This window comes from Mustela lutreola, chromosome 9 (assembly GCF_030435805.1).
Source record: "Mustela lutreola isolate mMusLut2 chromosome 9, mMusLut2.pri, whole genome shotgun sequence".
NCBI lineage: Eukaryota > Metazoa > Chordata > Mammalia > Carnivora > Mustelidae > Mustela > Mustela lutreola.
The window spans coordinates 131,067,241-131,137,842 of NC_081298.1; the positions used below are offsets into that span (position 1 = coordinate 131,067,241).

A 70,602-nucleotide genomic window follows, 5' to 3' on the forward strand; every position below is an offset into this window, starting at 1 on the left:
GCAGCCTGAGGCTGAGCCAAGGACAGAGTCAGAACCAACCGCTTCTGTTTCCCACACATAATCTTGTCTGATAATAGCAGAGGTAATCACAAGTGAGATTTCCAGAATAAAGCCCACCCAGGCTGAGTTGCCCAAATTATACCCTCTCCCTGGTAATTGCAGGGTTGTTCGGGGCTTGCATCTGGCTCGTAACAGCATTTCCGTGAGGACCAGACCGAGTGCCCCCTCTCATTTGGAGGAACAAAGGGAAAATTCCACACTCTGATGGCCCGGCTTCCCCATTTAGGGCAGTAGAAAAGCATCAGATGTGGACTCTCAGGTCAGTTTCATCTCAGCTGTGTGGATCGGGATACATTCAGCCTCAACATGCTTAGCAGGAAAATGGGAATAACAAAGCTGTTCCGTCCTTCCTACCACCAAGACTATTGCAAAAATCGAATGCCACACTCACATGCGAGCACATACAGAGCTCTACAAAGAATTACAATGTAAAATATAAAAATGGTTCTGGGGCGCCTGGGTTGTTCAGGCAATTGGGCACCAGACTCTTGGTTTTGGCTCAGGTCACAATCTTGGGGTCATAGCATGGAGCCCCTGTGTCAGGCTGCACACTCAGCCAGGAGTCTGCTTGAGGATTCTCCCTCACCCTCTGCCCTTCCCCCCTAAAATAAATAAATCTTAAAAATTATTCCTGTATAATGATTTTTGTTTACCAGCAAACAAAACAAATTTGTGGCTGCAACGTGAGAGTCACTCTATGACTAGAGCTCTGTGGTGAACCAGCTAACGCTCTTCCTCGTTATGTGCTTCCGAGGGTCATTCCAGGACTCTGCAATTTTCGAAGTCATCGAAGAAAAGCTATGATGTCTGAGCTCTGCTTACTGAGTTAAAGAATTTGGGTGACTACATATTAATTGATCAATGCATTGAGCAAAGATACACAAAGGGTCTGCTCTGCCTGAGCCTCAGCTCTAGGAGCTGGGGAGTCACGTTGGGAAATAAGGTCATCAGAGAGCCCTGGAACCAATTCCTCTGGCTGCGCCATGACTCCATTTACTCTGCTCCGGCCCTGACCATGTGTGGCCTAGGGGAGGCCTGCAGACCCGACCACCAGGAATCAATGACTCTGCACCTCAGCAAACAGACCCACTGACAGCAGCCTTGGGCAGAGGGTGGCTGGGATCCAGACAGAGCAGCCGCTCCCAAGAAGGGTCCCCAGACTGGGGGAGCATCCTCACTCTGTCTCAGGCAGGGTCAGAGTTCAGGGGGGCTTTTCATCACCACACAGACCCAGGGCTGCCCAGAGCCAGGCTCAGATCTACGGCTTTCCCTGAGAGCAACTCCACAGTTCACCGTCCACAGAGAGAATCTCCCTCCCGATTTGCCCTCTCCCTGAGCAGACAAAAGTGCTCTGTCCCCAGGACCTTCTGCCCCTTCCAGTGTCTTACGGTTACGGAATCTGGGAGAAACCATGATCTCTGGCAGTCTGTTCCGCCATCTGAATTATTTAGTCTCCCTCCAGCCCATGTCACTGCTGGCCCGACAGGATTGTTCAAGTTGGGCTGTTCATCAGCAGGATCGCTCGTGCGGGCCTTGGGCTCTGGAGCACAACATCTGGGGTGTCCCTAGGTTTCCCAGTGTATGGGGCAGACGGCCTGCCCATTCTCTTGGGTCACCAGATGGGTAATGATCAGAGCTCTCTCTCTCTCTCTCTCTCTCACACACACACACACACACCCCCAAGCACAAACATTAATTCTCAGTCATTACCGTATGTTGAAGGGTAAACAGCATTTTCCTCCATGCACTGGGCCTGCCCGATCCCCCAGCAGAGCAGGCGAGCACCCTATTTTTCGTCCTGCTCTAAGACACTGCCCTGTTGGTGCATAAGAAACAGGACCCATTCCAGGGTCCCCCCGCACCTGTCATGCCCACCACTTAATCCCCCAAAGACCTCGAAGACCCTTTCCTTTATGTTCCCCTGCACTCACTAGGTCAGGTCACATTCCTGAGATCATCTGTACTCTTGCCCCAGTAACCCCCAGGGGTTCCGCCAGTGCACTTACGCAGGCAGTAAAAGAGTCGTTCTTGCCAGGCTTACGCTGCTGAATATAAATGTTGCCAAAGGGCCGAAAGGGCAGAGCCATGTGCCTGGATGAGCTCATTAAGCAATGGTCCTGCAGGGTCCCCTCTGAAGCATCGGGGTCACACCCCACCCCCCAGAGCTCCCCCTACTGCTCTGCAGCCCAGCCCAGCCTCAGCCTGGGAGTCTTATCCAGGCACAAGCCAGAGGACCCATGGTTAATGGTCGAGGCTGATAGGACACGCCCCGGGGACTCTACCCCACCCCAGATCTGTGTCTACTCCCACTGTTCACCCGCCTCCAGGCTCCCGCGTGACCCGCTGCCCCAGGCGGATGTGAGCCCAGAACACAGTGCTAAGTGAGCCCAGGCCCAGGGCCCTGTGCTGGAGCCTACAGCAGAGGTGGCTTGTACTCCAGCTGGTTCCAAAATACTGAGAAAATTATCTGCCTCCAGCTAGAATTTAGAACTCAGAGAGGAACAGGGCCCAGCTTGGGATAGGAGGGGGCGGTGCTAAGTGAACCCCTGGGGGAAGAAGGCATATGTCTGCAAGGTGCAGTTTTCAAGGCAGTAGGTAGCAAATCCCACACGCTCTGTGGTTTCCGTGCTCCATGTGGCTGGGAAGCGTCTGAGGCCTGGGAGAAAACAGCCCTGCTCAGCTCTGCTGTGGTCAGTCTCCACCTGGAGTTTTCGGCTTTTGGTTTTCCAGGAGTTCTGCAGCTCGCCCTTTCAGGAGAGCCTCCTGCACAGAGAAGGGTGAGGGTTTTGCAGCTGTGTCTGGGAAGAAGGGCCAAGGCCTGGCCTATGGAGGACGGGCCCGGAGCACAGCAGACATCAGACTCCAACCTCCATGGGGCAACAGGCGTTACGGGAAGAGGCCTTTCCCCTACGAGAGCCCTGTCCAAAGCTGGAAATGGTGCTTTTGCAAGGGAGCATGTGTCCTGTCTCTGGAGGAATGCAAACAGGGGCAGAATATTCTGGAAAAACCCACCCACGGCAAGTTGGGACTGTGTCAACTTGAGGTCTCTCCCACTCAAGAAGCCCTGGGCTCCGAGTCTGAGGATGGGTGAACTGCTCGTAGAGGGAGGGAGGGTCCCAGCCTTCCTGCAGCATCAAAGCCTCCTGCCCCTGCAGGGCATTCTTGAGCAGCTCTTAACGCCCGGCTCTGAAAGGAGAACAATCATCCAGAGCTTAAACCAAGACATCTTGTGGCGGAACCACAGGCTTTGAACACATCCTTGCTCCTGCCCGCCGCCCTGCAAGCTCCCAGGGACTCCCTGGGCTAGAAGATGGGGGGAGGCGGGGAGGCTGGCCCAGTCCCTGCGCCAGCCCCAGCCGGGTCGTCTCAAGCCTCTGTCAGAGGGAGCAACTGGCATCTGGGACAGATTGCTTCGACTCCCAGTCACTTCAAACCCTCCAGAACAGCCGTGACTTCCCGGGATTCTATGAAGGAACTACAGGAGACCATGCCACCTCGAGGCCCATCACGATGTCCTCTTAGAAGCCGTGACATTTCAGATGTCGTCATTCCTCAGGGAAGCCCCTTCCCATGTTTCAGTTCCCAAATAAACTCAAAGTTGAAGGAATCCTCTAGCGTTCTGGATTAACTAATTGTGGTTAAACTGCTCAGGGCCTCCATTTTCTCGTCTGACCCTGCATGGGGTGTGTGTGTGTGTGTGCACTTGTGTGTGATCTTGCATACATTCATTCCTAGATATTTGCATAGAGGCCATCAGCCAATGGGACAGCGAGCTCAGGTCCAGCAATCTGCCTCTTGCTTCGGTTTAACATAAAGCTGAGAAAGACACCTCCGCCTGCTGCGTCTCCTCTGACTTCCCAAGTCTCAGCACGAGATCTCTCAGAGCAGGATTCCTTACTGGAGGTGTTGATACAAAGGCCAAGTGATCTCTTATAAAGGAATCTACGGAGGGAGCTTCTAGCCAGAGGCGCAGGTGCACACACACCCACACACGGACTCCTGGTACAAGTTGTCTAGGAGGACGCACACCGTGTTTGATTCTACTTTGTATTCCTAGCGCTGAGCACGGGGCCTGGCACACGACGGTTGCTCAGTGAAGAGCCGGGGAGGAACGGATCATGAACGGAAAGAACAAGCAGCTATAAACCCTGCTGGAGCTACTGCCAATGTTCTGGAAACATATGCCCTTCCAGTTACGCCTCAGATCTGTAACTGTGAATGTTTAGTTAATAACTAAAGTATCTGAAGAACTTTTTGTTGGAGAGAGAGCTGGGCGGGGAGCAGCCTGCGTTCTTACTTCTGCTCCAACTGAGCTATGTGATGCTGGGCAGCCCCCAGCCCCCATGGACCTCAGTTTTCCATCTTTAAAATGATGGGGTCAGGTTGAATGACCTCTGACCTCGCTCCCACATCCAGTAGTATAAGGGAATGAAAAACAACACCGTTTTACAGAAAATAATAGTAATTCTAATGACATCAGCTTCGATGTAAAAATAACATTCACAATCTTCTTTTTTATATTCCTTAACTTGAATTCCCTTTTTTTTTTTTTTCTGTTTGTTTGTTTGTTTGTTTCCCAAGAAGCAGGAGCAAAGGTAAAGAACTAGCCTTGGCCACCTTTAGAAGCCTGATATGCACCTGTCCTGTTAGAGAGGCCTACCTGAGCCAGGAGGAACATTGCCAGGAACTCATTCACAACTGCTCCTTGGACACCCTGAGTAAACCTGGAAACTCAGAGAAACCACCTTTTGAGGAAATCGTGAGCCCTGCTTGGTCCATCCTGGGCTCCATCCCAGAGTACCAAGAAATAGAGCAACAGAAACTGAGCAGTATACATATGGGTTTTGGAGTCCCTTTTCCAAAGCCCAGCCCCCCTCCCTATCTTGTGTTCCAGGGGAGAGGAAGGTGGCATTTCTCAGGGTCAAATGTGACTTTACCAATGACTGGTTCATGCTGAGAGACACCCAGCGGGTGCATATCTCTGGGATGGAAAGATATTCTCCTATGAGACTCTGCCACCCACTACCCTATGGGCCTAAAAACTTGGTGGCCTCCCTAAGAGAAATGAACTTGGCTTTGGGCCCCATCCCACCAAGATCAAAGTCCTTCAGCAAGAGGGAGAGAAAAATCAGCCCACCCTGAGAAGGTGCTCCGGTTCTCTGTAAAATCATTCTTAGCTAGAAGGTTCCTTGAATTCAGCCCTAAAGAACTGGAAAGTGATTGGCATCAGCAAAGGGTATTCTAGGGGGCACCACTTAATGTCTTCTAGCCAAGCCAGCAAAATGCCCTAAATTCCTTGAAAGGCTTGGGGCGGGGGCAGGTCATGGGAGAAGCAGGCCGATGAGACCTGTTTACCAAGTATGTCACAACACGAGTGTCCAACTGGTAGGGAAAAAGCCCTCCCCAGACCAATGACCACATGCTGGCAGTGACAAGAGGTGTGAGGTCATGAGCTATGGCTGCCCCCCCGTCCTTGAAGTCACTTCAGGTCAGACAGAGCTAAGCAAGAGAAACAGCTATGGACTCGGATCAGGCAGGACATAGGAGACAAACCTGAACGGCTGCCCAGGGGTCCCCCAGGAATAGCCCAGAGGCTACAAGGCAAGTCAGTTTGCCAGGTGGGTTTCCAGAGCCGAAGATGCTTCCTTGCTTCTGCGGGTCCCTGTTGCAGGTCGACAGCATCCACTCCTGGGGGCTACATAGCTTAGGGATCCATCATTGAAAAACCATGGGCTTCCTGTGCAAAAATTGAAAATCTCGAGATGGCCACAGCATTACATGCCCATGAAGCCGGCTCTGGCTCTGAGTCTGTGCAAGTCCTTCTCATGGCAATTCAGCTTCACAGTCTGAGGACAAGTTAATCATCAACAGCATTTCCATTGGCTCTAAGAAAATGAACTCGAGCAACTGAAATGCTCCCATTCTGCAGATGTGTATGGAGCATTGACCTGGTGCAAGGCACCCAGCGGTGATCAAAGGCGAGGCCTTCGGGGCGCTTACATTCAAGCAGAGGAAGAAGCATGTTGCTCCCGACCTCCCCAAACCTGCCAGAGCTGGCTTGCTGGCCGGCAGACTCCGTGGGAGCTCCTTCATGAAACGGCTGTCCCTGAAAGTCATACGGTTCAATACGAGATTGTTCCTTGAAGGTTTCTCACATACACTGCTGGTCGTCTGCAGAGCAAAGCAAGCAGGTCTCCCATGGTAGGTCCTCATGGAGTCCGTTGTTCAAGCTCATTCAGTGCTTGGGCCGGGCCCAGGTTTGGGTGGCTTGGGTACAAATAATTATAAGATGCATCCTTAGGCAAGAAACAAGAAATGTTGGAGAGGTTGTGGAGAAAGGGGAACCCTCTTACCCTGTTGGCGGGAATGCAAGTTGGTGCAGTCACTTTGGAAAACAGCGTGGAGATTCCTTAAGAAATTAAAAATAGAGCTTCCCTATGACCCAGTAATTGTACTTCTGGGCATATACCCCAAAGATACAGATGTAGTGAAAAGAAGGGCCAAATGCACCTCAGTGTTCATAGCAGCAATGGCCACAGTCGCCAAACTGTGGAAAGAAACCAAGATGCCCTTCAATGGATGAATGTAGTGAAAAGAAGGGCCATCTGTACCCCAATGTTCATAGCAGCAATGGCCACAACAGCCAAACTGTGGAAGGAGCTGAGATGCCCTTCAACGGACGAATGGATGAAGAAGGTGTGGTTCATATATACGATGGAAAATTACGCAGCTATCAGAAAGGACGAATACCCAACATTTGCATTGACACAGATGGAACTGGAGGAGATTATGCTGAATGAAATAAGTCAAGCAGAGAAAATAAATTAGCATATGGTTTCACTTATTTGTGGAACATAGGAATAACATGGAGGACATTAGGAGAAGGAAGGAAAAAATGAAGAGGCCGGGAAAATCAGAGGGGAAGACGAGCCATGAGAGACTATGGAGTCCAGGAAATAGACTGAGGGTTTGGAGGGGAGGGGGGTGGGGACGGTGAGCCCGGGGATGAGTTTTGAAGGCACGTACAGCAATGAGCACTGGGTGTTACACACAAACAGTGAGTCATGGAACACTGCATCAAAAACTAATGATGTACTGTATAGTGACTAACACAACATTAAAAAAAAAAAAAAAAAAAAAAAGATGGGTCCTTAGACTCCAAAAGATCACATTTTAGGTGGGAGTCATGTAATTAAAGACTCCACTAAAGAGGGATCAGGATGGTAGGAAAGGCAGAAACAATGTGTCTTGAGCAGAAGAGGGAGATTGAGGAAGTCAGGAAAGACCAATGACATTTGATCTCTGCTTGGAAGACTGTGTGGGAACAAAACTCAAGCTGTCCCTTCATGGGGGCCTCTCTGAGGAGCACCCCCAGCTCACTCAAGACCCCCTCAGCCCCTGGGGACAACATCAGTGGGGCTTGCTTCCTGAGAGCTCCACCATCTGGTACTTGAAATCCCCCACACGTTTTGGCCCAGAGTCCTCCAGCTGTGGCATGAACATGTTCCACGACAGGGAGCTCATGACCTTTGACTCATGACCTTTTAGACTGTTCTGACTGCTGTAGTATTCTTTTTCTCTTTTGAGCCCAAATCTGCCTTTTGATTTTCTATTGGTTCTGCCCCCAAGAATCCCACAGACTTGACCCATAGCTGTCACTCCCAGAAGCACACTGGACACCTTCAGCAACCCAGCCAGCGCACTGGCACCGTCTCGGCTGCCAGGATCTCACAGGCTGGCACGTGGTTTCTGCAATATTGTGGATAAGTGTCGAGATAAGGATAAGGCGAGGTGTTAGAGGACACACAGAGGGGCCCTCTTACCCGGTCTTGAAAGGTCAAGAGGAGGCTGCCCATAGGAAGCGATGTTTACTCCACGGCCTGCAGTACAACACCCAGCGAGGCCCCAAAGTCCCAGAGAAGCAGCCACTACTCACAAGAAATGGAAAAACTAATTGCATGTTCATTATCCAGAAGCGAATACTAGAGCCTTCTAATTGTGGCAGCCCTGCCCCCGTTCAGTGAAATACCCAGATGTGGAAAGGAGCGTCACCTCAGAGAGGTCCCAGGGGTGGGGAGGGTAGCAGGGTGCTCTCCTCTCCCCCCAGCACCTGCTCATGTAGGACCAGCACACAGTAGGTGTCCAATCCATGTGTGTGGAATGGACTGCGCAGCCTTTCGGTGATTTCCCAAGCATGGTCCTGATGCTTTCCAACCAGCTTTTCTGTGAAAGTTTGGGGAAGCCAGGGTATGGTGAGGGATGATGGAGAGAAAGGGGAGGCACGGGACCTTCACTTTAGGAAGCAGATGAAAGAGAATATGCATTCACATGGTCGCCCTCGCACCAGATCTGGGCCCCGAGCAGCACAGACCTCGGAGGATGAGCTCAGTCAAGGTGGGCTTTAGCTCCTAAGGGCACAATGACTATGTATAGGAAGCAGGAGGTTTTCCCAAAAGAGGAAACCCTGGTCATTCCTTGAGGAAGAGCTTTTTAAATCCTACTCAGAGCCTGTCTGTCTTTGGGAGGGATCCCAAAAGTTTTTCCTCAGGCCCTGAACCCCATTCCTGGTGGTCCTGATCAGTTAAGCCTCTAGCTCTCTGATTCCTGGACCACCAGGATCTGATAGGCTAGGCCACTCCCTCCAGGAGGCCAAGTCAGATCTACTTGAACTCAAATGACATTTCAGCTCTTGGTCTGGTCACGAAGGAGGGGCCTGACAAATCTTCCTGTGGTTTGAAGAAGATGTGTCCCAGGACCCTCAGGGATATTTCCCAGAAGCCTATTTCCAGCCCCAACTCTGAAATCGACTTTCTGCTTCCAAACAAGGTAAGCCAAGGAACCATGCCTGGCCTCGCCTCCTACCACTGACCACCACAGAACAGTCTCCACCAGCCTAGAAGCCATCAGGCCACAGATCCCAAGCATGGCCCAGACTCTTCAGAACTTGGAATCTGGCACAGTTGAGTCAATTCAGACCTCTATTTCCAAGTCGCTTGGAGAAAACCTGCCAAAGCCAGCTGGCCAAGTCTCTACTCAGCAGCCAGCCCTCCCCAGGATACTGCCCCACGTCCCATCAAGGTCAGGCATGACCAGAAACTCAAGTTTGGGGTCGGCTCTCTGAAAAACCTGAAATGTGGGGAGTTTACCTCTGAGTGACAATTTCCCTACCACTCCCCTGCCCTGGGCTTCTGACCAGACAATACAAGTTTTGTTCTTATTTAACAAGAAAGTAAAACCAAACCAAAACAAAAACAAAAACTGGAGCCAACCCCAAACAAAGGGCCTCTCCTCTAGTCAAATCCTGCAGTCCAGGTAAGCTCAGCTCCCACCTCATGCCCAGAAAACCAGTTTGCCCAGACCTAAAGCGATTACCAGCTCCCTTGGTGCACTGGGCACATTCCTGCAGAAACAGAGCTCTGGGCTCTTGCTCTCAGAGGCGCTGTGGTCAGATGATCAAGTCTCCTCATTTCTTTGTTGTGCCTTTCCATGCTGGAGTCTGTTGGTTTTGCTGAGCTCATAAAGGCAGGAACTTGCCTTCTCAGGTTACAAATGCAGCAGCTAACTCCTGGGTCATGCTCACACACACACACAGTATAATGGCTGGATCTTTCCAGCATACTTTCTTGATCGCATAGGCGTTATCAGCATTTTGCCCGGCATTTGCTTCACCTGTAAAAGTTATCAACTCCCCATCCATCTGTGGCCATCCATGTCAGGAAGGTGGGGCTGGGCAGGCTCTCCCTGGCTCTGGGCCCTAGCCACCCGGCTCTTCAGTCTATGTCTCCTTGGTCAACAGACTGATACAGGGTCCATCCAGCCTCTGCTGAGGACTCGTGAACACCGTGCTCCTAGGAAGAAAGCCACCTGCTTCCCTGACCTCCCTCAGCACTCAGGGGCTCAGTTCCCGCTACCACGTCCTCTGGACCCCCAGTGGTGGGTGCTTCCTTCCTGATGCGCATTCACCCTGTGCAATCCAGACAATCTCCAGTTTATTCAAGCTATTCTTCAATCACTTAGCCAAGCACCTACTCTGTACCAGACCCTACTCGAGACGCTGAGGTTGCAAGAATGATGTGACACCTCGAGGAGGCTACAGTTGAAAAAAAGAAACTCTTGACAAACAAGAGTTACTATTATATACTCCCTTATGCAGGACATTTATTCCACCTCTGAATTGGTGGTTCAAGTGCTAAGATGAACCCACTAGAGGGAACGTAACCAAGATTTACTGAGGACTTAGGATAAGCTGGGCTCTCTGCCGAGTACTTGGGTTGATCTTATTTAATCTTCAAAATTATTTCCATCCTACAAATAGAAAACCTGAGGTGGTCGAGAATAAAAGCAATTGGCCCAAAAATGCACAGATGGAGAGCACCTGGGTGGCTCAGTCAATTAAGGGTCTGCTTTCATCTCAGGTCATGATCCCAGGGTCCTGGGATTGAGTCCCGTGTCGGGCTCTCCATTCTGCAGGGAGTCTGCTTCTCCCTCTGCCCCTCCTCCCACTTGTTCTCTCAATCTCTCATGAGTCAATCTTAGGAGGATGCTGAGCCTTCTGAATTTTCTTGGCTAACTGGTGAGGCTGCTTTCTAGTTGGTCGCCGTGTCCCGGAAGCAGGCTGGACCAGCTCAGCCTCCTGGAAAACTCATGGCTTTCTAAGTCTGATTAGCACCCCTTTTCCCTTTGAGTTGTTTATGGCCTTCCTTGCAGTTCATCTTTGTTCTTTCCAACTTGGCAGGGAACCAACTCTACAGTCTGTGATTTCTACCATTACCCATGAAGTAAAAACTTTGAACAATTCTCCCTTGGCAGAGCTAAACACACCTTCTGAGAAACCAGGCTGGCTAATTTATGTTGCTGTTATCTTGTGCATGGAGTCTGGATCTCCATGTGGCCTACGATTCTAGACTTCCTTAGAAGAAATCTGTAGCCACAATATCGTTCAGTCTAGAGAAGGGGATGGATAGATAGATCCTCCCATTTAGGGTCAGCCTGGGTATGTGACCAGATATCACACTTTCCCTTATTTGGCGACTGCTGAAGAATGTGTGTTTTACAAGTGACTTTTTGTTAGCACTCGTATAAATAATACTTTTTATTCTGTCAGAGTCCCATTTATAATCTTTCTGCCATTAAAAAGCAAATGCATTCCTGCATTCCTTTTAGGTGCCTCCAGAAGGTTTCAACTGTTTACCCAAAGGTCAAACAAGTTCTGGAATGAAATGAAATCAATCATTAACCAAGTGATGAGAAACTTGCTTCTGGTAACATTTGTTTCTTCCCTTTTCAGGATTCAAGAGAGAAGAAAAACAGCTCTCAATGACAGCCAAGGGACAGAGGTCCTAGAGTCGTAAAAGCCCAAGGTCTGGCTCCATAGCCCTTCGAATTGTACTTTCGGGTCACAATTTCTAAAATGGAAAACATGGGCCATTCATGCCAGGCTCCCAAACCAGGATCCAAAGCCACCCCTCTTCCTCCAGCGCCCAATGCTCGGCCTACAGTCCCTGCGGTTGCACACATCCAGCCATGCAGGTGGTCCTGGGGAGGACGGCCTACAGCCTTGGAAATGTGCTCCTGCCTGCTTGTCCCAGGATCTCTGCGAGTACTTCCCCAGGCAGCTTGTAGGGCCAAGCTTCTGTGGGGGCCTGAGAAGGCCTCCTCTCAGTTGGTATTGTCAGGGCCCAAAGCCCTGCCTTATGGGAACACTTTCTGAACCTCCCCAGACTCAGCCCCTCCGATAAAAATTGCTCATTACTCGTCACCGCTGCGTCACACATAACTCATGTCAAAATGGCAGTTTCCCTGCTTCCTTCTTCCCAGGCACCTAAGGACCACTGGAACCTCTATGCAGACCCAGCCATTATGTAATCACCCCCCCCTATTTCCCCACAGCAGCTGTTCGAAATCTCTGTCATTTCCTCAGGTCTCTTAGAAGCTGGTGTTCCCTACAGAGCATGACCTGATAGCACACGCTGAGGTGGTTCAGTCAGTTAAGCATCCAGCTCTTGATTTCGGCTCAGGTCATGATCTCAGGGGCGTGGTCGAGCCCCACATTGGGCTCTGTGCTCAGTGGGGAGTCTGCTTGAGATTCTCTGACACTGCCCCCAAAATAGATAAATAAATCTTTTTTTTTTTTAAGGAAGTTGGTTGTCCCTAAATTTCTGTCTTGTTTTTAATTTATTCTTTCATTCATTCCTTCATTCATTATTCATTCATTCATCCTGCAGTTCTTTCCAAGCACCATAATGGGCATTAGGGACACAGCAATGGCACAGCAGACATGGCCTCTAGGCTCCTCATGGAGCTTAAGATCTGGCTTCCAGTCTCCTCTCTCTCCACATACTCTTCCCGGGGCATCTTCTCCCTTCTCCAAGACTTCCACCGCTGCCTGGGCCCTGACGGCTCTCTCTTTGCTCAGCTGGCCCATGAGTCCGTCCACCCATGTGCCAGGTGGTCCCACATGGGCATCCTGACTTGTGGCTGGCAATGAGGAAACAAGTCTCCATGCAGAGAAGGACAGTTGACCGTCAGGACCACAAATCTTATCCCAGAATGCTTTTTATCCTGGGGATGCCTGTTCCAATTCCAGATGAAACCACCATGCTAGGGTTCTCAGAAGTGCTGCTTCTCTTTCCCACCTGTCCAGACACAGATGATATTATTTGAAGCAGAGCTAAATCCTGGCTAGAACATTTAGCGAGACTTTATTGAAGGTTCCAAAAGAACAAAAGGGTATTTGAGGAGCTTGGGTGGCTGAGTTGGTTGAGCATCTGACTCTTGGTTTCAGCTGAGGTCAGAATTTCAGGGTCATGAGATCGAGCCCCATATCAGGCTCCATGCTCACCACAGAGTCTGCTTGAAATTCTCTCTTTCCCTGGCCTTCTGCCCCTCCCCCCACTCATGCACCCTCTCTCTTCCAAATAAATAAATATCTTAAAAAAAAAAAAAACAGATGAGAATTTTAACTCACCATGTGTAACTTAACAATCAGCTGTTGGATATGGCTTCTCCTGAAGACCACTGTCCTGGATGGCCCTCATGGGGTCCCCGCCTAACCTGGCCACCCACCTAGAGCAGAAGTCTCCTCCCCAATCCACAGCACATCACCACCCAGCAAATTCTTAAAATCACCTAAAGCAGTTCTTCGGAAGACAAAGGAGCTCCCTTTCCCTGTTTCCTAAATGCAACTTTCTAAGACCGATCTCCCAGTACTTGCTTTTTCCAAGGAAGGTTGATCTGATGAATGTCTCCTCCCTTCAGGGGAGACTTTCCTCATCCATATAGATTGCAGCCTTTCCCCAAGACCTGAACAGCACACACTAGTCTAACTGCAGAGGAAGTACATGGATTGTGGTCTGAGAAGGAAGGTGAGAACCAGAAAGGTGGTGTTCATCCAAAGGTAGCCCATAGCAGGCACATATAAAACCATACTCAACACGGACTTCCGGAGCCCTGACTCCAGATCAGTCCATCCTTGCTTATTCTTACCTTAAATAATGGCATCAGCATCCTCAATGTCACTCAAGCCAGAATCCTAGGGATCAGCATGGTGCCCCCGACTCATATTCCTGTATCTCCTACCTCCTGGATGCCTTTCCGATCTGCCCTCTCTTCCCCATGCTGGTGCCTTGGTTCAGGTCTGGACCAGGACTAGGAAGAAGTCTTCCTCACTGACCTTCCTGCCCTGGCTTCAGTCCCTCCTCCACACTGCAATCAGGGAGATTGTTTTTCTAAAATCAGTAGCCCACCATATACATAGTTGACATCCCAGAGCCAGAGAGCCTGGGTTCAAATCCGTATGAGTTCTGTGACCATGAGCTAGTTGTCTAACATTTTAAGGCTCAGTAATCCCACCAGGAAGTAATGATAACAGCACCGCTCTATGTGGTCATAGAAATTATGGTATACTGCTTCTAAAATGGCTCACCCCAAAAGAGAAAAAAACAAAATGGCTCCCAATAGTCCCGCCTTCTGGGGTGCATGCCCTTGGGTAATGCCCTCCCACTGACTGAGCACTGGACCCAGTTCCTCGCTTCTAATAAAGAGATTACAGCCAAAGTAATGGAATGTTACTTCCAAGATTAGATTATGGAGGATTTGCACGGCTGTCTTGCCCACACTCTTCCTTCCTCTGGCTCTCCTCTCTCACCGGCTCTGATAGAGTAAGCTTCCGTGTTGTGACTGCCCTACGGAGAGGCCTACATGGCAGGGAGCTGAACGTGGCTTCAGCCAGTGAGAACGGAATCCTGCCAGCAGCCAAGTGAGGGAGCTGGAGAACAGATCCTTCCCCAGGGGAGCCTGGAGATAAATCAAGTCCCAGCCAACATGTTGCTTACAATTTTAGGAGAGACCCTGAGCCAGACCCTTAGCCACAGCAAGCTGTAGATTCCTGACTCACAGAAACTGAGAGATAATAAATGTTCTGAGCCACCAAGTTTTGAGATAATCTGTTATGCAACAACAGATAACTAATACAGAAATTAAATTAAATGATACAGATGAAGAGCTTAGAATAGGACCTGATGCAAAGCCAATAAATACTAGGTCTCATTATCATCGTTATTATTACTTGTTCAGACATCCTGCTAGATGGAAAGCTCTAGGAGGGGATGGAAGATGCCCGTCTACTTGTCTACTGGGTCCCAAGCTCTTAGTATAATGCTAAGCACAGAGTGAGTCTTTTAGCCAACAGGAAATACTGATGAGTAAAAGAATGAGCAGGAAGGAATGAACTGGGTCCTCCAGACTCTCACCACTCAGGCCAGAAAAGGGGCTGCTGAGAGCAGCACGAGTGCCCAGGTTCTCCCTCCAGCCAGAAGATGGACCAAGTAAAGTGGTAAGGGACTGTCCCCCAACAGGCTAGAGTATAAACTCCCTTTGTGGTATTTCAGCCTCCTGGAGCCCAGGCTGTATGTTTCCCAGGAGCACAGTCAACACAAAGCTGCCCCTTGTATCCACTCCGCATCCCTGGAAGGCACAGAGAAAACAATGAAACCATCATCACCCAACTTCTCTCCTGGCCTATGTGTGGACAGGGAGGGCAGGGGAGCGGCTGTGTTTGTCTTGGCTGCATAACATCATTTTTCTTCACTGAAGAAATACATGCCAGAGGGTCTAAAAGTAGAAGGTAGTTCTCACCCAAGAGAACTTTTTTCTGTAGAGGCCAGGCCCCACAGTAATACAAAGAAGCTGTATCTCCTACCTTCACATCACTGGGCCCTGCTTTTAGACTCAGTTAAAATGTCCCCTCCTCCATGAAGCCCTCCCCAACTTCCCAGGTTTCTGTTGTGCCCTGGGCCTCATGCCTCGGTCTGAGCAGGCTGTATTCAAAGCACTAGTGAATGCGTTCCCGGAATTGCCGGGCCCACCAGGCCAAGGATCTTGCCCTATTGGCTTTTGTATCTCTCATCTCAGCAGCGCTGGACAAAGTAGGTGCCAATGTTGAATGAATTACAGAGCGCTATAAGCGGGTTCTGTGTAGTTCATCTTAGAAGGGAGGCTTTTAGCAAGTGCTGTACCCCCTGGGGTAAGGAAGTCAGGACTGTGGGAGGGACCCCCTTCAGTCTGAGGAATTTCAGCTACTTTCCTACTAGAAGGCTTCCCTCCCTGTGCATGAGCAAGGACTCTCCCTTATTCTGATCCAGTGGTTCTCAAAGTGTGGTCCCCAGTCCAGCAGGATCACTTAGGACCTTGCTAGAAATTCAGGTTTTTGGACCCCACCTCAGACCTACTGGATCAGAAACTCTGCAGGCTAGGCCCAGCCATCTGAGTTTTAACCAGCCCTCCATGTCACTCTGATGCATGTGTAAGTTTGAAAACCACGATTCCTAAGTACACTGAAAAAGAAGAACACACATGTGAAAAAGAACTTAGAAATACAACCCAGATCAATTTAAAATTAAACGAGAACCCAAGCCAATACCCCTTGCTACCAAATGCCCAGGATCAGTGAAACACCCCACTATTCTCTACAAAACAGCTCAACAGGCAATTAGATGAACTCAGCACATTTATTTTAAATGTGCAAAATGAATTTTCATATCCTAAGAGTAACACCAGATGTTTTACCTCTTTTTCCTAATTGATTTTCCAGCCTACAGCAATTCGTCTTTATATTTTCCAGTTGGATCCGAACGCAGCAAGAAGAGTGTGTTCCGGCAGGATTTAGTAAATGCCATGCATTTTAAAACAAGCATAACTCAAGCCGCCATGCGTCATCTCGGTGGTTGTCTCCCCAAAATACAAGGAAATTTTTAAAAAAACACAGAAGCTATAGGTACCAGGCAGATTTGAGCAGGCAGGAAACCCAGAAAAGGCCCTTTCAAAGGGCCGGGTCTCCAGGCTCTTGGCTGGTTACAAAGCTGAGTCCTGGGCAGTGAGCCCAGGCCTGAGCTCTTCTCCACAGAGTCCTGCACTCCCTGGTACAGAAGGATTTGCTCCTTGCAAAACCTGCGAGTCAACATTTTGTTTTTCAATGGGAAGTTTTGTCTTTAAAACGGGAGAAGAGAAAGTCTGAAGGCCTATTCCCCTCTGTGGGCTGAGGGCCTGGCTGCTCTGGAGGCCCCGATCTGGGCAGGTTGAAGTGGGTGAAAGGTCACCAGCAACCAGGTTTGCTTCACACAACAAAAGCCCTTGGGAGTCTGGGAAAAGACCAGGAATTAAAGCCACAAGCTTTATAGCAAATGACTTCAAAAGGAAACTTCTCTGTCTCTGTGGGGTGTAGGGGAGATAGGGAGAAGCAGCAGCTGAGTGCTAGGAAGCCAGAAAGTGATGATTGCAAAAGAAAAAAAACAAAAAAAAAAAGCAAAAAAACCCCACATCTTAGGTCATCCAGAGAGGAGGGCACTATTAGCCGCTTTCCCTAGCAGCTGCTGAGAGCTGGCAGGTCTGAGCCCTGCCACCTGGAGCAGGATTTCAATGTGGTCTCCAAATAAAACTCTGACTGGCCCCCTGCCCCCACTGGTTCTGAGACCCCTTGCCCTGGCTAAGTGTCTGAAATTGGAGCTCATCCTGCTTAAATTTCAAAATGTGGCTGCCCCAACTTTAAGGAACAGCCACCCCAAACACCCAGACTTCTGTCCATGATGTGCCCAGTTTCTTAACTTGGAATACATCTGTGTAGACACACAGATGAAAATTGGATGATCGAAGGATCAAGTCATGATTTCGACTCTCCCCAGCTTCTACCCCAGAGCTCTGGCCCAAAAGTTAACAACCCACAATCTTATGGAGTGCTGTGGAACCCTCTGAGGTTGTAAAGGGAAGCCAGTAACCAGCCTCCTAGACAGAGAGCTTAGCCCCACACCTGTGATTAACAAAAAAAAGGTTACCTAAATTTAAAATGCACAAATGACAGCTTTCTAAGTTTCAAGGAGTAGGAAGCAAAGGCCCCACAGACTTAGAAGCAGTGTCTTAAAGACATACAGACAGTCAAATTAGGTCAAAAGTTTGGGCACTGAGTGCCCGGGTACACCAGTCATCTTCTGGGATGGGGATAGGACCAACTTGTCCCCCATGCCCACCCAAACCCCACACATCGCCCCAAAGGATTTCAGCTTCATTTACCACAAATGCTATCAGGAAAATGGGAGTAGTGGCAAGAAGGCATCTTGTCTAGCAGGAGTCTCCCTTTGCCCCAAATTCAAGAGGATAAACTTTTGCACGCTATTAAATCACAGGAGCCATTTTATAAACGTCATCATCATAGTCTTTTAATATTTTACATAAAAAACTGTATACACAGCTTATAGAACTTTTATGTAAACATCATAAGCTCACCACTTTGTCATTTGTCAGTTTATTTAAAAAATAACAAAACAAGACAACAATTTAGTAGAAGTACCACTGGGTGAGGAAGGGAGGGTGAGAAAGGAGAGACTAGGGGCAGGTTCATTCTCTGTACAAAGATGCAGAGAAGATTTCACATAGCTTTCTGAGACTGCCTTGTGAAGAGGGGAAAAAAAGGGGGGGGGGTTAAATAGGTCCCAATACTTGTTACTGCCCTTTATCAAAACAGTGTGCATGCGTGCACAAATAAAATCCCAAAACAGTGTTGCCACTTTTTCAAGAAAACAAAACAAAAATTAGTGGTTTCTTTTTCCTCTTTTTTAAAAAGTCAACATCTTTAAAAAAAAAAAAAAATCAGAAGTAGATGAGGTTACAGCGTACAAGGGTGGTCAGAATGCTACTGTCTTATGCAAATGACAAGTGCATTAAGTGTCAAACAATAAAACAATTGTGCAAAGAATTATTTCCAAAAAAAAAAACAAAAACAAGTTTTAGTTTTTAAATAAATCAGATAACATCAGTTTCTCGGACTGAACAATTTCCACTTGTATGACAGGCACAAAGTTCGCTTATGGCAAAAAAACGACCCAAAGCACTCTCTCCCTCCTCCTGCCCAGGGCTGGCGAGAGGCTCGCCTGGGGCTGGCCCGCGGGAGACGAGAGTCTGGAAGCTGTGTCCACTCAGCCCCGCGGCAGTTGCAAATGTCTTCCCCGGGGGTTGGAAAGATGGCCAAGTCCTGTTCATGCTTGGATGGGCGCCCGACCCAGGGTGGGCCGGAGCTCTTCTGGAGCCCTGTCACTCCACCCACCACCACCATTAAATACACCATCCTACCTTCGAAAATAAAATTATATCTATATTTATATAACACCCCATCCTCCCCAGCCCTCCCCTCCCGCAGTTCCCGCGGTCTATGTTACAGACAAGGGATAGCAGGCGCTCGCTGGGTTCCGGGCGAACATCCGATGGGGCGCGGCTGCACCCCGGCGCCAAGCTGTTCTCCGGGGACCAGAGGCGGGGGTGGGTGAAAGTGGGGCGGGGGACTCGAACAAACACAGCCACACGCTCTGATGAGGCTTGGCTCTTCAGAAATGGGTGCTCAGGGGACCCTTGGCACTCGGCAGGCGCCCGGGCCTGTGCAACACAGCCGGACACACACAGACACTGGAAAGGGGGCGCCCGGTGCCTCCCACGCCGATTCCCGGCGCCAGGGCCGGAGCCGGGTCACAGCTGCCGGGCCGAAAGGCAGACGTCAGGCAGTCCGGTGGGGTCCTTGGGGGCCGCGGGTCTCCCCTTCTTCGGGCTCGAGGTGGGGGGGCAGGGGATCGGGCCCGAGATGGGGAGCCGCGCCGGCCGGCGGGGGCAGGCAGGGCGGCCGCGGCCCTCATAGCACCTTGCAGCAGTTGATGCAGCCGTTCTGGGAGCCGTAGCGCTTCTGCAGCGCGGCGCGCGTGGCCGTCTCGAAGACCTCGCGCACGCCCTCCTTGGTCTTGGCCGAGCACTCGAGGTAGTCGTAGGCTTGGATGCGCACGGCCATGGCGCGGCCGTCATCCGTGCGCACGGGTTCCTGCTTCATGCGGGCCAGCTCCGTGCGGACGTGCTCGTCGCTGCGCAGGTCTTTCTTGTTGGCCACCAGGATGATGGGCACGTTGGGGCAGAAGTGCTTCACCTCGGGCACCCACTTCTCGGGGATGTTCTCCAGCGAATCGGGGCTGTCCACGGAGAAGCACATGAGGATCACGTCGGTGTCCGGGTAGGAGAGCGGCCGCAAGCGGTCGTAGTCCTCCTGGCCCGCCGTGTCCCACAGCGCCAGCTCCACCTGCTTGCCGTCCACCTCGATGTCGGCCACATAGTTCTCGAAGACGGTGGGCACGTACACCTCGGGGAACTCGTCCTTACTGAACACGATCAGCAGGCACGTCTTGCCACACGCGCCGTCGCCCACCACCACCAGCTTCTTGCGGATGGCCGCCATGAGCGGGCCGGGCCCGGGCAGCAGGAGGGGCCCCGCGAACGCCTCGCTGCCGTCCCGCTCGCCGCTCACTGCTCACCTCGGGCTGCGCGCTGCGGGCGAGGGTCGCTAGCTGCACCCGGGCCCCGCGGCGGCGCGTTCTCTCGGGGCGCTCCGGCTGCCGCGGCGGGGGCGCGGGGGCATAGGGCGCGCCGTGCGTCTCCGCGCTGCTCCCGGGCGGTGGCCGCTCTTCTCGCCCCGGGCCCCGGGTCCGCGCCTTTGTGCGCAAGCGGCGGATGGAACCGCGGAGCCGGCCTGGTCCCCTCCCCGGCTTCTATGGGTCTCGCCTGAGTACAGGAGAGCGCTCGACTACAGCCAGACTGCGGTGGCAGATGCGGGCTGCGGCCCTAGCGCCCGCTATTTAAAGAGTTCGGCCACTTTCTTAATATAGCCGCCCAATGGGAAACGAGCCGACTGAGCTCATCGCTGCGGAGCTTCGCTCTGATTGGGCACCCGCTGCAGCCCAGGGGCGGGGCCGGCCGAGCTTGATTGACGGCCCAGGCCGCGGGGCTGGGAGAGGCGGCGACTGGGGAGTCTGCGCCTCGGCTGGCGCTGCGGGGCTCTGGCCGCACCAGCGTTCCCTCCCTTTGCCGCGTCTGCTGCGCGCCCGGCCAAGGCCCCGAGCTGGCGGCCTGGAGCCTGCGGGGCCTGGGCGAGCGGTTCCGGGAGAAGGCAGCACTTTGTGGGGGCGTTGGCGACTCCCTCCCACTCCAATTGTCCCGCTTGGGTGCAAACTCCCGGCGGTGGCCGGACCTGCGGGGGAGGGAGCGGCTCCTTTAAGCGGTTTTGTTTTTAAATAAACACAGGCACACACGCAGACACACACGTTTGTTTCCGGGGAAGGTTCTGTTCTTTTCTTTCAGAAACGGCCCTTCCCTGGTCTGGTCCGCCCCTCCCAACTCCCCCACCCGGGGCTCTTCCTGGGACAGCTCTCGATTTGGACCCCTAAGGCCAAGAGCTGCGTGTGAGCTGGGTGGGCCTGGGTCTAGCCTCCAGCTCTTCCAAGTCCTCTCGCCTCCCCTCTTCCTCCCCACCCTCCACCCACGCCCCCTACTTCTCTAGGGGAAGATTAGGGGCAGGAGGGATGGTGAAAAAGGAAGGTTGGGGCTGTTTGCTGGACTTCAAGTCCATTGGGAGGAAGTCACAAGGCAGAAAACCGCATCTTCAGCCCAAGATTGAATGATGAATTCAGATCCTGGTAGTCAGGCTGCGAACTGCCTGAAGTAAATTGTACAATAAAACCCAAGCCACCTCTCACCCCATTGGGCAAGAAGAGGATGAGGCCTGAGGCAGGGGACAGAGAGGGGGGCAGGGGGAGCTTGCAGGCGAGGACACAACAAATTCGTGTCTGGTGGGGTGCTAGCTCTTCTCCTACACACCAGGACTTGATTGATCTCTCCCAGAGTCTGATCTAGAAGGATCTCAGGCAAAGGATTTCATAGGACAGAAGAGGGAGGAGGGAGACAGAGGGAGCGCTTGGCTGGAAGAAGAAAGAGCTTGAGAACAACAGAGAGGTGGGAAAGAATAAGACAAACTCTAAAATCAGGGACTCACTTAGTGTGACTGCCCTTGATAGGGAGAGAGAGAGAGAGCGAGAGTTGAAACTCAGGTTGAGGCCAATCATGGAGGGCTGAAGTACCAACGGGCACAGACTGGGCTATATCCATTACAAAGGCAGAAGGATGCTTACTGGTTTTTCAGCAAAGGAGAGACCCCCACATCATCATGAGGTTATGGCCTCATATTTCGGCCTCCCTCTCTAAGACTGGAAGCTGGTGGAGTGCCAGGATTCTGTCTTACCTCAGCATCTTGAAGCCCTAGCACGATGCCTGACCCTATGAAAGAATCAGTAAAATGACTGTGGAGAATTCACCTAAATGCTCAGGAACTCGGAACTTTCTGGGGTCTCCTACCTCAGACTCCAGGCTCTGCACGAACAGCCATCCAACCAAGCCCATACAGCCGGCTGTAACTAAGCTGTGGTGTTTTCACGTGGAATTCCTATGTTGAGGTCTGGGTCTCTACATGAACATCACAGACATAACAAGTCAAATAAGACAGTAGTGCCATAATCCCTAGAGCCTGTCCTAAAGGGAAAATATTGAAACACCCCCACACCCTCCCCTCATACTGGATAAGCTCCACTGGTTTTGTTTTTCTGAACTAAGGAACTAAATTGTCAACAAGTAAATAATTTTTCCACAGTGGGATCCCACAGGAGAAAAGAAGGATTTTTTTTTTGATCATTGGTTTAGGTTCCCATCCAGAAACTTATCTTTTTTCTTTTTTTCTCTTTTCTTTTTCCCTCTTCTTCTTCTTCTTTTTTCTTCTTCTTCACATAGTCTATTAGAAAGATCTTACCTAAATTTTTTGTTTTAGTCAAAACCTTTTATAGCTGCATTGTTAAAACACAGCTTTCCTTTATCTTAATATAGCTTGGGAAACTTGGCTGTGTCCTTAAGCTTCAAATAGTAAGAAAATATCAAACAGAACTTTGTACCATGTATTTTTTGAGAAACTGAGACACAAAGAATCAGGAAGAGGGATTCAATTCACTCATTTCCTGACCCTCAGACATAATATATGAGTGTTCCAAGCCTGGACTTCAATATCGCAATATTTCTAAAAATACTCGGTTGGTAAATATGCCAAAGTAAACAAATAGAAAAATCCGTGTTCTGCAGCAAGTTCTCTTCATGCTGTTCATTTTTATGTCTGGGATTCGTTGACAAATTCTGTGGAAACGGACTACTTTGAAGACTGCACCACTCACAGGATAAACTTTTCCAAACTAGGTGATGTGCCCGACAGGCTCCTCCCTGCGTCCGCTCTCCCTGCGCAGGACACGCCCACTGAAGGGCAAGGGCAGGGATTGGTCCGTGAGAAGAATTCATGTTACAAATTAGCTTTATTAACATATGGACTCGCTGTGTGACAGACACCTACGCCAGTGAGAGAGGGAAATGATCCCTCTGACAAAAGGAAGATGTTAATCTATCTCCAATCTTCAGTTTCGTTTACTTGGGGTGTTTTGTTTTGTTTTGTCCAGTGTTTCCTACAGATCCTGTAAATCACCCCCCAGCGGTTCTCAGACAAGACCAGAGACTGGAATGTTCATTAGATTTTAGTGCCACCTCGTGGCAGTCTTAACAGGGTTTGTTTGTTTTCTCCCCTTTGAAAAAAGAAAATGAAAAAAAAAAATATATATATATATATATAATGAAGATATGATTATAAAAAGTCTTATCTAGTTAAAAGGCATGCATTTTATGACTATTTTTATTTTAAGATTTTTTCACAGGATGTCAAACTCTAGTTTTACAAATAGATTCTTTAGGAATTCTTCACATATATATTTATATATATAGTCACATAGATATTTATTCATACATACAACTATTTTCATATACACTTAAGAAAATTCTTTCCCAAATAGTAACTTTTTTTTCTTTTCAAGCAGGCTCCACACTGTGGAGCCCAAACCAGTGCTTGAACTCATGACCCTGAGATTAAGATCTGAGAGGCTGAGACCCAGGAGCCAAAGCTGAACTTATGAGCCACCCTGGCGCCCCTAACTAGTAACTTCTAAAAGAGATTTGAAGAAAGAGATTAAAAGCTATTGAATCTCACTAATTTACATAATAATAGACTTCTCTTACCCTAAATATAATATACAGGAATGTAAGACAACTTTAACTACAAAAATCTTCTTCTTTTTTCTTCAATTCAGAAAGGAATTAATGGATATTCCAGTATAATTAGAAGTAATAATAATTTATTTACCAATAAGCCTTTACTGGGAATCAGCAACGCCATAGACATTCCTGACAGCATTTGATTTTAAAAATTTTTTCCACTTTAAGGAGGAGTTTGAAGTGTCTAGGACTATTGTCAACCTTCCATCTCAGTGCAATGAGTTTTGAGAGGGAAAGGCTCTTGGAAAACCACCCATGCAATTGCACTGGGAAAACCAAGGGGGTCCCCTTTGGTCCATTTGGGCCCATTCAGCCGTGAGTTACACAGCTGAGCCTTCAGGCTACTTTCCAAAGTCTCCAGCTATGAGCAACAGCGGGTGAAACATCCCTCTCCCGCCCTGGGATTGTGGTCCAGTGGGACCCAGGCCTAAGGCAGGGAAGGCTGGGCTCACGAGAAAATGACCACAGCTAAACTGTTAAACTTCAGAATGTGGGCACTGAGCTCAGATCAAGCGGACACCTGTCTGTCCAGCCCAGGGCCGGGTCAAGGGGAGTAGGCAGTGGGCAGTGGGGCAGCTCGCAATCACTCTAAAATGGTGCTTTGTTCCGTCCCAGTAGCCGTGAGCTGCATGTGGCTGTTGAGAACTTGGAATGCCACTCAGGCCACTGAAGAGCTAAGTTTTTAAAGTTATCTGATTTTAATTAATTGAAATAGAAAAGCTGATATTCAGGGTGGAGGAAACAGGGAGATGTTGATCTAGGAGTATGAACCTCCAGTTATAAGATAAATAAGTTTTAGGGATCTGCCAGGCAGCATGGGGACTGTAGTTAATAATACTATATTAAGGGGCGCCTGGGTGGCTCAGTGGGTTAAAACCTCTGCCTTTGGCTCCAGTCATGGTCCCCGGGTCCTGGGATGGAGCCAGGCCTCTGGCTCTCTGCTCGGCAGGAAGCCTGCTTCTCTTCCTCTCTCTCTACTGGCCTCTCTGCCTACTTGTGATATCTATCTGTCAAATAAATAAATAAATAATCTTAAAAAATAATAATAATACTGTATTAATACTTGCAAGTTGCTCGGAGAGTAGATCATAAATGTTCTCACTACAAAAAAGAGGCGGCAATTATGTGACATCATCAAGGGCTTAGCTAACATGGTGGCTGTGGTCATTCTGTAATACATAAGTTTATCATATCTATACTTTAAGCCTGTCCGCCTAGAACTTACCCAACGTTTTACGTCAATTGTATCTCAATAATGATGGGGGAAAAAAGAATTGCACGAGTACGGATATAAACCACAAGGAAATTAAAAAAAAAACAAAAACCTGATACTTAATTCGGTTGTTAGGAAACTTTTACATATGTTTGAAAAAACTTGCGTGTGTGAATCTACTTTTTCCTACTGGAAATTTTATAGAATCTAAATACAGATAGAGTAATTTCAATGAATATTTAGCACCCGAGTTAAGTTGTAAACATGTAAAAAACATGTAAAACAGTCCATTAATAATTTGTATATTAATTATATATTGAAATGATAATATTTTAGATATAGTGAATATATTTTTAAAGACAGTAGATTTAATGTGTTGGATATACTTAGGTATATAATTCAAATTAATTTACCTCTTTATGGTTTTTAACGTGATAACAAGAAAAAAATTTTTTACTATTATAAAAGTTCATTTAACAAAAAAGTTCAATATGAAAATGCACACGACCTGATTTTTATATTGCAGTAAAACAGGTACTGTGGAGAGGGGACATGTGGAAGCAGTTGATCTCTTCTGATGAACATACCCATTGTTTATACTCGTTCCAAGGCTTCTAACATGATCATTCTCTTTCCTTGTATTACCACCATTCCAGTATTGTTCTGTTGCCCACTCTTTGCCATCTCCACACATTCATCTGTCACAAGATTCATAAACGGATCGAACCCACATAATATTCCTTGGCCATGTCTGCCACCATTTAATTTCCATGATAATTTCTTGTCCATAAATTCTTTCAACTCAAGAGGGTAAGCTTTGTTCATGGTGTCTACTCGGCGAGCTCAAAGGTGCCTCCAAATGTAATTTGTGGCATTCCTCTCGGCTGGAAAATTTTAAATCACACACATGGAGGTCCCTGTCTGGCTCAGCATTTGCCTTCAGCTCAGGTCATGATTCCGGAGTCCTGGGATTGAATCCTGCGTTGGGCTCCCTGCTCAGCGGGGAACCTGCTTCTCCCTCTCCCTCTCCCTGCCACTCCCCCTGCTTGTACTCTCTCTGTCTCTGTGTCAAATAAATAAAGTAAAATAAAATAAAATAACATATCTATAAGTCCATGTGGCTCCCTGAGTACTCCCTCATTCATCACCTCAGGAAGTCGCTTTTGTATGAACCCCCTGAAGACTCTTAATCTTCCTATGGTATAATTTCCTTTTATTTGTGTCAAACTCACTGCTGGGTTTTGTGTCAGAGAGCCCAGATACTCTGCTGAACACTGGTTGGGACAATCTGGAGCCTCCCAACCCCTCTTCCCTCACTGCTGTCCAGCCCAAGCACCCCCATGCCCTTCATCTACCCCCCCCCACTAAAGCAGAAGCCCCCTCCCTAATATGTCTAACTCACATCCCAACACCGGGAGGCTGTTTGGCCTTCCTGCGTGGTGACATATTTTCCTTTCCAAAAAAGAGAATCAAAATCTAGTCCTTTTCCAATTTTGGCAGTAAAGTAGGGGCTGTTGGTTGTTCTCTGGAACTCTCATGATAAACCTCAGTCCTCTCAATTTAATTCAGCAAACATGGATTGGGGAGGGGAGAAGTGGAGGGGAAGTAAGGGCACAAGAGATAGGAAGGGCATAGAACCCTCTTGTAAAGACACACACACACACACACACACACACACATGGGTTGCTCTAATATGTAAATGAAGGGTGGAGATGACTTCACACAGGAGGTGACATTTGATCAGAGCCTTGACTAGCAAGTAGGATTTTTCCAGAAGGAAGAGATGCCCACTGGCACCATCGAAAGTACTGACTGTGTAGCTATTATGTGCATAAAGCTTCCAGTCAGAGCCATTTAATGAAAAAGGAGAAACAGTAACAGGCATAACAGGCAGAAGTAGAAGAACGCTCCTCCTTCTATGTGGGAGATTTGCCTGATGGCAGCAGCCGTGTGAGGTCGGCCTCGCCCTGAGGACCGGAGGGCAGAAGGGAAGGAGAAAGGTCACAAGAACATGCCATTATCGGCCGCTGTCATGACAAAACCACCCCAGCAGATGCTTGCGAGTTCTCTGGCAAGCGCTCGGATTGCACATACCTGTGTTACTTTAGCGGAAGCTCCGGGAAAGTGGTGTGGAGATGAAGTAAGCCAAAGGGAGGGGAGCCTCACACCGGGAGTCTGGGGACCTGTTTGCAAGGCTTCCCAGCAACTAGGCAGCCAGCCTTGGGTAGACCCTCCCTTCTTGGTCTCAGTTTCCCCATAAAACACAGAACTCCAAGGCTGGAAACTTGGGTGTCACCAGGGGTCTCGCAGGTCATATAACTGCGTGTAACATGGGGTAGTGGTGGAAACGGGGGGGACCTGGAGAACATGCTGTATCTGAGTTATCAAAGTCCAAAGTTGACAAGCAAACTACGGCATTGCCCCAAGAGGGCAAGCAAAGCGGCTAGATTTGGCCGGCAGAACCAGTTTGTGAACCCTGACTAGATAAATTTCATTTTTAACAAATCAAAGGGACTCACCTACAGAAAAATAATATCATTAATCCTCTCATAAAGTAAAAAAATGTATAAAGAAAAAATATATTTATTTTTATTATCCAAGACCTTATTTCTTTGACTTGCTTAAAGTGAGGTTCAAAAGATGAATATTCCGGAGTGTGGACTCTAGGGAAATGTGGTCTTACATAGAACATTCTCACAGTTGGAAGGGGGTTAGCATTCGGTTGGGGGGGGTGTTACCCCCTTATGTCAATCCAGGGGGCAACAACACCAAGTTTTTTTTTTCTCTTCCCTGTTTTCAGTCTGGAAAGCAAATGAGCTAATCGAAGTATTTATACAGAGATGAGTCACTTCTTGTGTTATCTTATGATGTCAGAATTTTGCAATAGGGCGGAGCTGAATTCACAATGGATCTCCACACTCCACTGTGGCTCCGATGAAGATGTGCCTGGGGCTATTTCTAGCACGAGACTGTATCAGGAGCCACTGCTCAGACCCGCAGTCTGGGGAGCAGACGACACAGTCGTGAGGGTGATGGCTGTGTTTCACCCGCCCTCCCTGGATCTCTGTTTCCACCCCAGCCACACAGGTGGATGGAACGTGGCTCCACAACAAACACCCTTCTTCTGGAGGGTCCTCGATGAGAAAGGAGGATGGGAGACTCTGTCTGTTAAATAGCTCTGCTGCACTGCTTCATCCTTGGAATGTGGAGTTGTGTGACTGCTATTCCACGCGGTCACAGAGGATGCTAAAGCAAGCAGTTGATGCGTTTGTAGTTGGGGAATCTCAGTGATATGCCCACGAAGCGACTGAACTTCATTCGTTGCACTAACGTGTGCTGGTTGCCTCCCGCCTGCCAGGACCTCAGTGTGGGACAGGCCTGCCAGGCTTTGAGGAGCTCAGGAGCTTAGCACATGTGGTGTCTCACAGCTGTTGAACTTCCGATGCCTAAATGAGGTAGAGGCAGGGCTGGACGCTGGCAGATAGGAATGGTGACGGCCTCCTCTTTCATTCAATCATCTGTTCTGTGAACATACTTGGTGCTACCGGTGGGATGCAGGAGGAATCAGATAAAGTCCTTGCCCTCAGGGGGCTCTAGCCCACAAATAGGATGGCAACAGGGTGCAATAATTATAACAATGGAATGGAATACTTCAGTTCAGAGTGGTGAGTGCTACAGCGGGGAGGCACAGGGGATGGGCCTGAGGAGGTCAGAGAAGGCTTGACCTAAGTGGTGTATTGGCACTTTGGTGGCCTTCAATGAACCACAGCCCTTAGCATTCCTCTCTTGTGTGGTCCCCTCTTGTGATGAGTCCAAGATTGGGCTGTGACTGGATTAGGCCAATGGCACATCAGCAAGAATGCAGGTGCTGCTGGATGAGTGCTCATGCCTTCCTCGTGGAGTCCGGCTGCCATGCTTTAAAGAAACTCCACCTACCAGGTGGACAAGCGCACATGGAAGAGAACCTGCGTTCCAGACCTTGCCTCAGCCCAGCGCCACCTGGTGGTCAGCACCAACTGCCAGCTCTGTGGGTCGGGCCATCTGAACCTTCCTTCCTAACCCCTCAACCAACGCCATGAGGAGTAGCAGACCAGCTTGAGTCCACCCACAGAATCCTGAGAATCATGAATCGTTATTGTTGTAAGCCACTCTCTGTCGGAAAGGTTCGTTCCCATCCCGCCATGGATGACCAAAGCAAGCTGAGTCTCGATGATTGCAGAGAAGTTAGCCAGGCCAAGGGAGGAAAAGGAGGGCATTCTAGAGTATTCAGGTAGTAGGCAGATTGACATGGCCGGCATATGGGGCATACGGTAGAGAGAAGCGATTGCGGGAGCTGAGGAGACTGGCCAGGCTCAGATCGGAGCATCTGCAGATGAGTGAGGAATTCCCAAACCACCGGAGGTTCAGTGATGCACTAAGAGGGCTCGCTGCGCTCAGCACAGTTGTACTCACAGCTGTGGTTTATGAGAACAACAGGATGCCAAGTGAGATTAGCAAAAGGAAAGGCACATGGGGCGAAGTCTGGGGAAACCCAGGTGCCAGAGAAATCATCTTTCTTGAGGACGCTGTGTCCTCTCCCAGGGAGTCACGCAGGACACACTCACTTCCCCCGGCAGTGAGCTGTAACAACCTTGTAAAACCTTGCCAGCCAAGGAAGCTTGTTCGAGAATCAGCACCCGGGATTTTTACCAGCAGCCATGTTGCGTGATTTTTTATGTCAGCCCGGCAAAGCTATGGTGCCCAGTTGTTTGCTCAAACACCAATCTAAACATTGCCATGAAAGTATTTTTCAGAGGTGATTAGCATGTAAACCAGTAGATTGTAAGTAATGTGATTACTCTGCACAGTGTGCGTGGGTCTCATCCAACCAGTGTCAGGCCTTACGCACAAGCCCGAGGCGGCCTGAAGAAGAGAGATTTGTAGAGACTGCAGCATGGATACCCAGCCTGTGTTTCCAGCCTGCTCCCCAGCAGAATTTGGGCTCCGCTCTGAATTTCCAGGCTGCCAGTCTGCCCTACAGAATTCAAAGTTGCCAGCCTCCACAACTACATGAGCCAATTTCTTAAAATGAATCATGCACTCTCTCTATGTATGTATAGCTCATCGGTTCTGTTTCTCTGAAGAACTGTGCTAAGTATTTTCTGTCCAGCATGTGCCCAAATTCCAGACTCCCAGAGGAAACAGGGTATTTATCATGGGTATAATGTTTGCACAAACGGTTTAGGTAGAGTAAGCTGCTCTTCTCGGTTCATAGTGGGGACCCTCCTAAAATCTCAATTCCCAGATGCCTGTCAAGGGCAACCGGCTGAGCAGGCCTTTTTTTTTTTTTTTTTTTTTTTAGATTTTATTTATTTGAGAGAGACAGTACAGAGGGAGAGTGAGAGAGAGAAGCAAACTCCCACCGAGCAGAGAGTAGAGAGCCGAAAAGGGACTCGATCTCACGACCCTGAGATGATCACCTGAATTGACGGCAGACGCTTAACCGACTGAGCCACCCAGGCGCCCTGAGCAGGTCTTTCTAAGAATAAGCTGTATGGGGGTGCCTGGGTGGCTCGGTGGGTTAGGGCCTCTGCCTTTGGCTCAGGTCGTGGTCCTGGTGTCCTGGGATCGAGCCCCGCATCGGGCTCTCTGCTCAGTGGGGAGCCTGTTTGTGATCTCTGTCTGTCAAATTAAAAAAAATAATAAAAAATCTCAAAAAAAAAAAAAAAAAAGAATAAGCTGTAGGTTTGCTGTGTTAACTGCTTTCTGTACAGTAGATAAGTTTACATGGTAGGCAAAAGGGAGTTATTGACTTTTTTAGGTGTAAATAAATTATTCCACCCAAGATTCTAGGTGTGCGTGAAGGAGATAGGGAAGGATAACACACGTTTTATTTTATAAGGCCATGCCGGCAGCATGGGGGGGGGGGGGAGGCCAACGAAGGGGCAAGTAGGGAATTAGGCCTTCAGCTCACAGGTCTCTTTGATCAACCAGGCAGAGCAGTTGCATTTCCACAGCTCCTGCTGTGGAAGGCGTGTCCCCGCTCCCAGGCTGTTACCTCCCCTCCCAGTCAGTGAGAGCCTCAGAGAGGGTGAGGATGTGTGTGTGTGTCTGTCTGTCTGTGTCTGAGTCTGAGTCTGTGTCTGCTCCCACACCGGTTCTCCGAGAAGAGGCAGGAGAGGGCTAGATCTGCGGCCGTCTGGGAGGAAGAGTCATCTCTCCAGAACCCTGAGCCCCCATTCCCACCCCAGTGCCCCTGCCCTGGTCTCTCTCCTCTCCTTGAAGCGCCGTGAATGCCAGCAGGGTCCAAAGGCCCACGGAGAACCTCAAAGCAGAGATTGATCCTAGGAGTAGAGCTCTAGGCTGTGTGGTCCGTGGACCAGCAACAGTTGCATTTCTGGCAAGCTTGTTAGAGACCGAGAATCTCCAGCCCCAGCGCAGCCCAGGCCTCTAGAGAATCAGAACCCAGAGCTCCACAAAGTATGATCAGTGGAGTCTGAGAAGCACCTCCCTATGTCCCCCGCCGACTGCGCTGGAGGAAACTCAGCCGCAGAGGTTCAAGGGAGTGTGTGCTGAGCAGCTGGCCGGCAGCGTTCCCTGGGCCCACGGCTATCGGTCTGTGTGGTCCTGGGTATCATCGTCCTCCATGAACCGGGCACTCACAGTGCCTCCCTCACTAGGCTATTGTGAGTTAAATGAGTTACTGCATGTAGAGTATTTAGAACACGTTATGTCCCCGGAAACTGTTAGCTGTCCTTCCAGAGGGCTCATCCAGCTTCTGCTTGTCCTGCTGCCCCCCCTCCCCACCATCAACACACGTGCACACACTCCCCCACCACCAGGCAGGGGAGCGGCCATTCCTCCCTCGCACCTCCCTGATCGGACAAAACCCCTCCCGGAGCTCCTGGAGGCCGGGTCTGAGGTGCCACAGAAGGCGTCTGCTCCCATGTCCTAGGGTAGCCTTTCAATTCGTGGGAAAGGACTCGCTCTCCAAGTCTGCTCATCTCCAGGCCCTTCTGGTCCCTAAGATCGCTTTCTACAGGCCCTGGCTGCCTGCCTGGGAGCCCGCATCAGTACACAGGGTGTTTTGCCTGTGTCCTTCTTAAAGGACCCTCCTGAGGTCAGATCACGACTCCTGATGTCAGGTCACAACTCCAGGGAGGGTCTCACCCAGCCCGTTCAGATCTGCCAGTGTCGCAGGGCAGGCCAGGCAGGTGGCTACAGGATAGGGACCCCTGCAGGGGCGTTGCCACCAACGTATCCCTGGTGGCAGACTCCGCACGGAGCCAGGAGAACATGGAACATTCTGTCATCCTGGCCAGCAGCTGCGGGGAGACCCAGGGAAAGGCAAGGCCCTCCATTGGGCTCCCAGAATCATGAGAGGGTGGCCCAACTGTTCCTCCCATGTGTGGGAATCAACTTCAACAATGTCCCCTGTTACCCTTAGGAGAGGGCAGAGGGCGGTGCATCTCAAATGGGGAATGTGCAGCAATCCCTCTCTCTCTTTTTTTTTAAGATTTTACTTACTTATTTTGAGAGAGAGAGAGAGCACGAATGAGGGGGAGGGGCAGAGGGAGAGGAAGAAGCAGACTTGACCACCCAGCAGGGAGCCCGATGCAGGGCCTCATCAAGGACCCTGGGATCATGACCTTAGCTGAAGGCAGCCGCTTAACCACCTGGGCCACCCAGGCGCCCCGCAGTTGCATTTAGAACTTCCTTTTCAACTTTTGGCTAATGTCCTTGAAATTTAAACAAAGTAAATAAGCCCCTAGGAATAATAATGCCAGTGATGATTATTAACCATAGGTAATATAACTAACATTTTCGGGGGACTTAGTGTTAGCTACCATTAAATTCTTGACATGCATTATTTCCACTAATCATCTTAACAAGCCTGAACAAAGTGTGACAGGGACAAACGGTATTAATACTGGCAGCCTATTCACCCCGCTTTGCCCCATTCTAGAGGATTCTGGGTTTCCCTGCTGGACAACAGGCTCTTTCCTATGATCATTAGTGGGGAGGAGAATCACAACGAGCTGAAAGTCTGATTTGACTTACATTTTTGAAGGCCCTGGAGCTTCTCCAAGAAAAAAAAAACAAAAAAACAAAAAAAAACTTGTCCAAAAGGCCAGAAAAGTGGTCAAGAGAAAAGTGGGGGTAAGAGCGGAGAATCTGGGGGGAAGCAACCTTAAGGACAGGACACGGAGGAATTTGCTGAGTTAAAAGGATGTTTGGGGAGTGTGTATTATGTGTTTAATGCTATAGCTCCCCTTGGGTACTTCTTTGGGAGATTAATATACATGTTTATATTTCTTCTCAAAAAATGTTTTGAGCTGGAGTTACGTGTCTTCTAGAAGCAACACAGAACGGAGCTAGATCTGAGCCAGCCAGTTTTATTTGTGTTACGCTATTATTATCCCCACCACTTAGAGATAAAGAAACAGAGATGAGAGAATTAAATAACTTGCCTGAGTTGCACTGACAGTAAAGGTCAAAACCAAATTCCACTGAGCAGCCTGTGTTCCTGGATGGCTAGCTCCTACCACAGTGGCTCAGTGGAACATGAAGACTCTGTTGTTTCTAGGCTCGTCCAGGTCAAGGGTTTTCTAGTGGCCCAGATCACGCTCAGACGTGACTCCAGAACTCCTGGGTTGTGAAATACTGTTTTGTTCGCTCCCTTCCTTGAAGTACGTTTCTGGACGTTTCCCGAATTGTCTTCTCACCTTCCTTCCCCTCCATGACCTACCCCTCCCTCACACTTCCAGAAGCCAGCCTCTGGATGAGCTTCTCCAGCGGGGCAGACACTGCCTGCTGTCTTCATCAAGCCTTGACCTTGCACTTTACAGCCAGAGGCTGCCATGGCGAAGGAGAGGCTGGCAGGCCTCGCAGGGCACAGTGGGTACAGGAAGTCTTGCCAAAACCACCCACTCCCTCCCTAATCATTTCTTTTTTTTTTTTTTTTTTTTAAGATTTTGTTTATTTATTTGACAGAGATCACAAGTAGGCAGAGAGGCAGGCAGAGAGAGAGAGAGAGAGGAGGAAGCAGGCTCCCTGGTGAGCAGAGAGCCCGATGTGGGGCTCGATCCCAGGACCCCGGGATCATGACGGAAGTCAGAGGCTTTCACCCACTGAGCCACCCAGGAGCCCATCCCTCATCATTTCTAGAGCCCACACTGGGAAAACAGCACTCCCTGGAGGAAGTTCTCTTTCCTTTCTCTCCGAAACTCTCCCTGACTTAGAGCTCTACTGTCATAAAATAAAATTAAGCACACCTCGGGCCTCTTTAGGTTGGATGACTTTAGCCCACGTGGTGGCCGAGGGCTGCCAGGAAACCAGTGTCGAAGAGACTGGACTGTAGAAAAGATGGACCCAACCAGTGAGAAGAGGGAAGGGGAGACTTTTTTATTTTTTTTTTTCTTTAATCATATAATGGTTCAAGCATAAGAAACATATAAAGAATAATATCTGGGGGCGCCTGGGTGGCTCAGTGGGTTAAGCCGCTGCCTTCGGCTCAGGTCATGATCTCAGGGTCCTGGGATCGAGTCCCATGTCGGGCTCTCTGCTCAGCAGGGAGCCTGCTTCCCTCTCTCTCTCTCTGCCTGCCTCTCTGCCTACTTGTGATCTCTGTCTGTCAAATAAATAAATAAAATCTTTTAAAAAAAAAAAAAAGAAGAAGAAGAATATCTGCTACCAGCTCTGCCAATCTGTGAACTTCTCATATGCATTTCAAATCACTTTCATACAGATGAAACCATTGTGTATCCCTCCCCAGTCCTGCTCCCTGGCCTCACTCTTTTAAATATGTTGTTCGATATCCCTGTGCATGTATGGGTTTATGGGTTCACTCAGTACGCACGAATGTGTCCTAAAGATACATGGTGGTGTTTTGCATGTTTTAAATTTTTATACCGATAGTGTCATGCTTTACAGAACTTCTGCAGCTCGCTGCTTTCATTCAGTGATACATTTTCTGAGGTTTGGCTACATTAATACATGTAGCTCTTGCTCATTCACTTTACCTGTATGGTATTCTGCTTTGTAAATATTTATGCATTCTCATGTTGTTGGCATTTGGGTTATTTCCAAGCTTTTTCTGATATAAATGTTTTTAAAAAGAGACAACAGGGGTACCTGGGTGGCTCAGGCGGTTAAGCATCCACCTTCGGCTCAGATCATGATCCCAGGGTCTTGGGATCAAGTCCCACATCAGGGTCCCTGCTCAGCGGGGAGCCTGCTTTTCCTTCTGCTTGCTGCTCCCCCTTCGTCTATTCTCTCTCCCTCTTTCTCTCTCTTTGACAAATAAATACATAAAATCTTTAAAAAGAGAGAGAGAGAGAGACAACAGCTCTAAATGGAGTTACCTGTGCTAAGCCCCATGTCAGCAAACCAAGACTTAGCACCTAACCTAAATGTAATTTCAACCTCTTCCAGGAATGTAACCTCTGCATTGATCTGGAATTACCTGGTTAGCTCTAGTGAGGTCATCTGCTCAGTAGACCCCTTCCACCTCCACAGGGAAGTGACTTTGCCTGAAACAATCCACTTTTTGCTAGAAACCTCCTTTTCCAGGGCACTTGGGTGGCTCAGTCGATTAAGTGTCTGCCTGCGGCTTAGGTCATGACCTCAGGGTCGTGGGATCAAGCCCTGCTTTGGGCTCCCTGCTCAGTGGGGAGCCTGCTTCTCCCTCTCTCTCCCTCTGCTGCTCCTCCTGCTTGTGTTTGCTCACATTCTCTCTGTCAAAAAATAAATAAATAAAATCTTTAAAAATAAAAAAAAAAGAAACTTCCTTTTCATGCTGCTTTCTGCCTATAAAACCCTCTCGTTTCTGTACAGCCCTTCAGAAACTTCTTCGAGTTGCTAGAGGAGAGGCTGCCTGATTCATGAACTGTTGACTAAAAACCAATTAGATCTTTAAATGTACTCAGTTGAATTTTTTTTTTTTTAACACAAACAATGCTAACTAACTGGATAGGTCAATGTGTACACCCAGAAGAGTTCCTAGGAAATAGGCCTTTGTCACAGGAAGGAGCTTTTCATAGGACATGCATCTTAGGTTACACTTCAAGTTTAGAAATTGCAGCCAAGGGCATATGAAATGTGCACAATGACTCTGCCTCCAGCTTCCACCCTGGGGAGCCTCACGTCCTAGGTGAGTGAATGTGGCCATCTTTCCAAGAATAGAGTTCCTGACAACACCCTTATATCCAGACTCAGTGGAAGGCACACATATAGACACTACAATGAATCATTTACCTTGTCTTTTTTCTCGTTGGATTTATACTTGGAAATAGCGACATTCTGGAATGTTCTGATGATTCAGACTGAGTGTGACAGTGAGAGAGTCAGGAGGGAGGGCATGACTATTTAGGGAAAAGGAAATGGGATTAATATGCAGAAGTCAGGAGGACTGAGGTTCCACTCAGCCACTTCTGTGTAACAAACCACCTAGCAAAGATCTGATATTCTCCCAATTACGTGGGTTCCTCCGCTGGTCTCTCCTGGGCTCTTTTAGGCAGTCAGTTTCAGCTGGAGGAGCTGCTGAGCAGGAAGGCTCAAGAGGGTCCTACTCACATGTCTGGAAATCGGTGCTGGCTGTCAGCTGGGTTCCCTTGATTCTCCTCCACGTGGCCTCCCCCTTCAACAGGCTAACCCAGCTTCCTTCCACAGTGGTTGTGGGGCAGCATTCCAAGACAGTCAAAGAGGACACTGTAAGGACTCTTGCAGGCAAGGCCTACAACTCTCATAGCGTCACTTCTGCCCAATTCTATTGGCCAAAGCAAGTCATGAAGCTAGTCCAGACTTAAGAAGAGGAAAAGTCGACACCCCTCTTCTTAGAAGGAACAGCAAAGTCCCGGGACATGGAAAAGAAGCATAGGACAAACTGCTTCAGCCATCTTTGAAAACAATCTTCCACAACTGAGCAACATGGGCAGAGATGAACTTTTAACATTCACCACGGAGCTCTTAGCTAGATTCATCTGTGCAATTTCCAAAATAGGTCAGTCTGATATAATTCCCATCAGCCTGACTTTCCTGGCTAGAAAGAGGTTCACAGAGGAATGGAGTTATAAAATTTTTGATGTTGCTGATTCTTCTCTTCACCTGAAAGTCCAGTAAGGAATCTACCTTTCACTTCTGTGAATTAGTTCTTTAAATAAATATTTTTAAAGCACCTAGCATGTACAGTACACTAGCTAGCTGTTAGGGATACAGCAGTCAACAGGACAGGCATGGTCCCTATTATCTCAGAGCTGTTTTTCTATGGAAGAGAAAAAAAGGCATTAAACAATGATTTATGCAGTCAGAGATTTAAGCCCCATAGGAGGAGTAGAAGAGAGGAAAAGCAGAGAGAAAACAGAAGTGGGGACCCTTATCATGACCACGTCAGGGCTCGTGGATACTCCTTGAGGAAGACATGTGAGCTGGTGTTTGGGGAATGAGGAGGCATTACATAGGCAAAGGATGGGGGAGAGTGGTAAAAGGATATTGCAAGCAGACGAAACAGCATGTACTGAGGTCCCAGAGAGGGAAGAAGCCCGTGTGTTTGAGGAACTGAGAAATACACAGAGAAAGTGGGAAAGTTCAACAGACAGAACTGGAGAACAGGCAAAAGCCAGACCAGGCAGAACCTGGTAGACCATGTCGAGGACTTTGGTGGGTCCTGGACAGAACTGTTTCACTGGCAACTTCATATGTTGAAGCTTGAACCCCACAGTGTGACTGTATTTGGGGACAGGGCCTAAGGAGGTCATTAAGGTTAAATAAGGCCATGTAGCTCATAGAGAATGGGCGTTCTTATGAGGAGGAAGAGACACAAGTAGAGCACATGCACAGAGGAGAGTCCATATGAGGACACACAGCAAGAAGGTGACCATCTGTGGGCCTAAGAGAAAATCCTCACCAGAAACCAAACGACCAACACCTTGATCCAGGACTATGGAAAAAAAAGTTTCGGTTTAAGCCACCCAATGTGTGGTATTTTGTTATGGCATCCCTAGCCGACCAACAGAGCATGTGAAATACTGAGATGTGTGCTTTTTTTTTTTTTAATTTAAAGATTTTATTCATTTATTTGACAGAGAGAGAGATTACAAGTAGGCAGAGAGGCAGGCAGAGAGAGAGGAGGAAGCAGGCTCCCTGCCGAGCAGAGATCCTGATGTGGGGCTCAATCTCAGGACCCTGAGATCTTGACCTGAGCTGAAGGTAGAGGCTTAATCCACTGAGCCACCCAGGCACCCTGGGATGTGTGCTCTTAAAAGATCATACTGGTTGCTATACGGGGATGGGCCCAACGAACAAAAATGATTACTTGAAAGAAGTCAGGAGTCTATCCCAGTGCTCCTGTAGGAGGTAAAGGGGGGCTTGTGTCAGGCTATGGCAGCGGTGACAGACGTAAAAGCCATTTAGAAAGCTGTTATTTGTGCGTATTTCTGTGTGTGTGTGTGTGTGTGTGTGTGTGTGTGTTTACTTAGGTATTTACAAACCCAAGATATATGTCAGAAAATGCAATGTATAGAACTTGTTCAGATTCTTATCCAACAAGTGAATGTTAAAAATTTTTTAAAATTCAGTATTCTAATGCCAACTAGATATTTGATATTAAGTGATTATCTTTAAAGATTTTTAAAGTTAGAATTATTGTGGTTATGTTAAAGTAGGTCCTTGTATTTTAGAGATGCAGACTAAAATAGTCATAAATATGTCACATCTGAGATGTTTCAAAATAACCAATTTAGAAATTAAGGATACAAATGACACAAGAATGGTCTTGAATTGATTGTTGTAGCCACGTGATGAATACATCGGAGTTCATTAGAATATTCTCTTTATTAGATATTTGAAACTTTCCATGACAAGAGTTTTTAAAAATGTATGCACAAATATGACCAATAGTGTATTAAAAAACAACAAAGCTGTGCAATGTCCTCATCTTATACAAATAAAATTGATTTTAATAACAGAAAAAAAAAAAAAAAGAGTGACAGCCGTGGAGGCCTGGCTGGACGGGAGGGGTTGAAGCGGAGCGAGGAGGTGAGAAACCGAGAAAGCAGGTGTCCATTCTTTTAAGAAGTCTGTCCGTCAGGAAGGGAAGAGAGACAGGCAACAGATACAGGGACAAGACGAGTTATGTTTTTCCTTTTTCTTGTTTTCTTCTTTCTTCTTCTGAGAAAGTTTAAGTTTTGTTTTCTTACAAGATGAAAGAGACGACAGCATTCTTCAGTGCGGGTGGGAGGGGCCTCATGTAAACGGAAGTGCTAGAGACGCGCTAGAAAAGAAGAAAAATAAATGTGTCCAGTCCTACTGGAAGAGGCAGAGGGATCGGAGACAAACCGCAGGAGACAGAATGAAGGGATGAAATTCACGTGCAAATGAGAAAATGAAGGAATGAAAAGCTATCTCCTTTATGCTTTTTTTTTTTTTTAAGATTTTATTTATTTATTTGACAAAGAAATCACAAGTAGATGGAGAGGCAGGCAGAGAGAGAGAGAGAGAGAAGCAGGCTCCCTGCTGAGCAGAGAGCCCGATGCGGGGCTCGATCCCAGGACTCTGAGACCATGACCTGAGCGGAAGGCAGCAGCTTTAACCCACTGAGCCACCCAGGTGCCCTATCTCCTTTATGCTTTAAACGATCTGGTTGGCTAGAGGTGGTGGCGTGGTGGCCATCCATTTCCAGCTTACACCCGAGTTACCAAGGGAACTAACCCTACCGTGAGCACAGGCCTGCCTCTTCCTCTGCCCTCCGAGGGCTGAGTGTCACTTGGGAGTCTCCCCACAGCAGAGGGCAGGAGCTGAGGGAAGGCGCCACTGCACTATGGGGGGGCGGTCATGGAGATTCGGGGCTCGCTGCTTGCTGGGCCCTCTGGTCCGGCTCCCACTCTGTCTGCACCTCTTCCGTCCAACCTCCCCTTCCCCCCGCCTCTCCCGCAGCTCCCCTGCTTGTTGCTGCGCCTGTTCTACTCACCGTGTGGTGGCTCTGACGGGACTCAGTTCATGGTGGGTCCTTGTGGCTGTGTGGTCACTTGGTGTCCTGTGCTCAGGCGTTCCATTTCTTCTAGGGCCCAGAAGCATGCCTGAAATTGTTTCTCAAAAGGCATTTAGGGGCGCCTGGGTGGCTCAGTGGGTTAAAGCCTCTGCTTTCGGCTCAGGTCATGATCCCAGGGTCCTGGGATCGAGCCCCACATCGGGCTCTCTGCTCAACGGGGAGCCTGCTTCCTCCTCTCTCTCTGCCTGCCTCTCTGCCTACTTGTGATCTCTGTCTGTCAAATAAATAAATAAATCTTTTTTTTAAAAAAAAGGCATTTAGTTCTTGGGGCATCTGGGTGGTTCAGTGGGTTGAGCCTCTGCCTTCAGCTCAGGTCATGATCCTGGGGTCCTGGGATTGAGCCCCGCATCAGGCTCTCTGCTCAGCGGGGAGCCTGCTTCCTCCACTCTCTCTACCTGCCTCTCTGCCCACTTGTGATCACTCTCTATCAAATAAATAAATAAAATCTTCTAAAAAATAAAAAAAGGCATTTAGTTCTTAACCCCAGAGGCCATGGCCTTGCTCCAGAGTCCCGAAGATCAGCACTATGATTCTCCCGACTGAGACAGGCTGCAAACTCCGCATGGCCTCTTTTCCCAGCACTGACACCTTCGCCACCGAGGGTCTCCTAGACCACACGGCCCACATGGCAGAGGTGCTTGAGGCTTCAGCCAGGGCAGGGCCCTTCCGTGAGGTCCGGTGTGCAGGGTGGTGGCCTGGGCAGCCCAGCCAGCCTTTCCCACTCGCCCCTCCAGGGACAGGCAAGCCCGGATGGAAGGGGCCTGCAGAATGGAGTGAACAGGTACTTCTACGGCCACCACCCAGGCGCTCAGTGCTCAGAACCTTGCTGAGCACATACTTAATTCCACCCTTGTGACTGCTATGGGGAGCAAGACTGAACCTCCTTGTCTTACAGACGAGGAAACTGAATCACAGAGCAGTCAAGAAACTTGTGCAAAAATACTCCATAGTGTGAGATAGAACCAGCAAGAATCCGAGGCACACCCAACCTGCTGAGGGTTTGAATGGACCAAAGGATGAAGGAGGGGCGCCTGGGTGGCTCAGTGGGTTAAGCCTCTGCCTTCGGCTCAGGTCATGATCCCAGGGTCCTGGCATTGAGCACCACATCGGGCTCTCTACTCAGCAGGGAACCTGCTTCCCCCTCTCTCTCTGCCTGCCTCTCTGCCTACTTGTGATCTCTCTCTGTCAAATAAATAAATAAAATATTAAAAAAAAAAAAAAAAGGAGGGTGAAGGATAGGCAACTTCCCTCTTTCCTGGAACTGAGACATCCGTCTTCTCCTGCCCAAAAACATCAGCGCTCCTGGTTCTCACGGCTCCAGACTTGAACTAGGACTTCCTGGTGCTCAGACCTTCAGGTTTGGATTAGAGCTGCACCACTGGCTTTCCTAGGCCTGAAGACTGCAGTCGGCTGATCGTGGGCCTCCGTAATCACATGAGCCAGCTCCCCAGAACAAATCTCTTCCTGTGCATCTATAGATCTCTATCTAGGTCTGTATATCTGTGTCTCTCTCTGTATCCTATTGGTTCTGCTCTGCTGGAGAACGCTGGCTAATATAATGGCCCCATAAATAAAAAAGCCAGTCCCAACCTGAATTACTGGAGGGAAATATAGCCTCAAAATGGAACCTATTAAACTGGAGTCAGTCCTTAGCACACAGAAGTGGATGGCCTCTCCCTCTGCGTTCCCACCCCCCCCCCAAAAAAAAACACACACCCCAATCCAGGATATTTAGAAGCCCCAATGTCCCGGATCCAAATATAGGATAATCAAACCAAACAGAATGCCCAGTGAAATCTCCGAGTAACCCAGGAGCAGGTAAAAGAGCTCAGTCAAGGACTTGGAGCACTCTCTTCTACCCGCAACGTTTGTGTTTAGAGCAGCACTTCTCAACCCTCAATGAGCATCCGAGCTTCCTGGAATTTTGCTTAAAAATTCAGGCTGATGAGTCCCACACCAGGAGTTTATGATCCACTGGGTCCCATTAGAGACCAAGGAAATGTGCGTTTCTCACAAGGTCCAAAGTGATGCTGTGTTAGAGTTTTCCAGAGAAGAACGTATAGGAGAGATACAGAGCTATTAACGAATCATAGATATATAACAAATAGGAGATACGTATCTCCTGTTGGTTCTAATAAGTCCCTCCCGTCTCTCTTATATATGAATAATAATAAGAAATATATATGCTGAGACGTTCCGAGGTCTGTAGTCAGCAAGCCAGGAGAGCCAGGACGTCATTCCAGGCTGAAGGCCAGCAGACTGGATACCCAGGACGAGCCAATGTTTCAGCTTTCGTTCAAAGCAGGAAAAACCAACAACCCGGCTGGAAAGCTCTAGGGCGGCCAGAGTTCTCTCCTACTGGTGGGAGGGGTCCGCCTTTTTATTCTCTTCAGGTCTTCAGCTGATGGAATAAAGCCGCCCCCATGAGAGCACAATCTGCTCTGCTCCAGGGCCACTGACTCAAGGGCTGATCTCATCCAGAAACACCCTCACAGCCACACCCAGGATCATGTTTGACCGAGTGTCTGGGCACCCCATGGCCCGTCAGGCTGACACAGGAAACTCAGCGGCACAGAGCCGGTTCTGCGGGACCCTGCCGGTCCCTCTTGCTGTGGCAGGCTTCCATATCCCCACAGCTACCAGTAACCTCAAACCTAGAGGGGAGCAGGGGCTCCCCCCAGCTGGGGAACAGGAGCCACAGGGGTGGCCACGCTCCACGGCGCGCAGGCCGTGCGATGCAGGGAGCCCTGGGCTGAGTGGCCGGAACCCCGTCCTGCCAGTCACAGGACCCACGCAGGCCACCTCACTGCCTGGGCTGGAGCTTCTAGAGTTCACAGATAAAATACAGCACATCCGTACATGAAAAAGTATTCGTTTATCTGAAAATTCAAAGTTTATTCAGCATCCTCTTTTTTATTTTATTTTTCGAAAACTGGCAACCCAAGTTTCTTTCTTTGTGAAATGGGCTGCCCCCGCAGCATGGGGATGTGAACAGGTGTGGGGCAGGCCACGGCTGCTCTCCTCGGGCCACAGAGAGGAGCAACGGAGCGAACCTGGGCATCACTTACCTGCCCGGCTGCAGGGAGCACAGGCCCGAAGCCCTGAACCGGGTAGCGGGCGAGGAGGACCCCAAGGGGAGGACATCAGCCCAAGGGGAGGCGGGGAAATGTCAGGGCCCACATTAACCACAGAAGGCTGTCGCTCTCAGACCATCCCTGACACCCGCCGTAAACAGGAAGTTCCCTCCCGTCACAGGCTCCCAGCTCTTCTCGCCAGGGTTAAGAAGATTCTAAACTAGGATTCAGAGTAGTGGTTAGGCCTGGCATTTGGTAATCCCAAACTGGACTGCCAAGCTCCAGACCAGAGGTGCCTCTGGTTTTCCAGCCCCCGGGCCAGAAGAGGCCCCCACACCCACTTCCTGCCCGTGCTAGGGCCCAGACCACAGAGGGAACCCCGGAACCCCAGATCTTGTTTGGCAAGAGGAGGAGCTTCCCCAGGCCCTCAGGGTGCCCGGGAGGGGGTGAGGCACTGTGCAGGTGGACAGCCCAGCTCTGGGGGCAGCTGGCCGCTGGGCCCCCGTGCAGCTTGGCCACATGCAGGCCGCTCTGCCCCTGTGCCCGCTGTACCCAGTCACCTCTGTCCCACATGGCCCTGTGAGCTCCAGGGCAGTCTGTCATCCCCTGCCCTGCAGAAACAGGCTCCCAGCCCCGTAGGCCGCACATGGAGCAACTAGGAAAGGGAGGAGGCAAAGGCCGGGTCAAAGCTACTGAGAGAGAGGTGGGGCCGAGCCCCCTCCATAGGGCTCCCTGGGAGCACAGCCTGGAAGAGTAGACAGACCCCTCCCCCCGACTGCTTTGCCAGCTCTACCGTTCACTTACCGCTTGGCATTCACTTAGCTGCTCCCAACCTCAGTTTCCCTTCTGAAAAATGGGGATCTGATTCTTACCTCGCTGCCTCCTCAGGCTAGTAAGAATCAACTATCTGTGAAACGGTGTTAGACACTATAAGCTGCACTAGGGACCTTCTATTCACAAGCGTGAGAAACCAGACAAACTAGATGACGTCACAGAGGGATTTACCAGCTCAGAGCCTCAAGACCCAGGGCAGAGAATGGAGGCACTCTCCTTTTCCCCATGCCGGCGTCTCTCTGTGAACCGGCTTCTTCCTCTGGGAGACTAGCTTCTCCCTCAGCCTGGAGCATCTCCCAGCTTCACCTCCCAAGAGCCACTGCCCTCATCTTTTGGTGCCAACCTGAGAAATCCCAGAGTTATCATTGGTCCCACCTGGGTCCCCCATCCCCTTGGTGGGTATCAATACGATGTTCCACAGCCTTTTCTAGAACTTTATATTTGCAGAGTTAGGAGGCTCAGTTCACCAAAAGAAGGGAGATATTATTTCCTAGAGAGAAGCAATGTGATAGAACTCGATTTACTATGGAAGTAATGTTTTATCAAGAGTATGATAAAGTATATAAAGTATGATATTGTTGGGGCACCTGAGTGGCCCAGTCAGTTAAGTGTCTGCCATTGGCTCAGGTCCTGAGATTGAGCCCCACGTCAGGCTCCCTGCTCAACAAGGAGTCTGCTTCCCCCTCTCTCTCTGCCCCTCCCCACCATTTGTGCTGTGTCTCTCGCTCTCTCTCTTTCAAATAAATAAATAAAATCTTTTAAAAAAGAGAGAGTATGATTGTTACCATTGTCCTCAGCATAAGTTGGCCACATTTTCCTAATTCCCGTCATCCTTGGGCTATATTATTGTAAATAGTGGCTAAGACCCCAGGCTCTGGAACTCAGACTGTCTGTAACTTAAATTCTGGTTCTAGTACTTTCTAGCTGTGTGACCTTAGACAAGCTGCTTAACGTCTCTGTGCCTCAGTTTAATGTTTGTGAAGATTAAATGAGTTGATTCAAGGGGAATGTGAAGAAGAGCACCTGGTACCTGCCAGGTGCTCAATAAAGATTAATCACTATTGTCGGAGAAAAGAATGGCAGCGCCAACTGTTTGAGGGGAACCTATATGAGGGGGAACTGGGAATAAAACCAACACCCTCCACTTACTCCCTAGCTTTCTCCCAGAAAGCACTTACAATCTTAGGAACTACAGTTCAACAAAGACTTCCCGGGAAGTTTACAAGTAGTTACCAGACAAAGTCTCTCTCCTCCAGAAGCTTGCAGCCGAGTAAGGGTGGCCGACAACCAAACAGAGGGCTTTCCCGCAAGCTCTCTTGTGCTGGTTACAAGCAGGCACACGGCTCTGTGAGAAACCAGGAGGACACTGGGTCCAGAGGAAGCTGGCTTGAGAAAACCACACCTGAGCAAGACCCAGGGACAGGCAAGAGCTTGCCAAGCAAGGAAAGGCAGCAGGCCATGGTGCTAGGCAGTCCTCAAGCTAGCGTGTCTCAGCTCCAGACGCATGCTTCCTCGCTTCGTGCCGCTGGGGCTAGAGCCTTGCAAAGTCCCTGTCCCCTTGTCAGCTGCTTTCCTGCAGGGCCTGCCAACAGAGGACTCTAGAAGCGGACCGGCATGCAGGAGGACAGAAGGGACGTGCTCCTTGTCTGTTCACTGTCCTGCCAGCTTCTCCCCAGCAAGAGCCCGACAGACAGCCCGGAAGCATCTGGTGAGGCCTCCCGTGCTCTGTAGCCTCGGAGCAGGAAGCAACCAAGCAAACCAGTGGGCAGGAAGCATCCGAAAGCCCGGTGTGCAAATGGCCCTCATGCCTAGGACCTGGTACCAGAGAGGAGCGGCTGGGGACAAGAGCCAGCCCCGGGGCAGTTCAGAAACAAGACCCCAGGCCCTAGGAGGTGTGGAGCTACCAGGAGGGCCTGAGCCACGGGAGCTGTGGTGCAAGGCAGGGAACCAAAGGTCCCACGCACTCCAACACCCCCTCTGCCTTCTAAGCACCGGTTTGTTCAGATGTCATCAAGGCCAGACCCAGGGCCAGGACTCTGAACATAGCAGGTTGGGAGATGGGGTGGCTCTAAGGAAAGGGGGTGGCAACCACACCCCCCAGACAACAGGGGAGCCGGCTGTCCTCTGAGTAACTTGGAGGTGGCATGGGCCAAGTCCCCACCCCTATTACTAAGAGGAAGTTCTCTAGGAGCTCCTCTGAGATTCTTCAGCAGGAGCCGTGAGTGTTGGGACCCGCACGTGAGAAGTACATATGGGAGAGGTAGAGGGGTGCTATTACAACAGGCCTGGGATGGGGCGCCTGGGCTAAGTCGTTAAGCGGCTGCCTTGGGCTCAGGTCATGATCCCAGGGTTCCCACTCAGCGGGAGGCCTGCTTCTCCCTCCCCCGCTGCCCCTGCTTGTGTTCCCTCTCTCACTACTCTCTCTCTCTCTCTCCCTCTCTCTGTCAAATAAATAAATAAGTAAGATCTTTTTAAAAAAATTAAATAAAACAGGCCTGGTAGATTTCTAGGTAGAAATCTAGGAGGTTGGTCGGTCAATAGCTGATTTATGGCATCGAAGACTTCTGTCTACAACCTTCTTATTCTCTCGTGTGGCTTGTATTTCCACCTTTCCTCTCTAGCCAAGGCCTTTGGGCTCCAGATACACAAACTCACCCAACCATCTCCACGGGAACACTTCATGGCAGTCTAAACTGAGCAAAATTAAAGCCTCCCTTTCCTCCAAATCTGTCCCATCTTCCCTATTGCCAAGAATCATAACACATTCACCAAGTTACCTAGGCTCAAACCCTAAGGGTCAAGGCCAACATCCCCTTTCCCTGACCCACAGCCCAGACGACCAGGCCCGTCTTGCCCTGCTGAAGGACTCAGACCCATCCGCACCCCTCACACCTGCTCTGCCCGGCCCCACCCTGCTCCTCCCACCTCCCCACCCCCCCACCCCCTACCCCACCCTGCCCCGCCCCTGCAGAGCCGCCCTCATCCTCACACCCTTTCAGCACCAGGAGCCCCATGCATCTCCCGAGCCCCACTCTCCTCTCCAAAGCTACGGTTGATCTCAGGCCCCATTGCATGGCTCAGACCCCCTTACCGAGCGGGAGGCCCCACGGCCTGTCCCTCCCAGGCTTCCCATCAGGGCTCGCCATATTCCCAGGGCAGCCGGCCTCAGGGCCTCCCTGAGCAGCGCCAGGATCCATGAATCCCAGGCGGAGCTGGGCCCCTGCAGCAGGGTCGCCGTGTGACCGCAGGAACCCAGGGTCCCCCAGGCTTCTGTGTCCCTCTCACAGCCCCCAGGACCCAAGGGAGGGCCCAGGACGTACCGGGGAGGCCCAGTGACCGGTGACCTTTCTACTGAGCTCCCGTGTCCCCACCGGCTCCTCTGCCTTTTCATCTCTGACTGGATCACCAGGCGCTGCTGCCGATGGACTGATCTGACCACCGGGAGCAGGAAACACTCTAAAGAGACCATTTGCTCTTACATTCAGAAACCCGTCTTTGCTGTTCTACTTTTGCCTTATGTTTTAAAGAGAGCTTTGTTTCAGGCCTTTTTTCTGAAGGGCTTGAAGAGGCCTTTGGACTAAAGCAATAAAATTCCGACCTTTCTTTTATATATAGAACATCACATAATTTTTCATCTTAGAAATTGTACAACATTTCTGGGTCTAAAATGAAAAGCATAGATATACAATCTAAAATTCATTCCAAAAAAGATGTTTCCTAAAGGGACATAGAGATGACTTGCAAAATATTTTTCTTTAGTTTTATTTATCTGTTTTCAGGGTTCCCAGATGCTTTATACTCACTCCCAACAGTCCTGATTCCATGACACATTCTGCAAGTCAATGTGAGAGATATTTTAAAGAAAGTTTTGAGGTTCTGCATTTTACAAAAAGTTTCAAACCCAAATTAACATAAATGAAACAAATCAATAGCGATAATTTAAGAGCATCTATGTCCCACAGAAACTCTGTAGTCAACAAAGTTCATGGTCTATGTCGCAATAACTTTATGGTTTAAATGTATATTCCTACACCTAAAATATAGATTTCATTTGTAGAAAAAAAAAGTGGCAAACACTAATTCAGGAGGATAACTAGAACACAGAGGAAACTGATAATTTGGGAAGAAAGAGGGTGCCTATTTTGGGATCATCACTTTTTTATACAGCAAGGTGACCCCTCTAGCTTTGCTTATAATATGACAAAGTAGAATCAACAGAATATCCATAAACAATAAGCCAATAATACTAAGCATCCATTAAAAAAGAAATGTGCTGGGGCACCTGGGTGGCTCAGTGGATTAAGCCGCTGCCTTCGGCCTTCGGCTCAGGTCATGATCTCAGTGTCCTGGGATTGAGCCCTGCATCGAGCCCTGTATCGGGCTCTCTGCTCAGCAGGGAGCCTGCTTCCCCATTTCTCTCTGCCTGACTCTCTGCCTACTTGTGATCTCTCTCTGTGTCAAATAAATAAATAAATAAAATCTTAAAAAAAAATTTTTTTTAAAGAAATGTGCTGATAAAAAAAAAGGCTTATATAAAAAAGCTCTCCCATATTAACTGTTAATGAATTTTTAGAAAAATCTAGAGTATAGTCCATTGCTATTTTAAAGGGGATGGTGTTAGTGTTTATCTGTGTGCATCAGGGTGATGTCTGAAAGTAACCATCTGCTGGCTTTTGTATGTGTATTTTACCTCCTTTTGTCTTTCTTTTGCTACCCAAGGGCTAGACTGAACAGTTTTCTTTCTTCAGTGCACACCTGAGCAGGAACAAATATTCAAAAGCTCTCACTAGCAAGATTTCTTTTAGGCCTATTTGCAGAACCAGTTTTTCTTCCCCTGGAGGCAAAATAAGACTGCAGGACTGTGGAAAGTAAAGGAAGAAAATGTGTTGGGGGTGGAGACAGGAGAGGGGTGGCCTGGAGGAGAAGGACAGGGAAGGCAGGTGAGGAATAACAGGAATGATGTGAGAGAGAGGAGGAGACCCGCAAAAGAATGAGCTCACATCACCTGTGCTTTCCTTGGCACTCTCAAACTGAGGCCTGGCTCAACTGGTCAGCAGTCCTGGGTACTTGTAAGACACATGAGCAGAGGAGGGATGAACAGTCAGGATGGGCTAGATTCTGCTGCAGTAACAAACATCCCCCAATCTCAGTGGTTTACACAAGAAAAGTTAATTTTGCTCACACTACATGCCAACGTAGGGTTGACTGGGGACTGGCCCTTTTCCGTATCATTGTTATGTCAGGACCCAGGCTCACAGAACAGCCATGAGGACACTGCCAGGCTCTAAAGCAGAGGGAAATGGAAAATGCAGAAAATTGTGCACTGGCTCTTGAAGCTTCACCATAACAGAAATGTACATCATTTCAACTCACAGTTTATTAACCAGAACAAGTCCTATGGTCACATCTAACTCCAAGGGGACAGGGAACTACAATCCTACCATGTGGTCAGAAGAAGAGCTAAAGGATAGTGAACAATATGTATGTATGACCACCACAGTAAAGGACTCAGCCCCTGGTCTGGGGACAGACATAACGAAAAGAAAACTGTTTCCCCTCAACAGGAAGAACTGAATAGGTTGTGATTATTCTAATAAGCGAAGCAGCAGTGTACTCTACCATGGTTTACATACGTGTGCAGAAGCTTTCTGGAAGTAAGCTAGGAAACTGATCGCACTGGAAATGGGGAGTGTGGAGTAAGAAATGTTGACTTTCCCTTTGTACCTTTTGTAGTGTTTGAAAATTTAACCATGACATTCATTTGCATGGATTAATTTATGAGACTCAGTTTCCCCCAATCTAAGTATTCAGCAGAAGACAGTGTAAATGGCCTAAAGGAAGTCCAAAGAATTGAGTGCTTATGACTGGGAGTAGACAGGCTCTGCCCTAAACAGAAACATCTAAATGCTGTTGGGTGGACCTAGGGCTAAAGAACACTGCCCTGCCCCAGGAACCTAGCCAACACCTGCCCCACACCTTTCCTGGAACTTATTGCTTCTCTAGAAGGAATAAAGAGGACTTCAACCCTGGCCTCAAGACTCAGAACATTCTTTCTCCAATCCGAAGGCCAGCATCATGACACTATGTTATCTCTGATTATAGAAGATAAGTAACAATAGAAATCATGCTCTTGACTCAGAGCAAGGAAGTTCAATATACTAATTTCTTAGGAAATCTCAGATTTCCACTGAGGATCACTCCCTACTGCTACTCTGGGGCCTACTAAGGGGTCTGGGGCAGAACAGGAGATCAGGGAAGATGTCCTGGGAAACTGCAAGGAACAAGATGCTGCCTTCCAAGAGCCTGACCTGGAGGACCCTTTGCACCATCACAAAAGGACTATGAGCCAAAAGGAAGCCAGCTATGGAAAGGATGAGAAGACTGAGTCACAGGGACACAGCCTAACTGGAGTGCATGATCCAAGGCCAAGGTTGTGGGACTTCAGCTCCTCTTTCTGCTTTCCACCTCTAGGCTTGCACCCACTGCCAGCTGGATGTGACTGCTCAAGATCTGGGCAATGTCTCTCCTCCTTAGAGAACATTCTCAAGATAGGGCCTGGGAGCCCAGGGCAGAGCAGGCACTATCGGGAAGCAAACCAGGCTCACAAATCCTAAAAAAAAATATAAATCTCATACATCCCCTCATTGTTCAACAAATATTTCATTATTTTGATTCACCAAATGTTATTGGTCAGCAAGGAGCCCAGGAGCATGATAGGAAATGAGGGATGTACAAACATGTGTAAGAACAGCCCACCCTCACCAGACCCACAGCCCAGCAGGGAGCATGAAACGCAACCAAACACTAGGGTACATGGCCTGGTGAGGCTCAGGAGAGACAAAGGCACAGTTTGGTGGGAAACTGAAGAGGAAAGAACTAATTCAGAGCTTTTTCTGGGAACTTTCAGCCTGATCCATGGTCTCCCTTGACAAGGAACTGGATAGACCCAGCCTCTTATAATTTTCTTTTCTCTAAGGTAGGCTGTGCTGCTGGGGTAAGGGATATGAAGTTTCTCCTAGAATTTCACAAGCAACATGTCCTCAGGAACAGCACTGACAAAGAGTTCACAGTTCAGAAGGATGGTAAAACAAAAGATGAATATTAGGTCTTTGTCTCCAGTTCCCTGTCCACAGCTCCCAAAGCATTGGATTCTCCAAGTGATGAGTGTCTTTTGTATGCTAACAAGATGATGGTGGATGGGAGCCCCCGATAGCTTCTGGATGGGGACTGGTTTCCGGACAAGTCCAAGATGGATGAGCAGGATGGAACTCTCCAACCTCTGGGGAGATCCCAGGAGATGAAAATTGAATTCAATCACGATGGCCAATGATTGATCCACCTACATAAATGGAATGTCCATAAAGACCTCCAAATGACAGATTTCAGAGAGTTTCCAGGTTGGCGTACACATCAGGGTGCCAGGTAGGTGACATATCCAAAGAGAGCATATCATGGAAGTTCCCTATGCATCTCTCCCACCGGACTCCTCCTGAGTTGTATCCTTTGTAATGAGCTTATAATAGTAAATCAAGTGTTTTCCAGAGACCTGAGTCATTCTAGCAAGTGATTGACTGTGAAGAGAGGGGCTTAACCAAGTTGGGCAGAAGCATGGGTATCCAGGGAGCCAAGAGTTGAGACTGAAGTCTGCCCCTGGTGCCTGAGCCCTTTAGCTTTGAGAGGTCTGCATCAACTCATAATAGTATCAGAATTGAACGGAATCAATGGACACCCATTTGGTGTTGCAAAAATGGAGAACTGGTCGATGTGAGAAGAAAACTTAACAGAAAGATCTTGTGGGAGCTTTTTCCATATCTGGGCGATAAAAGGAAGGCCATACACAGGTGTCCCAGGGCAGCTGCAGGAGGAGAGGTGCTGAGCAGTGTCCCTGCCCCTCCTCTTTTTGACCACCCCCCCGCCATGGACTCAGAACCTGCATCCCCAATCTTTCTAGGCACTGTCATCATCCTTCCTGTCCTACATTTTCCCCTGGGCAGCCAGATATCTCTGCCCCCTTGCCTCTCTTTAGTCCTATCACCGCATTAGCCTTCTGAGGTCTGTTCTAACTTTCCACCCTTTCTTCTAGAAATTCGACCGTCCTCCCTTTCACCCAAAGCCAACAAAATCCCTCCCTCCCAGGGATCTGTCTCTTGCTTCTTTCTTTGTTCAAGCCAGTTGGAGGCTTTAAATAGGAACTAAAGTCTCATGTCTTCCTGAAGAAGGTTTGTCAGACCCAGATCTTTTCCATTTGCGAGAAATAAGAACTCACTCAAACCCACCTGAGCCAAAATTGGAAATTTATTATAAGGTATCACGTTGTCCCAGACAATAAAAAAGCAGGAAGGACAATCAGATGGCAGTTGGGCCACAGAAGGACAGAGACCAGAACTGAAAAGCAGCCAGGGACCAAGGCTGCTGCCTGCTCAGGTCATACCCCCAGCTCTTAGGCACCAAGAAATTTCTCAACACCACTTCTCTGTGTATCTTCATTCCTCTCTCCATGGGGGCTTTCTCTACTCTGCCCACATAAGAGAAGACAGTCCCACATAGCCTCCAGAATTTACCGTTCCTCAGATGAGGCAACCATCAGAATTCGAACTCCAAGATCCCCGGAGAAGGGAATGTATTTCATGCTGCCCACCTGGAACGTCAAGTAGCTATACCCAGGCAGGCAGCCACATAATACCAATGTGACTGTGAGATCTGCCTGCACTGGAGGCACAGTTCTTAGAGAAAGGGGGATGCTGTCCTGGTTGGATACCCCCCAAAGCTTCACAGTAGCTGTATTTAGCCTTCCATTCACTCATTGGAATTATGCGCAACCTACAGAAAATCTGGCAAGGCCACCTGCGTGGGGACAGACATGTCTGCAGCAAGAAGGGCAGTGCTCACCTGTCCAGTCCTTTAGTCCACATTTTTAACAGTTGGAGCAACTTCCAGGAGCAGCTGGAGATACAGGGTGGCCATCTGCAACCACTTGGGCTGGCATCGGAAATAGACAAGCAGGAAATAGACCGGGATGCCACTGAGCAGGAACAGGAAGATGTACAGGAACTCAGTCTGGGGGTGCTCAATGATGGGTGCCAGCACCAGGTAGAAAGAAGCAAGGAGCATGATGACAGGGATGACGGTGGGGACCTGCCAGAGACACAGAGACTGGATGATGGAGAGGCACGGGACAGGGTGTGTGGCCCCTGGGCTCTGTCCCTCCCACCTGCCTGCCTGCCTGTTGCTTCCACCTTCCACCAGCTCCCCTCTTCCTGTCCCTGCCATCATACCTTGCCTAGCCAGAAAAGCCACCTGCTGGGTTACGGGGGCCATCCAAGGAGCCAAGGCTTTGGGACCCAGCTTGATCATCTCTGTGCTTTGTGCGTCCTACTCTGTGTGAGCCTCCTCTGGGCATGTGTCTCTCATCGTTCTCCCTGAGAGTCCTCCAGAGGAGAAATGAGTCCCCAGCAAGCAGAATCAAGGCCCTAGGACCCAGCTGTCCCTCATCCCCCCTCCCCAGGAAATACAGACAGACATCTTCTACCAAATATGACAGTGGCCACCCCGGATGAGGCTGTGGACCAGTGATCTGCCTCATGCACAGACTAAGGTTGAAGAAAGCCCAACGTTTATTCCAAAGTCTACCTTGTAAGGTCGAGGAAGATTCTTGTTCTTTATCCGCAAGTACAAGAGACAGCCAATGGTGGTTCCATAGGTGATCCAGCCAAGGAAGCTGAAAGGCAAACAGAAGCCACTCGCTACCAGGCCCTGCCCTGGTTGGGTCTGCAAGAGGGGCTGGCCTTGTTGGTGCAAACCCGGGGCACAAGTGCAAGCTCACCAGAGGCCTTTCAGCCACCCCCAGCCCCTTATCCAAGGAGGCTAAGGAAAGAAGGCAAGGCTGGGGCACCAAGGACAAGAAGGCATTGGGGGGTATTCCCTCCTCTTTCATCTTCCGTCACCAAGTGACAAGTACACGAGCCAGGCCCCCACCTGGCTTCAGATCGGACCTTTCTTGCCTGCCCCTGGCTGGACAGAAGAGGACAGTTTTCAGAGGGAGGGAAGGGAAGGGAAGGGGAAGCGCATGTGTGTGTCCAAAAGAAAGAGTTTGGTGGAATCTCAAGGAGCCTGTGCTCTCCTCAGGGACCACACTCTCATAGCAGATCCTCCTACCTTAGAGCTGGTGACAGGGTAGGCCGTGGAGCACCCAGACCAGCCCCTGGCCTCTGTCTTTGCCAGAGTGGGTAGCTGAGTGGCTGATGAAGGTCTAATGAAAACCTCACCTGCCCTTGGAGACCGGGTCCAGACCAGGCTGTCCCTGGAGGCAGTCAAGATGGGGAGACATTGTGTCCTCATTGGGATGGGTCATCCTAACATTCTCACTCTGTGCTGGAACATTCTCGGTCACATCCCCCAAATCTCAGTCTAAAGAAACCCTGGGCTCACCATGGGTTTGATTTATTCTTGGCATATCATGAATTTAGCCTTTCTCATGGGAAGAAGATAAAAAGAAAAACCAGGTCTGTTACTCAGTGTTCTGAACAAAGTCACATCAAGCACTGTAGATCCTGTTCCAGGAAATTAATTATACTTATGACAACAAAAGAGAGAGCACACGATGCGTGAAAAAATTCCTCAGAGAACTCCCTCTGCACCCAGATGCCGCGCTCGCCTGTGGGTGTGAGGACACACCCCCCAACCCTGCTTCAGATGAAGGCATAAAGTTATGGCTGGACGGCTAGACGGCACAACTGCCCGTCATTTCTGCCCCAGAGAAGGTAATAAAGGGGGTCAGAACATCTCCCCACTTTAATCCAATCACGGACTATACCCAGTGTGGCTGTGAGTCTGCCTTGTGTTCACTAGAGATATGCTGGGTCAGAGTCCTGAGCACAGATCAGACGACAAAGGGAAAATCATGCCACAGCCAAGAGCTGGAGGTAGTGGGGAGTAAAGCCTGACGATGGCCTCAACATGATCTCCGCGACAGAGGAAAGGAACAAGGAAGAATTAAAAAATAACAAAGACAGCACAAGCCTTTTGCTCATCTGCCTCTTGGTGAAACCCTTGTCTCATTGAATTTTGGGAAACAGGGCAAGACAGGAGGGAGACACACTTGGATTTGGGAAACGGGGAGCCTGGGTGGCTCAGTTGGTTAAGCGTCTGCCTTTGGCTCAGGTCATGATCCCAGAGACCCGGGATCGAGTCCCGCATGGGGCTCCCAGCTCCACGGGGAATCTGCTTCTCCCTCTGATCTTCTCCTCTCTCGTGCTCTCTCTCACTGTCTCTCTCTCTCTCAAATAAATTAAAAAAAAAATCTGGAAATACAACGGGGAGGGAATGGCTGAAATGGCTGAGCTCAGGCTTCCAGAAGCGTGCGTGCACATATGTATGTATACATACATGCATGTATGTGATAGTTACACGTAGGGGCTTCCAGAAGCTTGTTATGTATATATACACACACATGTGCATGAGTGTGCACACACAGAGGACTTTTAAATATGTGAATGAGTGTATGTGAGCATGCACACAAAGGCACCATGAGATACCCACACGGGAGGAGAGTCTCACTTGCCTCAAGAAGTTCACGATGGTGCTGAAGTTTCCTGGGATGACCAGGACCAGAGCCACTGCGGTGGTAAACATCAGGGCTGGAGTCGGTGTGAGGCGATGCACATGAACCATGGACAGAAGTTGGGGCTGGGAGCAAAGCCAGGCGTCAGGCAGCGCCCCAGGGGAGCCACAGCAGCTCTATGCCCTGGGAAGCTTCCTGTTCTCTTCCCCGGCAAATTCACTCCGGACACCAGTGGGCCCCACCTAATAGTCCCCAGTCTCCACTGCTTCTGGGTGTAGATCTCTGTGGCCTACCTGGGCTGAAACCAGGCCCAGGATGCAGAACGGGGGAACCTCTCCCTCCAGGCCAGCCAAGACCCAGTTGGGAGAGAGTGTAGAGAGCCGAAGCAGGTGCCTGGCCAGGTCGTTCAACTTTCTATTGCTCATCCCGAACACAGGAAGAGGGACCAAGGGTGTGGGAAGACAGACAAAGTGGGAGGAAAGGGTAGGGCAGTTGCCGGTGGAGCATGGAGTAGGACTGTGGGTTATTGTGGTAGACTGTTCTATTATTCAGCAAACAGTCAGTCTCCCCCTCCCAGCCCTATGGACAAATACTGTCTGGTTCCCCATCCATTGGCGCTGGGCTTGGCCAATGAACTGTGAGCAGGAGTAACACAGCAGAGGCTCAAAATACATTTGTGTGGTTTGGCTTGGTCTCTTCAACCCCTGCCACCTGCTCCAGGCAAAAACATACTTTGGCCTGGGTCCCTGAGACACGAACAGACTCGGAGTCCCAAAAGAAGAAATCTGAACACAAACCCCAGCCTGAAGCAGAGCCATGGGGGACCCAAGGACTGATGAACAATATGGAATGTTTGCTGTTGTCAGCCCCGGACACCTGGGAGCTGCCTGTTAACCAGCATCATTGCTGCAAAGGCTAACAGAGGGACAGTCCCTGGGGGAAGGGCCTCCGGGCATCCACATTGGCTCTACTCCTATGGCTTCACCCACTGCCCCCACGCCCCCAAAGTGTGCAAACATTCCCACCACCTACAAGCTCCACAGTGACCCTGTATGATGATCTCCCAAAACCCAGAAGTTGAAGGACTGGAGTTTAAATGGAGAGGCGTGGGATGCTTGAATCCCATTCTTAGAAAGAACAGGGCTCTGACTTACAGGGGAAGGCCTGGCTTAATTAAGCTCAGAGCTAAGTTCAGGCAGGAGAAAGCTTAGCCTCTGTAGTCCTTCCAGTGCCCTACTGCAGCACCCCCACCTCGCCCGGCCGGGACCCCATCTCTCACCATGTGGCCCTCTCTTGCCGCCACATAGCACACACGACTTCCACCGAAGAATATCCCATTGACGGAGCCAAACGTGGAGAGTGTGACAGCCAAGGGTACCAGCCAGGCCCAGGTTCCCAGCACCTGGTTCCTAGGACAACAGAGGAATCCAAGGAAGGAACTCCATCAGCAAACTGGAGGCCAACCACCAGGAAACAGAGCTAGCAAAACATCTAGAGGCAAGCTGAAATGCACAAGGGGCACTATCCCTCCCCAGGCTGGATGGTCTGCCCGGCGGCCAAGGATCGCATCACCTGACTTACTCACCCCCAGCTCACGGCCACAGCATTAGAGGAGAGGATCTCACTGGATGACAACACTAGCAGGTAACTGATGTTGACCAGGAGGTAGAGGCTGGTGACCAGAGGGATGGCGATCAGCAGCGCCCACACCAGGTTTTGCTGCAAAGATCCGGGAGAAGAGGCCCCATGTTAGCGGGGGTAGGTCCTTCTCAGGCCCTAGAACACGCTCGTCCGGGTAGTGCTGAGCCTATCCTGGCCACAGGGAATATGCCGGACCCTGGGTGTGCCCCTCGTCCATGTGCTCACAACCCCACAGCGTGGACACACAAAGAACAGGTGTCCTGGGAGGCCCTGAGGGGCACTAACCAGTCAGAGCAGTGGAGGTACAGAGGGGCTGACAGGAGTGGGGTGGGGAGAGGCGCTATCACCAGAACTTCCAGAATGAGCAGAAACATATGCCGGGCTCTCCTGGAAGAACAGGAGAGATTCCCACGGGTGGGGGTGGGGGCATTCCCAGCAGGGGCACCTGTGAGAGCAGAGGCACAGAGAAGGGACAAGAAAGTTAAAGATCTTCCTTCTTGGCTGTTCATTGATCTTTCCAGCTGGAATATTCCAAGCCCACCACGCCAACCCTGCCCAATCTCTGGGTCTCCAGAATGCAGGCCCAGACCACAGGCCATGACTCCCAAGGGTCCCACTCTGCCCCTCCATCTCCTCAACTGGAAACTGGGGGTCACTGGGGATCTGTAAAGTGGGACTCCCTACTGCTCTGCCTCTGTGAGGTGTGAAGGTCATCGAAGAGGACAAGAAAGAAGGGCCTGGACAGAGGGGTCGTGGGAGCTCACAGCAGGTTGAACTGGGAGCTAAGGGCCGATCTGACCCATGGTCTCCCAGGAAAGATACTGAGGGGCTGGGTGGCTCAGTCGGTTAAGTGTCCGACTCTTGGTTTCAGTTCAGGTCATGGTCTCAGGGTCGCGAGATCGAGCCCTGCATCAGACTCCACACTCAGCGCAGAGTCTGCTGGAGACTCTGTCTCCCTCTGCCTCTGCCCCTCCTGCTCATGCTCACTCTTGCTCACTTGCTGTCTCTCTAAAATAAATAAATTTTTCAAAAATAATAAAAGAAAGGGACTGAGCAGGCATCCAGTAAACATGGAGGATTCCTCCAGTAATGGAGGAATCCTCCAGTAAAAATGGAGGAATCCATGAAAACTGGGTACATCAGTGTACTCCCTCCCACGTCACACCCCCAGCCCTGGCCATCATCCTGGAGCCAAGAGCAAATGGAAGGAAGGCGTCTCCCTTGGGGCCCACGGAAGTACTTAACTTTCCCCAGGCGTAGGCCACCCTGGATAGACATCTTTAGACTCCAAAGTAGGAGGAAGGAAAAGCTTTCTCTAGGTGTCCTTTAGCTTACCTTGTGAGGGGCAGGCAAGCACTGAGGAGCCCAGGGCCTCTCCCCTCCATACCAAACGGAACACCAGAACCTGGCATTGCTGTTACCGACACTTACAATGTAACACAAAATGAAACAGAGAAGTGGTCATGCTGTACCAAGAGGCAGGGAGTTCTCCTCCGGACTCGGCACAGCGCCGTCCGGGGGAGAGTTATACCACCGTCCCACACAGACCTCCTTGTCCACTGTAAGGTAAGACCTTCCCCACATTTAAGACTCTCTCCTGGTTAGCATATTTTCTGCTCTTCAACGTGATATAAAAAAAACAATTTCCAGAGCTTTCTTCAGGCCCACAGAAAACTCTGGAGGGAAGCATGGGAGGAAATGCATGGGGGCACTGAGGACAGAGTAGTGATCTCGGGGACTGTCTTCATGCCTCCTTCAAATGTCCTTGGGACACAAACGTGCCCTGTTCTTTCGAGTCTCTGGGTTCCTGTTCACACTGCTTCTGCATGGCTGTTTTGCCACAAACCTCATCAGCGCTTCAAGGTTCAACTCTAACCCACCACATATGGAAGGCCTGCTTGACTGCTCTGCCTCCTGGGGATCTCTTTTCTCTGAGTTGCAGCAGCAAGCGGAGGCAAGCTTTATTATATCCAAGCCTCTGTCCCATCCTGTCCTGTCCTCTAAGGGCGGGGGCCAGATAGGTGACCGATTCAGCCCAGTTTGCCTGAGACTTTCATGCTTTTAGCCCCAGAAGTCCAGCATTCCTGGGAACGCTTCAGCCCCAGGCAACCGGGAAGGCTGGTCCGCTGACCTGGCAGGTCACGTGACAGGTATGTGCGAGGGAAGCCAGGAGGATGGCAATGGAGTCTCATATAAGATGGGTCCTTCCACATCCCCTCTAGCTCTCAAAACTGGGGACCTAAAAGCAAAGGAAGATGCCCCAACCACCACAGAGGCATGAAAGCAAATTCCTCATCTTTCCAGTCCTGAAAGTGTGTTCTGTCTGGTCCAGAAGATGCCACTTGTGGCAAAGATGGGCTGGGGGAACAAAGTCCTGGGTTGCCCCCCACAACAGGCCTCGTGGTGGGGGACCCTCAGCAGGCAAACACCCACCATGCGTGACCCAGCCACATGCTAAGTCCCAGGGAAGTGGACCTCATGTGCTTTTAAACTTAACATCTTGGACAACGCACCTGCCAGCTGATGAGCTATGACAGCAAAGCCCCACCGTGTACCACAAGAACAGTGAGATTTCCTGGCTTCGTTCCTGAACACCTTAACTCTTCGCTCAGATTCATAAGACTGGCCCAGGTTTGGCACAGGTTCTGCAGTTTTTTTGGAAAAAAAAATGTGACACGAAGATACACTTAACATGTGCTTCAGAGGGCGGAGTGAGAACCAGCCTTTCGAATGTCCAGCATTCAGAGCCATGGCTTTGTTTTTGCTTTGAAACCCCCATTTGTCAAAAATGCTCCATACACACACCCGGGGTCAGCGAGCTACAGCCTGTGGACCAAATCCAGCCTGCTGCTTGTTTTTGTAAATAAACTTTTTGGAGGCCATCACCACACTCATTTGTTTACCTATGACTGTTTTCATGCTACAACGGACTTGAGTAATCTTGACAGAGACCTCGTGGCCTGCAAAACCTAAAATATTAACTCTCTGATGTTTTACAGGAAAAAGGTGGCTAATCCACGCTCTATGGCATGGGAGCTTGTCTCACTCATCTTTGGGCCCCTTGCTCTTTCCCTCAACCAGCTCTGAGCTCAGGGCCTGAGTTCAGAGAGAGTAGTCTACTCCCCCATGAGCTCCCTAGAGCTCCCACCCCACCCAGAGCCAACCTGAGCACACACTAGCCATTCACCTCAAATTACAGCTGTTGTCTCCATGCACAAGTGGTTATGCTATCTGACACCTTGAAGCCCTGTGAGGTAGACAGGGCAGCTATGAAGATCTTGTTTCACAGGCCAGGGACTGAAGCACAAGGATTTACATGCAAGAATAAAAACTGGGTCCCTGAACTCCAGCCCTCACCCCAATCTCTCTCTGCTATTGGACTTCAGTCTCCAAGCTCCTTGTCTCAGATTCTCCCAACACTCGCCTTCAGGGAGCTTTTTATCGAGAGCTGAGATATGTAAAGACCCCTTAGGCAGCCTCAAGGGGGTAGAGGAAAAGAGTCAGTTCTCATCCTCTGAGAATTAAAGATTCCTGCAGGAAATTTAAAAAAAAAAAAAAAAAAGGAAAAGAAAACAAGTAGCAACCTAAGCAGATATATTTACAGCAAAGAGTTAATTTCCATAATAACTCAAGAGTCCGCATGTTCCAACTATCAAGATAGAGAACAAACTGAGTCATCAAGCATGGCCTCTTGCTAGTCACATGACCTCAGAATCACTTCCCTCTTTCTAAACCTCAGTTTTCCCATGTGAAAAATGGGGAAGAGTACCTACCTCACAGGGCAAATGAGACCTCAGGCGTGGTCCTATAAAGTTCCGTGCTCACTTGGGAGGTTATTACTCATATAATTCCATACACAAATTAAGGGAGACGGTGGGCTGGCATTCAGGACTGCAAAAAGGGAGCCCCCACTTTCAGCTGATGTCTCGTGGTCTTGTGAGCTCAAATAACAATAATTGGAACTGCTGATGTCTGGAGATCTCATGCCCTGAAGAAGTACGGACTCACCTTCGGATTCTTGAGCTCTTCCATTACGTAGTTGACATTATTCCAGCCATCAAAGGACCACAGTCCCTGGTAGAAGGCCATACCGATGCGCCCGGGCTGCTGCGTGGTATTGTGGAAGGCAAACAGAAAGCCGTCCGTGTAGCCACGGCCCTGGCCCAGCACCACAGCCCCACCCCCCACGATGACCAACAACGAGAACACTTTGGCGACCGCGCACACATTCGTCAGCATGGTGGCCAGCCTCGAGCTCCTGCAGTTGACCAGCATCAGCGACAGGATGCAGATGGCTGCCACACCCTTGAGCACAGCCTGCGGCAGCGAGGAGCAGCCAGGGTAGAACGGAGCCACTGCATACTCAGCAAAGCTCAGAGAGATGGCCGCGATGGCGGCTGGTCTGACCAACAGCACAAACGTGTAGATAACCAGGAAGGCTGGCAAGGAGCCAAAGATTTGCAGGATGTAGGCATACTCCCCCCCAGATTTGGGTACCAGAGCACCCAGCTCAGCATAGCACAGAGCGCCCATCATGGCCAGGAGACCACAGACTGCCCAGACCACAAGACTGGCCCCGGGGCTGCCTATGTAGACCAAGACCCCCTGTGGTGACATGAAGATACCAGAACCGACCATACAGCCAGCAGTCAGGGACACAGCACTCCACAAGCCAATCTCCCTCCTCAGCCTTAGCCCCCTGCCACCTGGCTCCAGTCCTGACACCCCCTCACCGCCATCTCTCTCCTGCCTTCTCTCCATCTCAGGACTTCACTAGTTGCTACGTCTAGTTGAGCAGAAGCAGACGCTCTGAGAGATAATCTGTCTTGTGAGCTTCCTGCAGGAGTTAATGATTACAGCGCCTGAGGACGTCTGAACCAGAGACCAGACAGCCAGGGTATGGCATTTAGAAAGGACTGAGCCTTCACGGATCTACCAGTCCAGTAGAGGCAGTCTGCAGGAGCTTTTTGCCACAGGAAAGATCAAGGAAGAAAAAAAGAGGGATTTAGCAGAAATCCCTGCTGCCCAACCCCCCAACACTGTGTGTGGGCTAACAGTTGGATGGGTGCCCCGTGCCAACAGTAAGAATGGTGAGCAACTGAACATCAGGAACCTTAAAAAAAAAAAAAAAAACCTGCAGTAGTTTTATCAGTCAAGCAATAAAATCCCTATTTCATCGGGATTCCAATTAGAATTGCACGAGCCCTTAAAGGAAGAACCAATATGATTAAAGAAGAGAATTCAAATAGTACAGAACAGAACTTATACCTCTAGCACGAAGGGAGCAGGTGGTTAAAAGTAAGGTACAGGGTCAGGAATGGGATCCTGCACTCAAATCCTAGCTCTAGTCCCCCACAGTTGTGTGAACTCAGACGAGGTCTCTGAACTTCACCCTACTCACCTGCCCATTAATTACAGTACCCACCACATAGGGTAATTCTAAGCATTAAATAGCATAGTCATTCAAAGTAGCTAGAATAGTAGATAAAATGGAGTAAGCTTGCCCTTTTTATTTTTAAAGGGGTAGCATAGTGTTTTGTTTTTTTAAGATTTTATTTATTTGTCATAGAGAAAGAGCACACGCACAAGCCAGAGGAGCATTAGGCTCCCCACTGAGCAAGGAACCCTATGTGGGACTCGATTCCAGGACCCTGGGATCATGACCTGAGCCAAAAGGCAGATGCTTAATCAACTGAGTCACCCAGGCATCCCCAGGCTTGCCTTAAATGTTAGCTATTACTATGTACCTAAGAGTTTCATTAGTTCCCTATATATGTATATATATAATTATATGTGAACATTGTATGTATATATATATGAATATTATATACGTATACATATTTAAATATATATTTCAATCTTGGGTTATAGAACCTTTACCAGTGTTGTTATGGAAAGGTCAGTGAAACTCACTAGCATTTGGAAAAAAGATGCTGATACCCAAAGTGAGCAGAAAGCTAACTGCAATCTCCCAAACAGGCAGATCTAGGTCAAGGCAGCCATATGGGCTACTTCGATCTCATGTGCATGTGCAGTTACTAAAGCTCTTGACAGATGCAGGAGCTTTGCTGTTACTGGTTCCTGGCATGTCCATCCTCCCCTTGCTGCATGGACGCCTGCTTGACATAGGTCCTCTGAAAGGTAGAGACATCTTCAGAAAATCGTGAGGAGGGAACCCTCCAAGATTCAGAAGAAGGTCCTCCAAGATTCCTACCCAGCAGAAAGGTAGGAAAAAAAGGCAGAGAAGTAATTAAGAAGAAAAGGACCTAGAAGAATTGGAGGGAAAGAAGATAAGATAGAATAGAGCCCTGGAAGCTCAGGAAGGAAAAATCCGCTTCCTTCCTGGCCATAGCAAAGCAGTAAATAACACCCTCAAATGTCACCCCTCTTCTTCTCCAGAGCTGATGCTAGTGGGTGCCAACTGCAGAGTCAGAGGACAGTCCACAAGACCACCTTAACCTCTGATACCAATGGTAAATTTGGAGGTTCCCAACACTATCCTTCTGTTCAATAATTTGCTAAGAAGCTTCACAGAACTCACAAAACGCTTTCATAATCAAGTTGTGTTTTATTACACTTAAAGGATCCAGATTAATGTCAGCCAAGGCAGGAAAGACATAGAGCAGAATCCAAGAGAATTCCAAACATAGAGCTTCTAATTTTCTTCTCCCTGTGGAGTCAGAACAGCATTATCCTCCAGGCGTTGATGTGGGACAATAAGCCCATCATACTGTCAACCAGGGAAACTCACCCGAGCCTTAGTGTCCACTCTTTATTGAGGTCCTATCACATAGATCTGGTTGACTGTTCATGTGGCTGACTTCAGTTTCCAGCCCCTCAGGAGATCAAGCTGGTATTTCATGACCCAAAGCCCCTATCCAAAAATCACATTTCTACTAGCTGGCTTGCCCAAGGTCCCCAGGCAAATAAAGACAGGGCAATCAGGTATGACATTCCAAAGGCTTAGAGATTACCTCCCAGAAGCTGAAGGCAAGGGCCAGGCCTCTCTTGGGGCGAGGTTAAATTCTTTACTATAAAGATGTGAAGGCACCTGTGACCTGAAGAACATTAGGAGAACATAAAGATTGTTTTGAATAACTCATCTTGTCGAGCAGTGTGTCTAAAGAGGAGGACCCTACATGCCAGGCTAAGGAGCTAGAACCAGCCAGGAAGAGAAGGAAGAGGACAATGAGTGGAAGCCTCAGGGATTTCTGAATGGAAGGAACTAGAAACTCTGAAGTTCTAGGGCCTTCAATGAGCAACTCCTGCTGCCCTTCCAGAATCTGACACGTGTGGTCTTCAGCTCCAGGGTCAGACCTGCCTGTGAGGGAGGGACCTCTGAAGCAGAGCTGAACCTAAATGTCATCCCTCTGCTGCCATCACAGGTGATGGGGTAGCTGATGGACCCAGTCTGAGGCTCAGTCAATGGATGTCTTGGGAAGAAATCCCACAGCCAAGAGCCAGAGAACTGGGTTTTACATCACTGTGCATTTGATGAAATCTTTATTAGTTTCATTTCCCATCAGGAATATGGGGCTGCCGATTCTCCCACAAAAGGGTTCATGAGAATAGACCAAACACCTTCATGTCCCATTATCCTATGGAGATCAATGGAGTTATGCTAACTTCTGTTCAAAGAAATAATGGCTGAAAACTTTCCATATTTGATGAGTAAACGTTAATTTACATACCCAAGAAGTATAACTCCAAATAGAATAAAGAAATACACAGAAACCTCATAATCAAACTATCAAAAGTCAGACCGTGAGGGGCGCCTGGGTGGCTCAGTCGTTGAGCATTTGCCTTCAGCTCAGCTCATGATCTTAGGGTCTTGGGATCAAGCCCCGTGTCGGGATCCCTGCTCAGCGGGAAGCCTGCTTCTTCCTCTCCCACTCCCCCTGCTTGTGTTCCCTCTCTCGCTATGTCTCTCTCTGTCAAATAAATAAAAAATCTTAAAAAAAAAAAAAAAAGTTAGACCATGAGAGAATCTTTAAAGCAGCAAGAAGGAAGCAAATCATCTAGTACAAGTACTCCTAGACAAGGTTAACAGCTAATTTCTCATCAGAAACCATGGAGGCCAGAAGGCAGTGAGATGGCATCTTCAAAGTGCTGGAGCAAAAGCTCAGCCAAGGATCCTATTTCTAGTAAAACTCTCCCTCAAGATAAAAAAGAAAGGAAGAGGGGCACCTGGGTGGCTCAGTGGATTAAAGCCTCTGCCTTCAGCTCAGGTCATGATCTCAGTCCTGGGATCAAGCTCCGCATCGGGCTCTCTGCTCTGCGGGGAGCCTGCTTCCCCACTTCTTTCTGCCTGCCTCTCTGCCTAGTTGTGATCTCTCTCTCTGTCAAATAAATAAGTAAAATCTTAAAAAAAAAAAAAAAAAAAAAAAAGAAAGGAAGGAAGGAAGGAATTCCCAGATAACCAAAAGCTGAGATGGTTCATTTCTAGCGGACCTGCCCTCTAAGAACTGCTAGAGGGAGTCCTTCCGGCCGAAATGAATGGAGCCTACACAGTAACTCAAATCCACACAAAGAAATCAATAACACTGATAAAAGTATCAACATAGACAAATATAAAGATAGTATTAATATCTTTTTTACCTCCTCATTTTTCCTAACTAATTTATTTATTTTTTAATGATGTTATTTATTTATTTGAGAGAGAGCGCACATGCACACACACACACGTATCCAGGAGGAGTAGCAGGAGAGGGAAAGAGAGTTTCAAGCGAACCCCATGCTGAGCAGGGAGCCCAACTTGGGTCCCCGTCTCATGACACCGAGATCGTGACCTGGGCTGAAACCTACAGCTGGACACTTAATAGACTATGCCACCCGGGTGCCCCTTTCCTATCTAATTTAAAGGAAATCCAGAAATGCTGCTGAGGCACGAGTTCATTTACACCTCTGTCTCACATTATATATAAAAATTAATTCAGGGGGCGCCTGGATGGCTCAGTGGGTTAAAGCCTCTGCTTTCGGCTCAGGTCGTGATCCCAGGGTCCTGGGATCGAGTTCTGCATCCGGCTCTCTGCTCCACGGGGAGCCTACTTCCTCCTCTCTCTCTGCCTGCCTCTCTGCCTACTTGTGATCTCTGTCTGTCAAATAAATAAATAAAATCTTTTAAAAAAATTAATTCAGAATGGATCAAAGACCTAAATGAAAGCTTTAAAACTGCAAAACTCTTAGCAGGAAACATAGTTGCAAATCTTCATGACCTTGGGTTGAACAATGGTTTCTTAAATATGCCACCAAGAGCATAAACTAGAAAAGAAATATAAACAGGGTTTCATCAAAATTTAAAACTTTTGTGCATCAGATGGTGTCCAAAAAAGTGAAAAGAAAACCCACAAAAAGGGGGGGAAAAATCTTTTGCAAAACTTGGACCTGGCAAGAGTTTAGTATTCAGAAGATATAAAGAACTCTTACAACTCAACAATAACAACAACAAAAACCTGAAACAACCCAATTTAAAAATGGGCAAATGACTTAAAAGACATTTCACCAAAGAAGACAGTCAAATGGCCGCCAAGCACACGAAAAGATGTTCACTATCATTCGTCATTAGGGAAATGCAAATCAAAACCACAATGGGATACCTCTTCATGCCCCCTATGAAGGCTATAGTTGAAAAACAGAAAATGTGACATTTTAATGAGGATGTGGAGAAATGTGAACCCTCACACATTGCCATTAGAAATATAAAACAGTGGGGTGCCTGGGTGGCTCAGTGGCTTAAAGCCTCTGCCTTCAGCTCAGGTCATGATCCCAGGGTCCTGGGATCCAGCATCAGGCTCTTTGCTTAGCCGGGAGCCTGCTTCCTCCTCTCTCTCTGCCTGCTTCTCTGCCTACTTGTGATCTCTGTCTGTCAAATAAACAAATAAAATCTTAAAAAAAAAAAAAAAAGAAAAGATTCAGAGCATTCTAATTTGCAGGGCATTTGCTGAAAGAACATTTGATTTAAAAAAAAAAAAAAGAAAAGGGAAAAGAAATATCAAATGGTGTCACCACTATAGAACAATTTGCAGTTTCTCAAAATTTAAACATAAACTTACCATAAAACCCAATAATTCCATTTTCAGATACATACCCATAAGAACTAAAGACATACTCACACAAAAACCTATATACAGATTTGTACAGGAGCATTATTCTTCATAGTCAAAAGGTGGAAGCAACCCCACATCCATCAGTTGCTGAGTGGCTAAATAAAATGTGGTATATCCGTACAATGGAATATTATTCCACCATAAAAAGAATGAAGCATTGATATATACTAATACATGGATGAGCCTTAAAAGCATGATGTCAAATGACAGAAGCCAGACCCAGAAAGTCACATATTATTCTGTGACTGTATTTCAATAAAATGTCCGGAACAGGTCAATCCGAGGGACAGAAAGTGGATTAGTGGTTTCGAGGGGCCGCTTCAAGGGAATGGAGTTTCTTTATGGGGCAATGAAAATATCCTGGAATTCTATAGTACCGATGATTGTCCAATATTATGGATATATATTAAAAACCACTGAATTGTACCTTTCAAATGGTTAAAATGGCAAATTTTATGTTATGTTAATTTCATCTCGATTTTTTTTAAAGATTTTATTTATTTACTTGGCAGATATTACAAGTAAGCAGAGAGGCAGGCTGAGCAGAGAACCGGATGCGGGACTCAACCCCAGGACCCTGAGATCATGACCCGAGCCTAAGGCAGAGGCTCAACCCACTGAGCCACCCAGGCGCCCTCATCTCGATTTTTTACGTAAAAAAAAAACAATTAGCTGCAGGGCTTGGGAAGAATTGAGTGCAGGTAGGGGGGTCAGTCTCAAAGTCTATCTTCAGGGCCCTGTAAGGGGACTCTGACTCTGCCCCCCCAACACACACAAGGGACCAAGAAGGCCAGTCTTTCCCCGTGCTTCTGCTTCCCCAGGATCCCCAAGGCTTCTGGGGGCTGCTTACACTGCTCTGTAACCGAGGTCTTCCTGCTAATCAGTGGCTCCTCTGGGAGCGAAGTGCAGATACGACCCAGTGATTCCTAGCTTCTAGAGAGCCCCATCTGCTGGCCTTGGCTTCCTTCATTACAGAAGGTTCACAGAGTGTCCAGAAAATCGCATGCTGTGGAGACACAGACACTGTTTATAAATGCAAACGTTTTATCTGAAACTAGCTAAATATTAACCTATCACAAAAGAAGTACAAATGGACCCCTCACTGAGCCACTGAAGAAACAGGCCCTAGAGACGAATGGCTCCAATACCACCCTGCTTACTGCTGAGGACACGGAAGGGCAAAGCAGGGCCGTAACATGGTCAGCTAGAGACTCCAGCCAGGCTGAGCGATGACCGCAGCCTCCACGCACCATAGGGAACCTTGCTCCCAGGAGAGCAGGTCAAGACCAGAGCCATCCCAGTAGCCCTTCCAGAAATTTCTCTCTCTTCTGAGCTTCAGTTGCCTCTGTACCCTCTAGGGCATTTGTCAACTTCTCTTTTGTTTTCTGATTACTTGCTCACCTCTCACCACATGAGCTTCTGGAAGTTAGAAACAGGTTTCCTTTGCTTCTTCATATTTTACAGTTGAGAGGAGCAAGAGGGATCAAGAATTGTTTTCTGGAGGGATGAGAGAGTAAATAAATGAATGAGTGAGCAAATAGGTTAGACACAAGCCAACAGATGAGTAGAAGCATGAATAAGAGAAGGTGTGAATGAACAAACTCCCACCAAGCTCTGAATCCGGAGATCAGTGTGAGGACCAAGTGATTGGCGCCCACGGTCTGGCTGGGATTTTACAATGAGGGTCCTCTGGGCATGGTGGGATGTGCCTCGGAAAGAACTTTTAGCACTACACAAACCATGAGAAATTCAGAGTAAGGAGACAGTAGAATGAGCCCCCGGGCAGAACCCCCAAGGATGCTGCCTGGAAAAGTCTAGAAGAGGCTCAGCTGGTCATTCTGATCACAGATTCAACACTGGGATCTCCTCAGAGCCTCACCTGTGTTGTCCCCGATCTATGCAGCATGGCTGACCTAGTCTGCCCATCCATGAGCTCCAGAAGTGTCCATACCCGGTGCAAGCTTGAACAAGGCTCTTGGTAGGTTCTTGCACACAAGCACAGACCTCTCTTCCTTCCTGACTGTCAGGGGCCCTGATCTCTGCTCCTCTCAGCCTCCAGATGGACCCACCCCTCTTCTCTTCCATATGTGACCGCAGCTACACAGAGCCCATAGGTTGACCTAGTTGAGGGAACCCGTCAGTTCTCACGCCTCTGCCTGCCCAGGCCCCTGTTCGTCCATTCCAGCCCCAACTTAACATAACACTTTAGTCTGGCTCCGGCTAGTGCTCTGGACCTTCCCAGAAGGAGCATAAGAACAGGTAAGAAAGATGCTAAAGCCATCCCACATCTTCCACTTAAATGCATGGCCAGCTACGCAGCTGGCCTGTGGACCATCTATAGGAGGGGTTGATGGGAGGAGGCAGTGACTGAGCTGGGGCCTGACTCTGGGCAAGCGCTCTGGTCCCCAGCCTACTATTGTAGGGGTTCCCTCCCACGTCATCCCATTTTTCTTCTCCTCAAGCTGAAGAACAGCTTTTCTTGGCCTACCCATGCCTTCAGAAACACAGGCCGGGGCCCAGTGCTCAGACACAGTCTCTCGGAGCTGTGGTCTCAAGGATCCCTGCAGGAATCCGTGGGACTCACAGACCCAGGCAATGAGACCCCAGGTGAGGCTTCTGGGGGAGGTGGAATGCAGGGGCCCAGGGACCAGCACTGGGTTTCCGACACCCTGGACGGTATCAGAGCCTGTTATTTTCAGGAAAAACCCTTTCAAGAGCACCCGGGGACACAAACAGTAGGACTAAGGTGTAGCCACAATTTCTGAAGGCTCTGTGGACCCACAGCCCCACGACAGAGGAGGCGGGTGTGATTGTCATTTCAGAGATCTCCAGTAGGTCCTGGCCATCCTCTGGGCCTGGAGGTCCCCGTCCGTCCAAAGGAGTCCAGTTAGCACCGTGTCTCTATGCTTCAGCAGAGCAGGGCAAGGAAGAAGCAACTCCTGCCCTCCCTGCTGAACGTGGCGCTTCCCACATGACAGCCCTGTGAGTACAAGCCTGACCCAGGACAGGAGCCCCGGGGAGCCCCGGGTGTAATCTTGGTGCTCGCTCCGCCCACCATCTCCAGCTTGCAGAGCACCGGCAAAGCCTCGCCAGGACTGTGAGCTGCCGCCCTCTAGTGGTCCCGGGGGGAAGGAAGGAGAGAACCCCACAGAGGAGGAGGAGAGAGGAAGAGAGAAAAGCCTCAAAGCGGAGGACAGGCAGAGGGAGATGGAGGGGGGAGGGCATGGGAGAGGGGGTGAGCTGAGGGGAGATGACCCCGGGTGAGCATCCTGTCCCACGGCGGTTCCCCACACAGTCACTGCTCCCACCTGATTTGCACATCAGCGCAGGGAGCTCCCTGGGGGGGAGTGGGAGCAGGGCTCTCAACTCCAAGAACTCTCATCAAGTTGGGATTCTTGAATTCTCTGGTTTTTGCAGATCTTATCCAGATGTCTCCTCTTGGGAGGCCCCTGTGAGGACCCGCTGCCAGACAATGAGCTCAGGTTTCATCCTTCCCTGACTCCAACGGCCCCAAAGATTCTTCTGATCTCTACTCCTTTTTTTATGGCTTCACTGAATCTGTATTTCTGTCCTTGACCTTCCTCCAAAGCTTCGGACCC

General features: G+C 49.2%; 3 protein-coding genes across 6 annotated transcripts; all 3 read right to left on the reverse strand.

Annotated features, from left to right (window-relative positions):
• Window positions 1-17,741: 17,741 nt before the first annotated feature.
• On the reverse strand, window positions 17,742-20,200 carry RHOB (ras homolog family member B). The gene has a single exon (XM_059132554.1). The coding sequence runs from the start codon at window positions 19,817-19,819 to the stop codon at window positions 19,229-19,231; it is 591 nt and encodes a 196-aa protein (XP_058988537.1). The 5' UTR covers window positions 19,820-20,200; the 3' UTR covers window positions 17,742-19,228.
• Window positions 20,201-25,357: 5,157 nt separating this feature from the next.
• Window positions 25,358-25,588, reverse strand: LOC131808227 (small nuclear ribonucleoprotein G-like). Its single transcript, XM_059134213.1, has one exon. It carries the CDS (start codon window positions 25,586-25,588, stop codon window positions 25,358-25,360), a length of 231 nt encoding a protein of 76 aa, XP_058990196.1.
• Window positions 25,589-51,973: 26,385 nt separating this feature from the next.
• LOC131807324 (b(0,+)-type amino acid transporter 1-like) lies at window positions 51,974-61,711 on the reverse strand. 4 transcript variants are annotated; one of them, XM_059132558.1, is made up of 7 exons: window positions 61,631-61,673; window positions 60,906-61,001; window positions 56,842-56,975; window positions 56,536-56,665; window positions 55,257-55,381; window positions 53,327-53,414; window positions 51,974-52,831 (listed from the first exon to the last, which is right to left on the reverse strand). In XM_059132558.1, the coding sequence occupies exons 1-7, from the start codon at window positions 61,634-61,636 to the stop codon at window positions 52,598-52,600; spliced, it is 813 nt and encodes a 270-aa protein (XP_058988541.1). In that variant the 5' UTR covers window positions 61,637-61,673; the 3' UTR covers window positions 51,974-52,597. The 4 variants fall into 4 exon arrangements, with proteins under 4 accessions (XP_058988541.1, XP_058988540.1, XP_058988538.1 ...); XM_059132557.1 differs by having other exon boundaries at window positions 60,906-61,004; window positions 61,631-61,651; XM_059132555.1 differs by having other exon boundaries at window positions 60,906-61,706.
• Window positions 61,712-70,602: the final 8,891 nt, after the last annotated feature.

Coding starts and splice junctions, on each gene's coding strand:
- LOC131807324 (XM_059132555.1), bottom strand. CDS start 61,658: ATGGAGAGAAGGCAGGAGAGAGATGGCGGTGAGGGGGTGTCAGGACTG. Junction 56,666..56,841: donor GCTGTGGCCGTGAGCTGGGG/GTGAGTAAGTCA, acceptor CTGTTGTCCTAG/GAACCAGGTGCTGGGAACCT. Junction 52,832..53,326: donor ATCTTCCTCGACCTTACAAG/GTAGACTTTGGA, acceptor TGTCTCTGGCAG/GTCCCCACCGTCATCCCTGT.
- RHOB (XM_059132554.1), bottom strand. CDS start 19,819: ATGGCGGCCATCCGCAAGAAGCTGGTGGTGGTGGGCGACGGCGCGTGT.
- LOC131808227 (XM_059134213.1), bottom strand. CDS start 25,588: ATGAACAAAGCTTACCCTCTTGAGTTGAAAGAATTTATGGACAAGAAA.